Source organism: Ovis canadensis, chromosome 14 (genome assembly GCF_042477335.2).
Source record: "Ovis canadensis isolate MfBH-ARS-UI-01 breed Bighorn chromosome 14, ARS-UI_OviCan_v2, whole genome shotgun sequence".
Classification (NCBI taxonomy): domain Eukaryota; kingdom Metazoa; phylum Chordata; class Mammalia; order Artiodactyla; family Bovidae; genus Ovis; species Ovis canadensis.
In genome coordinates, this window is record NC_091258.1 from 58,251,102 (window position 1) to 58,323,190 (window position 72,089).

The following is a 72,089-nucleotide window of genomic DNA, read 5'->3' on the forward strand; positions in this document are numbered from 1 at the left end:
CAGCATGTGGCTCAGTAGTTGCAGCTCATGGGCTCTGGACCGTGGGCTTAGTAGTTGTGGCATAGCAGCTTAGTTGCTCTGTGACATGTGAAGTCTTCTGTGACCAGGGGTTGATCACCTGTCCCCTCCATTACCAGCAGATTCTTATCTACTGGACCACCAGGGAAGCTTACCACAGATAGTCTTTAATCCATATTCCATAGTGTTATTTGCTTATTCTAGCATTTATAATAAAAGCAATGCCTTTCCCAAATTGTAGTCAATAGAATGTGCTAAGTTGGTTCAGTTGTGTCTGACTCTTTTCAGCCACATGCGATCTTCCAGGCTTCTCTGTCCATGGGATTTTCCAGGCAAGAAAACTGGAGTGGATTGCCATTTCCTCCTCCAGGGAATTTTTCCAACTTAGGGATCGAACCGGAGAAGGTGATGGCACCCCACTTCAGTACTCTTGCCTGGAAAATCCCATGGATGGAGGAGGCTGGTAAGTTGCAGTCCATGGGGTCGCAAAGAGTCAGACACGGCTATGCGACTTCCTTTCACTTTTCACTTTCATGCATTGGAGAAGAAAATGGCAACCCACGCCAATGTTCTTGCCTGGAGAATCCCAGGGATAGGGGAGCCTGGTGGGCTGCCGTCTATGGAGTCACACAGAGTCAGACACGACTGAAGTGACTTAGCAGCAGCAGCAGCAGCAGCAGCAGCAGCAGCAGCAGCAGGGATCGAACCCTCATCTTTTAGGTCTCCTGCATTGGCAGTTATAGATATATTTTTCACCACTAGTGCAACCTGGGACATCCTAACACATTAAGACAAAGCAAAACATTAGTGACTCTTGGCAGCAAATGGATTTATCATTCCACATACAGCAACTAAAACTCGACAAAATATAGGAAAGAATGATATTCAGAAGTTGAACTTCAGGTAGCATAGGAGAGTGGTCTCTGGGAAAGAGGAAATGAAAGTGTGCTCTATGATTGCCCCACTTTACTGCTTAGACAGATATCCAGATTGCCCTGCAGGAAGTAGGAGTTCAAGGAGGGAAATGAGCAGTCCCTCTGAATTCAGGAGAAAGAGCTGGGAGTCCCAGGTGGCCAATGTGATTACATTAGCAGGGAAGAATACCAGAGAGAATCCTATTTCTTTATATTAGAGAGAAATAGGACTCCTGGTTTCTGCAAAAACGTCCCCATCAAGACTTCACTGAATACGACTCAGTATGCACATGAAAAAACTGCCCAAAGTGAGGGAATAACAACCTGAATGGAGGAAACAATCCCAGGAAATTAGACATGTCTGAAAATAGTTTGTATTTCTAACAGCCTTGGAAGAATACCATGGTTATTCATGGGGAGTCAAGTAGTTTATTCAGGAAGATATCTTAGCAGTCATATAAAATTTTCCTTTTCATACTGATTTTTTGTGCCATCTTAAAAACACTTAAGAGAAGCTTCAGATACATAAAATTATTTCAAAATAAAAGAAACAAGGATCAAGAATATCGGTAGAACTACAGAGGGTAACTAATATCTAAAAATTTAAAATTTGGAATATCTGGCATCCAAAAACTAACTAATAGCCATGCAAAACAGCAGAAAAATATAAACTGTTATAAATTGTTACCAGAAACAATAGAAAGAAAAAATATAAATAATTGAAGAGAAATCAATATAAACAAACCCAGAAAATACAAACATGGTACAGCTGGTAAACAAATATTAAAAGTTATTAAAATTATGTTCCAAATGTTTAAGAAGGGAGGACCACTTGGACATGTACACTAGAAGCATAGATATATTTTTAAAGCACCCAAATTAAACTTGAACAGATAAAAATATATTCTACTAAATGGAATTAACAATGGAACTAGGCACTGTAGAAGAAAATATTAGTGAGTATTAAATGGACAATGATAGAGACTATTCAGGTGAAAAGCAGAGATAATTGAAACATGATAAAAATCATTTTCTCCACACCCTCTCCAGCATTTATTGCTTGCAGATTTTTGGATCGCAGACATTCTGACTGGTGTGAAGTGGTACCTCATTGTGGTTTTGATTTGCATTTCTCTAATAATGAGTGATGTTGAACATCTTTTCATGTGTTTGTTAGCCATCCGTATGTCTTCTTTGGAGAAATGTCTATTTAGTTCTTTGGCCCATTTTTTGATTGGGTCGTTTATTTTTCTGGAATTGAGTTGCATAAGTTGCTTGTATATTTTTGAGATTAGTTGTTTGTCAGTTGTTTCACTTGCTATTATTTTCTCCCATTCAGAAGGCTGTCTTTTCACCTTGCTTATATTTTCCTTTGTTGTGCAGAAGCTTTTAATTTTAATTAGGTCCCATTTGTTTATTTTTGCTTTTATTTCCAGAATTCTGGGAGGTGGATCATAGAGGATCCTGCTGTGATTTATGTCGGAGAGTGTTTTGCCTATGTTCTCCTCTAGGAGTTTTATAGTTTCTGATCTTACATTTAGATCTTTAATCCATTTTGAGTTTATTTTCGTGTGCGGAGTTAGAAAGTGATCTAATTTCATTCTTCTACAAGTGGTTGACCAGTTTTCCCAGCACCACTTGTTAAAGAGATTGTCTTTACTCCATTGTATATTCTTGCCTCCTTTGTCAAAGATAAGGTGTCCATAGGTGTGTGGATTTATCTCTGGGAAACTGGAGCCGATTATACAGAGTGAAGTAAGCCAGAAAGAAAAACATCAATACAGTATACTAACACATATATATGGAATTTAGAAAGATGGCAATGATGACCCTGTATGCAAGACAGCAAAAAAGACACAGATGTGTATAGCGGACTTTGGGACTCAGAGGGAGAGGGAGAGGGTGGGATGATTTGGGAGAATGGCGTTGAAACATGTATACTATCATGTAAGAATCGAATCACCAGTCTATGTCTGATGCAGGATACAGCATGCTTGGGGCTGGTGCACGGGGATGACCCAGAGGGATGTTGTGGGGAGGGAGGTGGGAGGGGGGTTCATGTTGGGATCGCGTGTACACCCGTGGTGGATTCAGGTCAATGTATGTCGAAACCAATACAGTATTGTAAAGTAAAATAAAGTAAAAAAAAAAAAAAAAAAGAAACGATAAAAATCAGATCAGTGAGCTGTGAGACAACCTGGGGAGGGGGAATACATGGTAAATTGGAATCTCTTAGGAAAAAATGGCCAAAATCTTACCATAATTGAATAAAACTCTAAACCTATATATCAATAATAATTAGTTTACTTTAAACACAAGAAACACAAAGAGAATTGTACTTAGCACATTACAGTCGGATTTCATAAATGTGATGAAAGGAAACTTTCAAAGCACCCAGAGAAACAGAGGAACAAAAAGAAGAACCACAGCACACTTCTCATGGTTGTTGTTAAGTGGCCCAGTCATGTCCAGCTGTTTGCAACCCCTCGGACTGCAGCACACCAGGCTTCCCCGTCCTTCACTATCTCCTGGAGTTTTCTCAAACTTATGCCCATTGAGTCAATGATGCCATCCAACCATCTCCTCCTATGTCACCCCCTTATCCTCTTGCCCTCCGTCTATCCCAGCATCAAGATCTTTTCCAGTGAGTCGGGTGTTTGCATCATGTGGCCAAAGAATTGGAGCTTCAGCTTCAGTCCTGCCAATGAATATTCAGGGTTGATTTCCTTTAGGATTTACTGGTTGGATCTCCTTGCTGTCCAAGGGACTCTCAAGAGTTTTCTCCAGCACCACAGTTTGAAAGCATCAATTCTTTGGTGCTGAGCTTTCTTTTTGGTCCAACTTTCACATCCGTACATAACTACTGGAAAAACCATAGCTCTGACTATACATACCTTTGTTGGCAAATTGATGTCTGTGCTTTTTAATATGGTGTCTAGGTTTGTCATAGCTTTTCTTTCAAGAGGCAAGTGTCTTTTAATTTCATGGTTGCCGTCACCGTCAGCAGTGATTTCAAAACCCAAGAAAATAGAATCTGCCACTCTTTCCTTTTTTCATATCTATTTGCCATGAAGTGATAGGACCAGATGCCATGATCTTCATTTTTTCGAATGTTGAGATTTAAGCCAGCCTTTCACTCTCCTCTATCACTTTCATCAAGAGGCTCTTTAGTTCCTCTTCACTTTCTGCCATATGGGTGGGGTCACCTGCATATTTGAGGTTATTGATATTTCTCCCCGCATTCTTGATTCCAGCTTATGATTCGTCCAACCCAGCACTTCCGTGATGTGCTCTGCATAGAAGTTAAATAACAGGGTGACAATATACAGCCTTAATGTACTCCTTTCCCAATTTGGAACCAGTCTGTTGTTCCACGTCCTGTTCTAGCTGTTGCTTCTTGACTTGCATGCAGATTTCTCAGGAGGCAGGTAGGGTGGTCTGGTATTCCCATCTAAGAATTTTCCATAGTTTGTTGTGACCCACACAGTCAAGGCTTTAGCATAGTCAATGAAGCAAAATAGATGTTTTTCTGGAATTCTCTTGCTTTTTCTATGATCCAACGAATGTAGGCAATTGATCTCTGGTTCCTCTGTCTTTTCTAAATTCACCTTGTACATCTGGAAGTTCTTGATTCACTACTACTGAAGCCTAACTTGAAGGATTTTGAGCATTACCTTGCTAGCATGTGAAATGAATGCAGTTGTGTGGTTTTCGAACATTCTTTGACATTGCCCTTCTTTGTATTGGAGTGAAAACTGACTTTTTCCAGTCCTGTGGCCACTGCTGAGTTTTCCAAATTTGCAGTCATATTCAGTGTAGCACTTTAAGAGCATCATTAGGATTTTAAACAATTCAGCTGTTTAAAATCATGTGCACTAACTTTGTTCAGAGTAATGCTTCCTAAGGTCCATTTGACTTCACACTCCAGGATGTCTGACTGTAGGTGAGTGACCACACCATCATGGGTACCCAGGTTATTAAGATTTTTTTTTTTTAATAGTTCTGTGTATTCTTGCCACCACTTAATCTCTTCTGTTTCTGTTAGGTCCTTACTGTTTCTGTTCTATTTTGTGCTCATCCTTTGAATGAAATGTTCCCTTGATATCTTCAGTTTTTAAAAAAAAGTGATTTCTAGTGTTTCCCATTCTATTGTTTTCCTTTATTGCTTTCATTGTTCATTTAAGAAGGCTTTCTTATCTTTCCTTGCTATTCTGTGCAACTTTGCATTCAGTTGGGTATATTTTTCCCTTTCTCCCTTACTTTTCTCTTATCTTCTTTCCTTAGATATTTGTAAAGCCTCCTCAGACAACAACTTTGCCTTGTTTCATTTCTTTTTCTTTGGATAGTTTTGGTCACTGCCTCCTGTACAACATTACAAACCTTCCTCCATAGTTCTTCAGGCACTCTGTTTACCAGACTTAACCCCTTGAATCTATTTTTTACCTCCACTGTATATTCATAAGGAATTTAATTTAGGTTGTATCTGAATAGTGTAGTGGTTTTCCCTACTTTCTTTAATTTAAGCCTGAATTTTGCAGTAAGGAGCTCATGATCTGAGCCACCATGGTGCTGAATGCTTTGCCATGGAAATGAATCGAGATCATTCTGTCATTTTTGAGATTATACCCAAGTACTGCATTTTGGAATTTTTTTTTGTTGACTCTAAGGGCTACTCCATTTTTTCCTAAGGAATTCTTGCCCACAGTAGTAGATATACTGGTCATCTGGAATAAAATTCTCCATTCCCGTCCATTTTAGTTCACTGATTCCTAAGATGTTGATGTTCACTATGGCCATCTCCTGCTTCACCACATCCAATTCACCTTGATTCATGGACCTAACATTCCAAATTCCTATGCAATACTCTTCCTTAGAGGATTGATCTTTACTTTCACCACCAGACACATCCACATTTGAGTGTCACTTCTGCTTTGGTTCAGCCTCTTCATTCTTTCTAGAGCTACTAGTAATTGCCTTCTACTCTTTTCCAGTAGCATATTGGATACTTTCCAGTCTGGGAGACTCATCAAACAGTGTCATATCATTTTACCTTTACCTACCATGAGGTTCTCCTGGCAAGAACTGGAGTGGTTTGCCATTTCCTCCTCCAATAGCCCATGTTTCATCAGAACACTATGACCTGTCCATCTTGGGTGGCTGTGCATGGCATGGCTCATTGCTTCATTGAATTATGCCAGCCCTTTCACCATAACAGGACTGTGATCCATGAAGGGGTCCATGTACAATGAATACACTCAGTTTGGGTATACATTTTGTTGAGTTCTGAAATTTTTTTACACTGATAAGTATAATCAAGATTTTAAACATTTCCATAATTTTACCCATGTAAATGGAATCATGAAATATACCATCTATCTGGTCTGGGACTAAATATATCTAGTCCTGTTGTTGAATTATGTTGTTTTGTGCAGCGATAGGTTAGGCTAGGTTTTACCAAGTAGTATTTCTTCATGTTGGTATACCAAAATTTGTTAATCTAGCTACTTGATGGCAGACATTTCTGCTCTATTTTCCAAATTATATTTTTATTGTCATGGAAAACCATATGAAATTTACACTCTTTTTTTTTGTTACTTTTTGATTCTTCATTTAAGTTTCTGTTCAGTATTTATTTATTTATATGGCCCTACACTCCCAGCTGTAGAAGCTCCTCTGAGATCACTACTGTTACAAGGACAGACACAGTTTCTCAGGTGAGGTGAGGAAGTTGGTGGCTTTCAATAACACCTCCAACAATGGCTCTTTTGTTGAAATATTTATTGACCAGACAGCATGTGCTAGGTCTTTTGTCCCCTGGCTTGTTGAGCTCTATCCTTATAACTAAAGAACCAAGACAGCCTAGTCCATCAGGCAGAGTTAAATTGCTTTCAATGGTAAAAGAGATTGACCAATGGACACATAGCCATAGATATCAGGCTTGCGTGCTGTGTTCATGTGTTCTCATTAGCTAAGTGATCTCAAACCTAGGAAATGACACCTTAAGAAAACTCAGTCATAGTAGTATACCTGGTAGAAAAAATAACAAACACCATCCCCAAAGGAGCCAAAATTGAAGCTTCTTTATCTCCTATAAGTGGGACAATCCCAGTTTATACCTGTTGTGTCAGTGTTCCAGCAGCCCTAACACTTCCCTCAGGAAATCTACATTTTTAATGACTTTGTACATCTTGTTCACTGTAAGCACAATATTGTACATTAGTTCTCCAGAAATGCTGCATTTTGCACATTGTATAACCTGTCAACAGATATTCCCATTTGCCAACTACTGTCAGCCCCTGGTAACCACTGGTCTGCTTTCTGTTACTATGGCTCTAAATACTTTCTTTTTTTAATAAAAAATACTTTAAAAATAATTTTATATTTTCATTGCATCATGTAACTTGTGAGATCTTAGTTCCTTGACTAGGGATTGAATTCGGGCCCTCAGCAATGAGAGATGGAGTCCTAACCACTGAATCACCAGGGAATTCTTGAGTTTAACTAACCACTTTATATACTTCCTCATATGGGTGGAATCAAGCAGAATTTGCCTTTCTGTGACTGGCTTATTTCACTTGCATAATGTCCTTTAGGCTCATCCATTTTGTTGCATATAGTAAAATTTTTTGTTTTTAAAGACTGAATAATATTCCACTGTGTATATATCACATCTTCTTTGTGTATTTAAATATATAGATGGATATTTGTGTTACCCTCATGTACCACAAATAACGGTACCTGGGATTGCAATATCTCTTTGAGATCTTGATTTTAATTCTTTTAGATAAACACCCTTAAATGGAGTTGCTGGATCAGATGGCATTGTATTTTTCAGTTTTTGAAGGCCCTCCATGCTCTTATCTATAATGGCTGTGCCGGGTTACGGTCTCAGTTTCTTCGCATCCATGCCAGTATTTGCATGTGTTTTTTAAAATAGCCTTTATAATAAGTATGAAGTAATATCTCAGTGTGGTTTTGCTTTATATTTCCCTGATAATTATTGATATTGAGCACCTTTTATATACCTGCTGGCCCTTCTTTTATCTTCTTCAGACAATTGTCTATTCAGGTCCAATGCTTAATTTTTAGTTGGAATGTTTTTCTTTTTTTTTTTTTTTTTTTTATGAAGGTGTAGGTACTTTTGTGTGCATGCTAAGTAACTTCAGTTTTGTCCCAACTCAGTGACCCTGTGGACTGCAGCATGCCGGTTTCTTCTGTCCATGGGATTCTCCAGGCAAGAATACTGGAATGGATTGCCATGTCCTCCTCCAGGGGATCTTCCCCAGCCAGGGATCAGATCCATGTCTCATTATGTTCCTGCATTGGCAGGCAGGTTCTTTACCACCAGCGCCCCCTGGGAAGCCTAGTTTTGGAATCCTTAATTAACTTCTTATCAGATATGTGGTTTGAAAATATTTTCCCATTATATAGGTGGCATTTTCACCTTGTTGATTTCCTTTGCTCTGCAGAAACTTTTTATTTTACTTTGTTCCACTTGTCTCCTTTTGTTTTTGTTTCTTTTTTTTTGTTTTTGTTTTTAAATTTTTATTTTTACTTTATTTTACTTTACAATACTGTATTGGTTTTGACATACATTGACATGAATCCACCATGAGTGTACACACGATCCCAAACATGAACCCCCCTCCCACCTCCCTCCCCACAACATCCCTCTGGGTCATCCCCGTGCACCAGTCCCAAGCATGCTGTATCCTGCATTGGACATAGACTGGTGATTCGATTCCTACATGATAGTATACATGTTAGAATTCCCATTCTCCCAAATCATCCCACCCTCTCCCTCTCCCTCTGAGTCCAAAAGTCCGCTATACACATCTGTGTCTTTTTTTGCTGTCTTGCATACAGGGTCATCATTGCCATCTTTCTAAATTCCATATATATGTGTTAGTATACTGTATTGGTGTTTTTCTTTCTGGCTTACTTCACTCTGTATAATCGGCTCCAGTTTCATCCATCTCATCAGAACTGATTCAAATGTATTCTTTTTAACAGCTGAGTAATACTCCATTGTGTATATGTACCACAGCTTTCTTAGCCATTCATCTGCTGATGGACATCTAGGTTGTTTCCATGTCCTGGCTATTATAAACAGTGCTGCGATGAACATTGGGGTACATGTGTCTCTTTCCATTCTGGTTTCCTCGGTGTGTATGCCCAGCAGAGGGATTGCTGGGTCATATGGCAGTTCTATTTGCAACTTTTTAAGGAATCTCCACACTGTTTTCCATAGTGGTTGTACTAGTTTGCATTCCCACCAACAGTGTAGGAGGGTTCCTTTTCTCCACACCCTCTTCAGCATTTATTGCTTGCAGATTTTTGGATCGCAGCCATTCTGACTGGTGTGAAGTGGTACCTCATTGTGGTTTTGATTTGCATTTCTCTAATAATGAGTGATGTTGAGCATCTTTTCATGTGTTTGTTAGCCATCCGTATGTCTTCTTTGGAGAAATGTCTATTTAGTTCTTTGGCCCATTTTTTGATTGGGTCGTTTATTTTTCTGGAATTGAGCTGCATAAGTTGCTTGTATATTTTTGAGATTAGTTGTTTGTCAGTTGTTTCACTTGCTATTATTTTCTCCCATTCAGAAGGCTGTCTTTTCACCTTGCTTATATTTTCCTTTGTTGTGCAGAAGCTTTTAATTTTAATTAGATCCCATTTGTTTATTTTTGCTTTTATTCCCGTTTTTGTTTCTTGTGCTTTGATTTTAATATCCAAGAAATCATTGCCAAACCCATGTCATACAGTTTTCCCCCTATGTTTCCTTCTAGTAATTTTACAGTTTCAGACATTGCATTTAACCTATTTTGAATTGTTTTGTGTGTGTGGTGTAAGATAAAAATAAAATTTCATTCTTTTTCTTTATCCAGTAGTTCCCAACACTATTTATGGAAGAGACCATCTTCTCCCATTTTGTATTCCTGGCAACCTTGTCAAAGATCAGTTGAGTGTACGTGTATGAGTGTGTGTTTTCTGGGCTCTCTCTTTTGTTCCACTGGTCTATATGTCTGCATGTCCGTATCATACTATTTTAATGACTGCAGCTTTGTAATATGTTTTGAAAAAAAGAGGTGTGGTACCTCCAGCTTTGTTTTTCTTTCTCAAGATTGTTTTAGCTATTCAGAGTCCTTTGTGGTTGCATATGATTTTTATGACCATTTTCTAGTTCTTTAAAAATATGTCTTGAAATTTGGGAATTCATTGACTGTTTATATCATTTTTGGTGGTTTGGATATTGTAACAACATTAGTCTTCCAATGTTGTTCCTGCAATGAATATGGGATGTTGTTTTACTTCTTTGTGTCTTCTTTAATGTTTTTCATCAGTATTTTGTAGTTTTCAATGTAGAAGTTTTCCCCCCTCTGTGATTCATTCTAAGTATTTTATCTTTCCTTAATTTCCTTTTGGAGTTTTCACTGTTAGTGTATGGAAATATAACTGTAATGGTGCTCAGCAGTATCTCTGGGTTCAGTAATAGGAAACTAGGGCAGGTAGTGGTGGTTGGTAGTGCCAGAGTGTGCACAGACTCAGCTGTGAGGCTGTAGGTAAATGCACAGGGGCAGTGGAGTATGCATCATGGCAAGGATAGGGCTCGTGTTAAAATCTGGGTCTGATTGCAGGCACAAGTTCAGTTGCTGAGGTCAAAGCTGGTAGCAGGTCTGCACCTGGCTTCAGGACCAGGGCTAGCTTAGCTGTATGCATGATGGCTGTGCTGAGTTCCAAGGAGGCACTAGCTGTCATGGGTCCTATTAGGGAGGGTGGAGGGACTCAGCACCAGGAGTCTGAGACCTTGAAACCTGTGAGACCTTCTGTGGTGAGAGCTGTGGGCATATACAGTAGTTGTGTTGGCTATTGGTTTCCTCCACAACTTTCCCTCATTTTAATTCATGCTACTGTTAAGGGAAACACACTGACTGAAATTGACCACCTTGGCCAGGCACCATAGTAACCATTTGTGTGAGTTATTTTACAACAGGAGGTCCTGTATGAAACATGGCACTAGTAAGACACCATCAACCAGAAGAATTTGGGAAAGATCAAAAGGAGATGCTGCATGTCCTACCACCTCCCAGAATCACCAGTGGCATCCATCTTGGCTGAGCAGGGCATGCACTACCAGGAAGGACCCTGAGTCAGAATGATTGGCCAGAGACAACCCGGAAACTAACCTCATCACCATAAAACCTGAGACAGTGAGTCGCGTGGCAGAGCAGTTCTCCTGAGTTCTCTTACCTTACTGCTTTCTCTCCTGCCACCCGTTTCCAATAAAGTCTCTTACCTCGTCAGCATGTGTGTCTCCTTGGATATTTCATTTCGAGTGTTTGACTGGAGCCCCTTTTTGGCCCCTGGAAGGGATGCCCCTTCCTGCAGTACTACTGTGTTGCTTCAGTTTTTTAACTGGACTCCTGAGCTTTGTCAGAGCTATTTTCATTAACATCTGCCTGTCCAATGGTTATTGTTGTTGTTGTTGTTTTCCCCCATTGGGGGGATAGAGACTGGGATCTCTTACTAAATCATCCTGCTAACATTACTCTGTATGTAAGTTTTAGAATCAGTTTCTCACTTTCTACACACTTCCTGCTTGGTACGTACATGCGTAATCATTCACTTCAGTCATGTCCAACTCTATCCGACTCTATGGACTGTAGCTCGCCAGGCTTCTTTGTCTATGAGATTCTCCAGGCAAGAATACTGGAGTGAATTGCCATGCCCTCCTCTAGGGGGTCTTCTCGACCCAGGGGTCGAACCCAAGTCTCCTAAGTCTCCTGCATTGGCAGGCAGGTTCTTTACCACTAGCACCACCTGGGAAGCCCCCTGCTTGGCATATAAATCAAGATTGCATTGACTCTAAAGAGCAATAGGATTGAAATCTTATTGAGTCTTTAAATATGTAAGCATAGTATATGTCTCCATTTCTTTGTGACTTTTACTTTATTTAGAAATTAATGTTTTGTACTTTTCATTTTACAGGTTTTTCACATATTTTATTAATTCCCTGACAAAATATTTTATGTTTTTGGTGCTATTGTGAATGATATTTTACTTTGATTTCTGAATTGTTTCCAGTATGTAAAATACACATGATTTTTTATATATTGACTTGTAGTTTACAAATATGCTAAACTCACTTACATGCACTAATGGTGTTTTTGTGGATTCTTTAGGTTTTTCTCTGTATAATTTTTTCTGTGAGGAAGAGAGTTTGATTTTTTTCCCTTCCAGCTGTAGCTTGTTTTCATTATTTCTTGCCTTATTGCACTTGTGAGAACTTCCAGTCCAATGTTGAATAGAAATGGAGACTAGGTGACTTTCCCTTATCTTTGATCTTAGGGGGAACAATTCAGCGTTTGTTCATTAAATGCAGTGTCAGCTGAAGTCTTCTTTGTTGTTTTTTTTTAATGCCATTTGTTAGATGGAGACTATGTTCTTCTATTACTATTGTACTCAGAAATTTAATGGATGTTTAGTTTTTTCTATTTCTTTTCTGCATGATTTGATACATAGTTTTACCTCTTCCTTTCCAGTCTGTATTTCTTTTTTATTCTTTTGTTTTACTGGTCAGAACTGTCAGTAAAATGTTCCAGAAAAATTATAAAAGTGGACATCTTTGCCTTCTTCTCTATCTTAGGAGGAAAGCATTCAATCTTTTCCCATTAAGTATTCAGATATTTAGTATTCCCATTAAGTATTCAGTTAGTAGGCAGTTTTGTAAGTATAGCTCATAATGTTGAAGAATACTTTTCTCTTAGTTTAGGGATGTGTTTTATTATGAATAGTTCAATTTAAAAAATTTTTATTTATTTTTAATTGGAGGATAATTGCTTTACAATATTTATTGGTTTCTGCCATTCGTCAACGTAAATCAGCCATAGGTATAAATATGTCCCCTCCCTCTGGAACCTCCCTCCCACCTCCCACCCTATCCCACCCCTCTAGATGAATGTTTTGGTTTTTAAAACATATTTTCTGCATCTGTTGAGGTGATCATATTGACTTTTCTCCATTATTCTGTTAATGTGATGGATTACCTTGATTGACTTTGAATGTTGAACGAAACGTGTATGCCCGGGATAAAGATCACTTTCTCTTTATGTGCCGCTTCTTTTATGTGTTGCTGGGTTTGATTTGCTAATGTGTTGATTTTTGTGAGTAAATGTTTATGAATGGTATCAGTCCATAGTTTTCTGGTAATGGTTTTTCCTAAAAATATATGAGGAAATACTTGCCTCAAGTAATGAGTTGGGAACGTTCATTTTTTCTCCATTTTCTTAAAGCATTTATATAGCATTGTTATTATTTCTTCTTTAAACATATAATAAAATTCCCCTCTTTAACTTTGTGGGCCTGAACTTTCTATGTGTGATGGTTTTATTAAAGATCTTTCTTAACAGATATATGGCTATTCAGATACTCTCTTTTGCATTGAGTCACTTTATGTAATTTTTGTCTTCAAGAAAAGTGGCCAATTCATTAAGCCATCCAATTAATTGGCACGATTTGTTGCTAGTGCTTTCTTATTTTTATGTATGTGGATCTATAAAGACATCTCTTCTTTTATTTATTATGGTAATTTGTGTCTTATTGCTTTTTAAATAAGTGATACACTATCAATTTTTTTGATTTTTCAAAAATCCTTGTTTTAAAAGTCATTGATATTCTTTTCTCTCTCTTTTTTTGGCTGTACTGAGTCTTCATCACTATATGTGGGCTTTATCTACTTACAGTGAGTAGAGACCATCTACTTGCAGAGGGTGAACTCTAGGATGTGCAGTCTTTAGCAGTTGCAGTTCATGGGACTTAGGGCACGGAGGACTCAGTAGTTGCAGCTCCCAAGCTCCAAGAGTGGGAGCTTAGTAGTTCTGGTGCACATGATTAGTTGTCCTGCATCATGTGGGTCTTCCCAGACCAGAGATCAAACTCATGTCCCCTGCATTGGTAGGCCAACTCCAGACCAACAGAACCACCATGAAAGTCTGGTATTCTTAATTATTTATTTGTTTTCTACTTTGAGATCATCAAACTTTCTTTTCATACTGAATTTGTTAGTAAATATAATACAGTATTTAGTACAAACAGCAATTCAAACATCATTACCTTGTTTCTCATTTTAAATGGATTGCTTATATCATTTTACCATCAAATATGATGTTTGCTGAATTTTTTTTATAAATGCACTTTATCATGATTATGAAGAACTCTTTATTCTCATTTTTAAAGTTTTTTCTAAATCACAATAACTGCTTAGTATTATAATGCTGCTTATTTCCTTTATCAGTTAAGAGATCAGTCAATTTATCTACTTCTGTCCATGTATGTTTCTGAACTAGGTATGAGTCTGTTTCCCCAGTCACAGTAAAGCCAGTCTATTGACAGCAGGTTGTGGTGAAGGAAAGTGCAGTGTTTATTATAGGGCACCAATAGAGGAATCCTGGAGAAGGGAATGGCAACCCGCTCCAGTGTTCTTGCCTGGAAAATCCCATGGACAGGGAAGCCTGGCAGGCTACAGTCCATGGGGTTGCAATGAGTCGGACACGACTGAGCAGCTAAAGCGACGCAATGCAATAAAGGAGTGGAGGTAGCTAGTACTTCAGAGGCCCGAACTCCCCAAAGGTTTTCCAGGAAAGGTTTTTAAAGACAGGTTGAGGGAGGAGGGTTTTTAGGATATGTGATCAGCTGGTGGACATTCTTGTGATTGGTTGGTGCTGAGGTAATCTAGAGTCAACATCAACTATCTGGTTCCAGAAGGACTGGAGTCTACATTATTGTGGGAAACATACAGTTAATTTCTTCCACCTGATAAGGGGGTTTTGATGCATGATACAGGATGCTCGGGGCTGGTGCACTGGGATGACCCAGAGGGATGGTATGGGGAGGTAGGTGGGAGGGGGGTTCATGATGGGGAACACGTGTACACCCGTGGCGGATTCATGTTGATGTATGGCAAAACCAATACAATATTGTAAAGTAATTCGCCTCCAATTAAAATAAATAAATGTATATTTTAAAAAAAAAACAGCTCCAAGGGTATGGCTCAGAATACTATGTATAGCCCTTGAGGAGTTACAGAAGGTCTTTGACTTTATCTAATTGTTGAATGGCTACACTACTATTATATTGTCTTGCTTGACTTTTTTTCTTTTTCTCTGCATTTTCTCACATCTCTGATTATAAATATACTCTTTGGAACTTGGGAGACAGGGTTTTCTACAGACAAGAGGCATGTGGAAGACATGGTAGGGAGTCGTCTGTTCTGGGAAGACCTCTAAGGGTTCTGCGTGGTTGTATTTATGCAGTTTACTATATATACTTGTAATACTAGGCTATGTTTGCATTAGAATAAAATAAGCTTTAAAATATATATATGGTTTTTGTTTTACACTTCATTAGTTATGTGTGTGCATGTGTATATGTGTGTGTGTGTGTGTGTATACATATACACATGCATCTGGAGAAGGGCATGGCAATCCACTCCAGTATTCTTGCCTACACACATATATATATCTCCTACCTCTTGAACCTCCCCCCACCATCACCAGTTCCACCCCTCTAGGTCATCAGAGAGTGCCAGGCTGGGCTCCCTGTGCTATATAGTAGCTTCCTGCTAGATGTCTATTTTACACATAAAAAATATGGAATTCTTCACAGATTTATTTGTCATCCTTGTTCAGGGGCCATGCTAAGCTACTCTGTATTGTTGCAGTTTTAGTATATGTGTGGCTGATGCAAGCACTCTCTCTCTCTCTTTTTTTTAAATAGCTATTTAGTTATTTATTTTCAGCTCTGTTTGGTCTTAGTTGTGGCACAAGGGATCTTTTTGTGGCAGTTTACGGGAGCTTTTGTTGCAGTGCGTAGGCTTCACTCTAGTTATGGCGCACAGGTTTTAGCTGCCCCACAGCATGTGGCATTCCACAACCAGGGATCAAACCAGCGTCCCCTGAATTGAAAGTGGATTCTTAACCACTAGAAAACCAGGGAAGTCCCATCAAGGTCTGTCTTACTTAGGGGCTTCCTCAGTAGTCTTATCCCTTGCTCTTTATTTTTCCTCACAGATCATTAGTCCAAATGGTTTAGGTATCTGTCTGATTTAGTATATTCCTTCCATGCTTCTTCTGCAAGAGTGTAGAATAAGCTTACCCCTCATGGATTGAGTGTGGAAGATGCTCCTGAGTCTGGGCCAGCCCTGTGTGTCTGCTCAGAGCTGCCTTTGTGGTAGAAGCAGTGATGATGTGAATCTGGGCTGGTCCTGCTATTATCAGTAGGGCCTGTTCACCTGACTATGCTGTGTTGCCCATGCCAATTTCTGTGTCCTTGGTGCCCACATGCATGAAGCTGTGTGCAGCCCTGCAAACTTTACAAGTGGGACCTATTTATCTAGCAAAGTAGTCATTTAGCAGTTACCTCAGTAATCTAGGAACGGACAAGATTAATCCATCCGTATATTTTCTACAGTGTCCTCTGAATGGAAGATGTGTTTCTGTCAACTCTTTTCTGTGCTGAGCACCTCTGTTAACTCTTTCCTGTGCTGAGTACCCCTCAGGATCTGCTGAGCTCTGTGCCTTCCTGTGGAGTCCCTCTTGGGGCACCTAAGAGAGCATCTGTCCTTCCATGTGCAAGGCTTCAGATGACTGGGTTTGATGCCCTGACTGGGTATCCTATGTTCTGAGTCCATGAGTATTGCCAGTCTAAGGATGAGAAGAGATACATTATACCACTGGAACTGTAGTAAATGTAGTCGAATATTTTTCAAAAGGAAATCAGAAGGAAACTTCCAAGTATGATGGCAACACAGAAGCAGTGGGTGTATCTATGCCAGTCTTCATTGGAATCATGAAGGCAAGCCCTATCCTCAACTATTGCCTGATTCTGGACTTCTCCTTTTGGGGGGCTTGTCTCAGTACTGTTGCCCTGTCTTGGCACTCAGAGCTTGTGCCCATCTCTCTCTCTGACTTTCTGGCTACCAGGTCTTGATCGATGGGGCAATATGTCCTGCCTGGAATCCCCAATAGATTCCTATGGGCTGGGTAGGAAGTGCACCCCCAAACACCGTTTCAGGGCAGTTTGAGAATATCTCAGTGCAAGGTCCTTAGATAAATACATGGCTAGAGAGCATCTCCCTCCTGCATCAGGGTTCCTGTTCTCTGTGTAGGGTGATGATGCCTCTGAAGCTTCAAATATGGTATCCTTCTCCCTTCCTCCTGCTGCCTTCACTGAGCATCTTCCACTGAATTCTTCTTAATTAATGGGCAGATGGACATAGGACACCATGAGACTTTGTGTCCCCAACAAAGGAGACCCAGACAGGGACTTGGGGGTATGTAGGTAAATAGAGAGGTGATGTCAGGTGCTGAAGTGAGGAACTAAGGACAGTGAACACCCAAGTGAGAAAGGCCACGGGGGTGAGCAGGTGGGGCTCAAGGCCCCAGGAGGCCTTTAAAAGAGAGTGTGGAGCTCACCTCTGAGGAGACACACCAGCAATCAAGGAGGCTGGGGTCTGTAGTGTCTGAGGGTTGCCCTGTGAGCATGAATCCCCACACTTTCTACTGAGCTTTGTTCAGCAAGCTCCCCAGTGCTGGAGAAATCCACCAAGCTGAAAGGGCAGATGCTGGTGTTTGAGGAGGGGAGTGTCAGCAGTGGGGGATTATCCCACAGCTGCAGGTGAACTCAGGTTGGCCTAGGTAGAGGCGAGGTGGGGCGTCTATGATCTCAGAGGGAAGTCATATGAGAATCAGAGATCCATAGTCACAGGTTTTTGATAGTTACCTTCCCACCCATCTGAGGTTTTGGATGTCAGACAGAAAGGATTTGGGAGAAATCAGATGTTGCCTTTTCTACTAACTCAGATTAGATAAGGGTGCTGTAGATTGGAGGAAGGCAGGGAGAGGGGAGGGGGCAATGGGCAATATGGACGTGTCTCCCCAGCAGCCCCAGGAGTTCTGTGCAGCTGAGAGCCAAGAAACAGACTCTCTCTGTCCCAGAAGGACCAACTACCCCTCACTCGTTTTTGCCACATCCTTGGATGGATCCCTATAACATCTATACACTCACTGCAGAGCAGGGTGAGTCTATATTCAAGACATTGTAAGGAGCACCTAACTCATAGGGGTGGCAACTGTCCTTTCAGAAGGCCTGGAGCTTTTATGTCTGTTAAGTGGAGGTGGAGGTGGAATACACATCCTGGGTCAGATGAGAAGGGTCCCTGCGCCAGGACCTGCTTACACCTGTTGAACTCACCTTAGCTCCCACAGAGACAGGTCTCCATCTTAGAAGCACCCTCAGCCAGAGCCTGGTGGGGGTGGAGTGGTGGACGGAGACAAGGGCCCAATGTCACCCGGGGCAAGGAGACCTCCCCCGCATCCCCCAGGGTCCCCTCCGCAGGGAGAAGCAGCAGCTCTGGATCACCTTGGGGACCTGTCCTAAGCCTCCTCACCATGAGGACCTTAGAGATTCCCTGTCTTAGACCCAGCCTTGTGGGGTAAGCCCAGCAGACTCTTTTCTGGAGGGGAGCTGTTGGGTGGGAAGACGCTCTTAGAGAGGGAGTGGGGTCAGGTGAAGAAGAATCAGACAGCGTGAGTGTGGGGCCTGGTTCGTGGACAGGTAGCAGAGACACAGGAGGAACGAGAATCTCCAGGCCCCTAAACGTTCACTCTGAGGGTGAGACCCAGCTCACCCTGGATGTGGAAGCAGCTGAGTCCACAATGGGGGTTGGCATTAGGATCAGCTGAGACCCAAGGAGTGACAGAGTTCAGCATGTGAAACTTGACCCTTTGTTCTTCCTCTCCTTCAGGCACTTAAGACAGGGGTCCTTCTCACCTGTTATTTTATTTTGTCCTCTCCCCAGCCTTGAAGATTGGAGGTGGTTCGATTTTATAAATGGCAACAGCCCAAAGGACTGTAATATGTGCACAGTCACAGGGGGAGGTAGCTGAGCTCGTCTCCCCAGCATGGATGAGTGGGGAAAGTTATGTCTCTTACCCACTCTGAGCCTCAGATTCTCCCCTGTCAGATAAGGATGATTACTCCTACTCCTCAAGGTTGCTGGGAGGAATAAAATTTGGTGGGTGATGCATGTGACCTGTGGATCTTGATGGCAGAAATGATCGACACTCTGGCTGATGTAATGATCATTACCCATGCCCCCACCTGCTGAATCTGTGGAGGAGCATCTGACAGCACTGAAATCCAGCTGCAGTGGGAAGGCACACTGGTGGTCTCCACTGTGGCCATGTCCTCTCCCGCACCCGCAAAGCCCCATCTCCAGTGAGTAAGCACTCTCCTGTGGATTGCAGGGCTTTTTATTGCTGGAATCCTCTATAATCAGACACCTAGATGTGGCAGGTTGCTAACTCTACTTAGGGATCAGGCGAGTGGCTTCCTTGGGTTCCTGGCAGGGATGTTTCCATCAGCAGAGAGAACTTGAATAGATTTTATTCTGTAAGAGAAGGTACAGAAATCTGGTGAGGCCTCAGGGGTGGATGTGACAATTAGCTGCACTGAACAAGGGGAAGGGCCTGCAAGTTGTTTGGAGGGAGGCCTCTGGATGTGAGCAGGTAAAGGTGAATACTTCCCAGTGAGGTTCCTCCAATGGAACAGAGATTGTGGGGTTTCCCTGGAAGGCTGTAGGCAGTCTTCTGGGATACAGTGGGGGACTGCTGAGGACCACCTGGCAGGACTCTGGAGTGACACCTGGGAGTCTCCAGGGATGAGCTGATCCCTATCTGCTTCCTCCCTCTGGCCCTTGGACACTTAGAGCTGAAGCAGCTGCTTGTTCCCACCATCTCTAGGGCAGCAGAGAGAGGATTGACCTTGGGCATTGACTGATCCTCGACTCTGGGCATCCCAGGCCTGGGGAGGGTAGGAGGGCAGCTTTTGGAAGCAGCTACCTCTTTTAGGCATGTGAAATCTGTTGAGTCCAGGGAACTAGGACAAATGTGGGTGTTAGATGGGGTGGAGTAGGGACTTGAAGCACTAGGGAAAGAACTGATGTTTGGAAAAGGGAAGGACTCAATGTGAATGGACTACAGAAGAGTCAGATTCCTGTGCTGGAGAGGCTGCAGTCAGGGAGGCCAGTGCTGAGGGCCTACCTCCAAAGGCAGGTGATGTCACAGAGTCAGGAGGACCTGGAGGGTCCCAGGCCTGTGACCATGCAGAGCCCAGTCAGGGCCAGCTCAAGAGCTCCAGGGCTGAACTGAGTTTTCCTGCAGAAACCTTTCCCACATTTTGGGTGTTGGCCACTTCCTCTCTACCTGCTCATTCATGAGGTTCTTTTTGCTTCCAGGTTCCTGGGGAAGAGCCAGGGTGTAGAGGAAATGATGCCCTCCACTTCCCAGTGGCCTGAGCAGACCCCTGACACCCCCGCCCCACACAGGCACATTCACACACAGTTTGACTCACCAGAGCGCTCAAAGCATCCTGCTTATCCTGTGGTGTCAAGTTCTCATCAACACAGCTCTTCAGGGTATTGGCAGTTTCCAGTACATCAGGGTTTTGGTTATACTTTTCAACTTGTTCAATATAGGCCTCATGGCTTCCTGATATGAACAGGTCAACTGTGTCCCTCAAGGCTGGGCAGATGTCATCACACTCTGAAACAGAAAGATATGGGGACACTCCCTGTAAGGCACTCATCAGAACACCCTATTCCCTTCCTGCTCCCAACATGCTCAGTGCTGCCCTGGGAAGATGTCGGAACCCTTGGGGAGCCCAGGTCGCAGCCACTCACTTCCACCCACGATGAGGAGTAAGGCAGCGCAGAGCAGCAGGAGAGCTCCAGCCCGCGTCATGGTGCCAGTGGCAGGTGCTCCCTACTCACCTGGAGCCCTTTTATACCTGTGCTTGTCCTCACCCCAGGGGACTGTGTTGCATGCTTGCTTTTTTCAGGAGATATGCCAGGCCACAATGTGAAGGTGCCCGGGCTGCACAGAAGGAGCTGTGTGTGTTGGCAAGATTCTAGTGCTTGAGTCCACAGAGGGCGCTGGCTCAGCCTCCTCCCCACTGGAGGGCTCTGTGGGAGGGGCAGCTGACTCAGGAAGCTTAACAACTGAAAATCCCCAGGTTGACAAAAAGGACAAAAATGCTCCCAAATCATGCCTCCTGAATGATGGCCAGTGGTAGCCTGTCAGTACAATATGTGACCTTGAAGACAGGATCGTGTGGACATTAGCAGTTTACAGTTAGATCAGTGATTAGTGAACCGTCTCACAGGGGTTTGTGCCAGGTAGGCCAGAGCACAAGCCCTGAGCCCCTGGTCACACTCTGGTGGCTCCTGTCCTGCTATTGTCACCATGTCCTTCATCTTGTCAGTGGCCTTTGTTGGGCCACTTCCCTGAATCAGTATCTGGAGCCTGGAAACTTCTTCTATGTGCTGGCCCAGAAATTTCTGTTTTTCTCTTGGCCAGGTCCTACTACCTGGCAACTTTAATAGCACCCCATTCTACACTGCAATATTGTTTGCAACATCTTTTTTCTATTCTTTTCTATTCTTTTTTTTTTTCCTGGCTATTTTTTTTTTTTAGTTTTTTATTTTTTTAAATTTTAAAATCTTTAATTCTTACATGCGTTCCCAAACATGAACCCCCCTCCCACCGCCCTCCCCATAACATCTCGCTGGGTCATCCCCATGCACCAGCCCCAAGCATGCTGTATCCTGCGTCAGACATAGACTGGTGATTCAATTCTTACATGATAGTATACATGTTAGAATGCCATTCTCCCAAATCATCCCACCCTCTCCCTCTCCCTCTGAGTCCAAAAGTCCGTTATACACATCTGTGTCTTTTTTCCTGTCTTGCATACAGGGTTGTCATTGCCATCTTCCTAAATTCCATATATATGTGTTAGTATACTGTATTGGTGTTTTTCTTTCTGGCTTACTTCACTCTGTATAATCGGCTCCAGTTTCATCCATCTCATCAGAACTGATTCAAATGAATTCTTTTTAACGGCTGAGTAATACTCCATTGTGTATATGTACCACAGCTTTCTTAGCCATTCATCTGCTGATGGACATCTAGGTTGTTTCCATGTCCTGGCTATTATAAACAGTGCTGCGATGAACATTGGGGTACATGTGTCTCTTTCCATTCTGGTTTCCTCGGTGTGTATGCCCAGCAGTGGGATTGCTGGGTCATAAGGCAGTTCTATTTGCAATTTTTTAAGGAATCTCCACACTGTTCTCCATAGTGGCTGTACTAGTTTGCATTCCCACCAACAGTGTAGGAGGGTTCCCTTTTCTCCACACCCTCTCCAGCATTTATTGCTTGCAGATTTTTGGATCGCAGCCATTCTGACTGGTGTGAAGTGGTACCTCATTGTGGTTTTGATTTGCATTTCTCTAATAATGAGTGATGTTGAGCATCTTTTCATGTGTTTGTTAGCCATCCATATGTCTTCTTTGGAGAAATGTCTATTTAGTTCTTTGGCCCATTTTTTGATTGGGTCGTTTATTTTTCTGGAATTGAGCTGCATAAGTTGCTTGTATATTTTTGAGATTAGTTGTTTGTCAGTTGCTTCATTTGCTATTATTTTCTCCCATTCAGAAGGCTGTCTTTTCACCTTGCTTATATTTTCCTTTGTTGTGCAGAAGCTTTTAATTTTAATTAGATCCCATTTGTTTATTTTTGCTTTTATTTCCAGAATTCTGGGAGGTGGATCATAGAGGATCCTGCTGTGATGTATGTCTGAGAGTGTTTTGCCTATGTTCTTCTCTAGGAGTTTTATAGTTTCTGATCTTACATTTAGATCTTTAATCCATTTTGAGTTTATTTTTGTGTGCGGTGTTAGAAAGTGATCTAGTTTCATTCTTCTTTTTTCTTTTAAATTAAACTTTATATTGGAGTATAACCGATTTACAGTGTTATGATCGTTTCAGGTGGAGTGCAAAGGGGCTCAGCCATATGTATATACACAACCATCCTTTTTTTCCCCAAACTCCTCTCCCATCCAGGATTGAGCTGTGTTCCCTTTGCTTTTAGAGTTGGTCCTCATTGGTTATCTATTTTATTTCTCTAAAATTTATTGATTTTTTTATTGACAGGTAAATGCTTTACAATGTGTGTTGGTTTTTACCGTACATCAACATGAATCAGTCATAGGTAAACACTTGTCTCTTCCCTTTTGAACCTTTCTCCCACCTGACCACCCCATTCTACTCCCCTAAGTTTTCCCAGAGCACCAGGATGCACTCCCTGCTCTACACAACAACTTCCCATTAGCTATCTATTTACACATGGTAATATATGTATTCGGAGAAGGCAATGGCACCCCACTCCAGTACTCTTGCCTGGAAAATCCCATGGACGGAGGAGCCTGGTAGGCTGCAGTCCATGGAGTCGCTAAGAGTCGGACACGACTGAGCAACTTCACTTTTACTTTTCACTTTCATGCATTGGAGAAGGAAATGGCAACCCACTCCAGTGTTCTTGCCTGGAGAATCCCAGGGAAGGGGGAGGCTGGTGGGCTGCTGTCAATGGGGTTGCACAGTCAGACACGACTGAAGCGACTTAGCAGCAGCAGCAGCAGCAGCAATGTATGTATTTCAATGCTACTTTTACAGTTCATCACACTCTCTCCCTCCTTGTGTCCACAAGTCTTTTCTCTATGTCTCAGTCTCTATTCCTGCCCAGCAAATAGGTTCATCAGTTCCATTTTCTAGATTTTATATGTGTGCATTAGTACGTAATATTTGTTTTTCTGACTTGCTTCACTCTGTATAATGGACTCTAGTTTCATCCACCTCATTATAACTCAGATGTGTTCCTTTCTATGGCCGAGTAGTATTCCATTGCGTATATATACACCACAACTTCTTTATCCTTGTATCTGCCAATGGACATCTAGGTGGCTTCCACGTACTAGGTATTGTAAATAGTGCTGCAGTGAACATTGGAGTACATGTGACTTTTCCAATTATGATTTTGTCAATGTATGTGCCTAGTAGTGGGATTGTTGGGTCATGTGATAGTTTCATTGATAATTTTTCAAGGATTCTCTATAGTGTTCTCCATAGTGACTATATCAATTTACATTGCCACAAACAGCACAAGAGGTTTCCCTTTTCTCCACATGTTCTCCAGATTTTTTGTAGATTTTTTGATGATGATCATTCTGACTGGTGTGAAGTGATATCTCATTGTAGTTTTGCATTTATCTAATATTGAGTGATGTTGAGCATTTTTTCACGCATTGATTAATTTTTAGTATGTCTTTTTTGGAGAAATGTCTATTTAGATCTTCTGCCCATTTTTTGATTACGTTGTTTGATTTTCCGATGTTGAGCTAAATGAGTGCTTGTATATTTGGGGGATTAATCCTTTGTCAGTTGCTTCATTTGCAATTATTCTATCACATTCTGAGGGTTTCCTTTTCATCTTGTTTATGGTTTCCTTTGCTGAGAAAAAGCTTTTGACCACTTAAGTGGTTCCCATTTGTTAATTTTTGTTTTTATTTATGTTACTCTAGGAGGTGAGTCATAGAGGATCATACTACAGTTTATGTCAAAGAGTTTTCTGCCTGTGTTTTCCTCTAAGAGTTTTATAGTTTCTGGTCTTCCATTTAGGCTTTTAATCCATTTTGGGTTTATCTTTGTGTATGGTGCTAGGCAGTGTTCTAACTTCATTCTTCTATAATACACATTGCTGTGCAATTTCCCTAACATCACTTATTGAAGAGGCTATTTCTCCATTGTATAGTCTTGCCTCCCTTGTCAGAGATAAGCTGCCCATAGGTGTGTGGGTTTATTTCTGGGCTTTTATCTTGATCCATTGTTCTATATTTTTCTATTTCTGCCTGTACCATATTGTCTTGATGAGTGTAGCATTGTAGTATAGTCTGAAATCAGGAAGATTGATTCTTCCAGCTTCATTCTCCTTTCTCAAGATTGCTTTGACTATAAGAGGTCTTTCATGTTTCCATATGAATTTTGAAATTTTTTGTTCTAGTTCTGTGAAAAATGCAATTGGTACTATGATAGGAATTGCATTGACTCTGTAGATTGCTTTCTGTAGTATAATCATTTTCACAATTTTGATTCTTCCCTTCCAAGAACATGGTATATCTCTCCATCTGTTTATGTCATCTCTGATTTCTTTCATCAGTGTCTTATAGTTTTCTCTACAGAGTTCTTTTGTCTCCTTAGGTAGGTTTATTGCTAGGTATTTTATGCTTTTTATGTCAATGGTGAATGGGATTGATTCCTTAATTTCTCTTTCTGAGTATTCATTGTTAGTGTACAGGAATACAGAAGATTCTTGTGTATTGATTTTGTATCCTGTGACATTACTAAATTACTGATTAGGTCTGTTAATTTTTTGATAGTATTTTTAGGGTTTTCTGTGTATGGTACCATATCATCTGCAAACAGTGAGAGTTTTATTTTTCTTTTCCAATCTGGATTACTTTTATTTTGATTTCACCTCCGAATGCCATTGCTAGGATTTCCAAAACTATTGGGTAATAGTGGTCAATGTGGGCACCCTTATCTTGTTCCTGATCTTAGAATGAATGCTTTCAGTTTTTCACCATTGAAAATAATGTTTCCTGTGGGTTTATCATACACGGCCTTTGTCACGTTCAGGTAAGTTCCTTCTATGCTGATTTTCTGGAGAGTTCTTATCATAAATGGGTGATGAATTCTGTCAAAAGCTTTTTCTACATCTGTAGAGTATATCATGGCTGATTCATGTTGATTTGACAGAAAACAATGAAATTCTATAAAGCAGTTATCCTTCAATTTAAAAATAAAATTTTTTATATTTGTTAATATGATGTTTGGTACAATACAATGATTGGTTTACATACATTGAAGAATCCTTGCATCCATTAGATAAACCCAACTTGATCATGGTGTGCCATCCTTATCCATTTTAAATATAGTAGTGTGTACTTGTCCAACCCAAACTCCCTAACCATGCCTTACCCTCATCATTCCTGCTGGCAATTGTAAGTTCATTCTCTAAGTCCATCAGTCTCTTTCTGTTTTGCAAATAAGTTCATTTATATCGTGTCTTTTTAGATTCCACATATATGAGATGTCGTAAGTTATTTCTGCTTCTTTGTCTGACTTAATATGACTTAATATGTCTTTCTCAGTATGATAGTTCTTAGGTCCATCTGTTTTCTGCAACCTCTTTTGACCCTTGGGTGTCTCTGTACTGTCTTTTGACCCTTGAGTCTCCTCTCCAGATCTCCCACTTGAGGAAAAGCCAAACCCCTTCTAGGCCACAATCTTTGGGCCAGTTGCACAACCAGCCCTGTGCTGCTGCTGCCTCTATGAACATACACCTACCTTTCTCTCCTCCCTGAATGCCTCTTTTCTGCTTCTTGACCTGACCAAGTGTGCTCCTGCAGCAGGGCCTTAGCACATAGAGGCCTCCTGGCCTGGAAGGCTCTTGCTCCTGTGGTGGTGTGATGCCTCATCCTCAGATATCTTCAAGTATCACAGGGCACAGATTTCCCCCAACTATTGAGCCCTATTATCAAAGCAATCTGCCCTCTCCTCCCCTGACAGCCCTTTGTCTTCTCCCCCTGCTTCATCTTCACCCAGAGCGCTTCTTCCTGTGGGGTCACTGTCTTTCACTCCCTCTTGGGTGATGAAGGGCTGCAGGAGAGCGAGAGCTGTGCTGTGTGCTGCTGTATCTCAGGACTAGGGGAGGGCCCACCATTCGGTAGAGGTTGCACAGTGTTTGTTAGAATAATGGCAGGAATATTCCATTTCTCTGGAGTTGATAAACAAGAATATTTTTAGTTCTATTTACTATAGATGTGCTTATAAGTATTGCCTGAGAGAAAATAAATAAGGTAAAGATTTAAAATGTTTGATAAGTCAGAATCAAGTAGCTTTTTGCTAGAGGCACCTGACTGGCCTTTGCCTGAGTCACCTGTAGTGGATTAAAGTTTGCTGAGTTGGGACACAAGGTGTGACCACAGTCAGAACCCTATGCCATATAGGATTCACATCCGGTAACTGCTCTTGGCAAAGAGACACCAAGTACTGAGCTGCAGTGTCAGCTGACCACCGTGCAGCCCCTGCTCACCATGACTCCTATTGCCTGGGGGCCACCTCTCTGAAGGTCACCCCACGAGGGGCTCAGGTGACTGCAGATGTGTCTCAGAGGTTCCTGGGCAGGAAGGTGAACACCCCAAGGCCCAGGCTGCACATGCTGGCTCTTTGTCTATGGTGGCAGGACTTCCATGTGGTGAGACCCCTGCCCATGGGTCCCATGCCTCCTGTCCTTCAGAAGACACTGCCCCCAGTGCCATCCACAGCTCTGTGAGGAGAGAAGTCAGGGCTTGGAGTGCTGAGTAATACAGGTGGCTGCTATGTATCCAGCCCAGTGCCCCTTCAAGGGTGCCATAGAGTCCTCTGACACATCTCTGAGTGGTGGGGACATTTAGTGACATCAGAGTGAGAAGCTGGGTAGCATCAATGGAGGATTCACCTGATGTAAACCTTTCCCAATACAGGTTGTTTTTTAAAATGTATTTTGAATTTGTGTTGACTTCTGCCATACAACATGACTCAGCCATGAGCGTACATGTTTCCTGCCTCTTGAATCTTCCCCCACCTTCCACCCAATCCCACCTTTCTAGGTTGTCACAGATTACCAGGTTGAGCTCTCTGTATCAAGTTGTTTTTCAATAAAATTTTATTTGGAACAATTTTGGATTTATAGAATAGTTGAAAATATTTGTCAAAACTGACAGACAACCTTGGAGCATTAGTAATAACTCAACCTCACAATATGTGAGGATTTGGATTTCACCAGATTGTCCATTAATGTGTCTTTGGATTCCAGGATGCAATACATGATCTACACACACTGCATTCATTGTCATGTGTCCCCAGTGTCCTCTGCTCTGTGGAACTGCTCATTCTCTCCTGGTCTGTCATGGCTTTGGGAGGTCTGAGAAGGACTGGTCAGGGATGGTAGAAGGCCCTCCAAGCTGAGTCTGTCTGCTATTGTTCTTGTAATGTAGAGTGGAGGAAATGGTAGCCCACTCCAGTATCCTTGTCTGGTGAATCCCACAGACAAAAGAGCCTCTCAGGTTATAGTCCTTGGGGTCACAAAGAGTCAAACATAACTTATAACTCTGAGCACAGCACAGAGGAGGCCTCAGACTTTGGGTTTTGTGAAAGACAACACAGAGCTGAAGCCCCCTGCTTGTCTTCTTAATCTGGGTACATGTGACAGCTGTGTGTCTTACCACTGGATATGTCATATTTGATTGTTGATTAATGTTATGTTTGTCAGATCTGCACTGTTTTCCAACCTTCTCCTCTCCTCCTGTTTTCTTTGGAAATGAGTTACTGAGTCTAGCCCATGCTCGGGGAGTGCAGAGCAGTAAGTTTTCCCTCCTGAAGGGGATAATCTATCTGTGTAACTAGAGATGTTTCAGTAAGGAATGGTTGTCTCTTCTCCCACATTATTTTAGTTTTGTTTAGGTGCACTAGGGCTTTTTGTTTGTTTGTTTGTTTTTTAATTTTTTTTAATTGAAGGATGGTTGCTTTACAGGATTTTGTAGTTTTCTGTCATAACATCAACAAGAATCAGCCATAGGTTCACCCATGTCGCCTCCCTCCCGAAACTCCCTCCTATCTCCCTCACCACTCCACCCTTCTAGATTGTCACAGAGCCCCTGTTTGAGTTCCCTGAGTCATACAGCAGATTCCCATTGGCTATCTATTTTACATATGGTAATGTAAGTTTCCATTACTCTCTCCATACATTCACCTTCTCCCTCCTCTCCTCCTCCTGTGTCCACAAGTCTGTTTTCTATGTCGGTTTCTCCATTGCTGTCCTGAAAATTAATTCATCAGTACAATCTTTCTAGAGTCTGTGTATATGTGTCAGTATACGATATTTATATTTCTCTTTCTGGCCTACTTGACTCTGAATGATAGACTCCAGGTTCGTCCACCTCATTAGAACTGAGTCAAATGTGTTCCTTTTTATCAGTTCAGTTCAGTTGCTCAGTCATGTCTGACTCTTTGCTAGCCCATGGACTGCAGCACGCCAGGCTTCCCTGTCCATCACCAACTCCCAAGTTTCGCTCAAACTCATGTCCGTCGAGTTGGTGATGCCATCCAACCACCTCATCCTCTGTCATCCCCTTCTCCTCTTGCCTTCAATCTTTCCCAGCATAAGGGTCTTTTCCAAAGACCCTCTTGGAGAGCACAAGCAAAACTTTGTGCGCACCAGGACCCAGGAGAAAGGAGCAATGACCCCATAAGAGACTGACCCAGACTTGCCTGTGGGTGTCCAGGAGTCTCCGGCAGAGGCGTGGGTCGGCAGTGCCCTGCTGCAGGGTCAGGGGCGATGAGTGAGGCAGTGCATGCACAGGACCTTTTGAAGGAGGTCGCCATTATCTTCATTACCTCCACCATGGTTTGGTCTCAGGTCAAACAACAGGGAGGGAACACAGCCCCACCCATCAATAGAAAATTGGATTAAAGATTTACTGAGCATGGCCCCTCCCATCAGAACAAGACTTAGTTTCCCCTACAGTCAGTCTCTCCCATCTGGAAGCTTCCAAAAGCCTCTTATCCTTGTCCCTCAGAGGGCTGCTGATGCTGCTAAGTCACTTCAGTGGTGTCCGACTCTGTGTGACCCCATAGACGGCAGCCCACCAGGCTCCGTCGTCCCTGGGATTCTCCAGGCAAAACACTGGAGTGGGTTGCCATTTCCTTCTCCAATGCATGAAAGTGAAAGTGAAGTCACTCAGTCGTGTCTGACTCTTCTCCAGCCCCATGGACTGCAGCCTACCAGGCTCCTCCATCCACGGGATTTTCCAGGCAAGAGTACTGGAGTGGGGTGCCATTGCCTTCTCCTCCCTCAGAAGGCAGACAGAATGAAAACCACAATCACAGAAAACTAATCAAACTGATCACATGGACCACAGCCTGGTCTAGCTCAATGAAACTATGAGCCATGCCATGTAGGGTCACCCAAGATGGACAGGTCATGATGGAGAGTTCTGATAAAATGTGGTCCGCTGAAGAAGGCAATGGCAAAGCACTTCAGTATTCTTGCATTAAGAACCCCATGAACAGTATGAAAAGGTGAAAAGCTATGACACTGAAAGATGAACTCCCCAGATTGGTAGGTACCCAATATGCTACTGGAGAAGAGTGGAGAAATAACACCAGAAAGAATGAAGAGATGGAGCCAAAGCAAAAACAACACCCAGTTGTTGATGTGACTGGTGATGGAAGTAAAGTCTAATGCTGTAAAGAACAATATTGCATAGGAACCTGGAATGTTAGGTCTGTGAATCAAGGTAAATTGGAAGTGGTCAAACAGGAGATGGCAAGAGTGAACATTGATATTTTAGGAATCAGTGAACTAAAATGGACTGGAATGGGTGAATTTAACTCAGATGACCATTATATCTACTACTGTTGGCAAGAATACCTTAGAAGAAATGAAGTAGCCATTAGTCAACAAACGAGTCTGAAATGCAGTTCCTTTTTATGGCTGAGTAGTATCCCATTGTACATATGTACCACAGCTTCTGTATCCATTCATCTGTTGATGGGTATCTAGGTTGCTTCCATGTTTTAGCTATTATAAATAGTGCTGCAGTGAACTATGGGATACATGTGTCTTTGTCAGTTTTGGTTTTCTCAGGGTATGCCTAGTAGTGGGATTGCTAGGTCATATGGTGGTTTTATTCCTAGCTTTTTAAAGGAATCTTCATACCATCTCTCATAGTGGCTGTATCAATTTACATTCCCACCAGCAATGCAGGAGAGTTCCCTTTGTTTCTATACTACAAAGCTATAGTCATCAAGACAGTATGGCACTGGCACAAAAACAGAAATATAAACCAATGGAACAAGATAGAAAGCACAGAGATAAATCCAATACCTATTAGTACCTTATTTTTTACAAAGGAGGCAAGAATATACCATGGGGATAAGATAGCCTCTTCAATAAATGGTGCTGGGAAAACTGGACAGCTGCATGCAAGAGAATGAAATTAGAACACTTCCTAATGCCATACATAGAGATAAACTCAAAATGGATTAAAGACCTAAGTGTAAGACCAGAAACTTTAAAAGTCTTAGAGGAAAACAGGCAGCACACATAAATCAAAGCAAGATCCTCTATTACCCACCTCCTAAAGTAATGGAAATAAAACCAAAAATAAACAAGTGGGACCTAAATTTAAAAGCTTTTGCACATCAAAGGAAACTACAAAAAAGGTGAAAAGACAACCCTCAGAATGGGAGAAAATAATGGCAATGAAACAACTGACATGAGATCAATTTCCAAAATATACAAGCAGCTCATGCAATTCAATACCAGAAAAACAAACAACCCAATCAAAAAGTGTGAAAAAGACTTGAAAAGACATTTCTCCAAAGAAGACATATAGATGGCTAACAAACACATGAAAAGATGCTCAACATTGCTCAATATTAGAGAAATGCAAATCAAAACTGAAATGAGATACCATCTCACACCAGTTAGAATGGCCATCGTCAAAAAGTCTACAAACAGTAAATGCTGGAGAGGGTGTGGAGACAAGGTGTGCTAGGTCTTGTTGTGGCATGTGGAACTTCTCTTTGCAGAGGACAGTATCTCTAGTTGCAGCAGGAGGGTTTTAGTTGCCCCAGGGCATGGGGGAGCTTAGGCCCCTGACCAGGGATTGAACCAATTACCACTGCATCAGAGGGCAGATTCTTAACCACTGGACACCAGGGAAGTTGCTATTTATTTACTTAATCATTTATTTTATTAGTGTGGACTCATGCACATTAGTGTGGACTCACACATATTACTGTATACTTTGGGTTATCATCCAGTACTCTGTTATTTATATTGTCCATCAAACCTTTTCCAATCTGTCAGTAGGAGCTTCTCAGACTTCCTTTTAGAGTTTCAAGGTCCATTTCATTGTATCTGTGCAAATAAACTGCTCTCCTAATGTGAAAGTTTGAGTTTGACTCTTGACAGAGTTTTCACACACGGAGTGCTGCCTCTGGTGAACCCAGCACTCTTGGCCTTAGAACTCCCATCTCCAGTGGCCTGTAGGACTGTGGACCTCAGAGTCTCTGATGCAGGAGACAAACCTTACAGCCCTACAGCTGCTCGCTGATGTTTCTGGATAAACTGTGCAGTTCAGGTACCTCTTGAGATCAGGTCCACTGATGGAAGATGAGACAACCAGAAAGGGCAAGGCTAGACCACTAGGGGTCAAGAATGTGCCCAGGAACTTGTTCTCTTAAGGGTTTGAGAAAGACTGGTAGCATGATGTGAAATTAACAGAATTAGAAGCCCAGTGAAAACCTACATGGCTGTAAGTCCTATGAGTTCCTTGTTGGGAATATTTTGGAGCCAAGGTTGGTTGTCCACCTTGCTTGGGGCCCAGTCTAGAGACTGAAGATGTTAAGATATTCGAGGGCTTCAGTAAGGCCCCTTCAGCAAGGCCCCAATGCACAATTTTATGTGCATTCTTATCTCCAGGACTTAACCTTGGGGAAAAAGGAAGGATTCTGGATGACCTTTTTTCCTGCCTGACAGTGGTGTAGACCTGTCCTTGGCTCTTTTGTGATTCTGTCTGCTCAGTTTGGGAGAATGCTGCCCTTCGAACCAGGATAGGTTGGGGGAAGGTTGATCAGGAAAACAGGTGATCGTTGGGGCTGGGACAACAGAGCACTTGGCTCCAAATGGAGTCACTTAGAAATGTCAGTGTTGCTGTAATCACAGCCTCTGTTCTCTGGTGCCGAATGGAAACACAAACAGCATTTTGAATGAAGTAGGAAAGAGTAGCTTTTTTTGCTTTGCCAGGCAAATGTGAACACAGTGGGCTAATGTCCTGAAAACCACGTGAACCACCTTGGGGCAGGTAGTGAGGAGTTTTATAGTGTTTAAGGGGCAGGGCATGATCAGCTGGTGAACAGTTCTTGGATGGGTTGGCATCAAGGTGAATTTTTAAGCATCATCAACCTTTTGGTTTCAGCCAGTTTACGGTCAATGTTCTTGTGGTCAGCAGATTTCATCTGTAGGGGGGTCTATTTTCTGTAAAAACAACTTAGGAATATGTGTCAGGCCATTATATGTTCTAGGAAACTTGGAGTTTGGCGATTCTGTTATGTTGCAGAATTATAGTCTAAATTGTTACCAGTTCCCCAGCCCAATAGCTATTCTTTGTTTCTACATCTTCACATTTCCCAGTCATTCACTCTTGAGTCAGCATTTTACTTCAAAAGACAAGGTCACAGGGGCTTGTACATGGTTTCATCCGCTCCACTTGATCTTTGGCAAAGATACCCCCACATGTTCTCCAGAAGCTCTGCTCTCAGAGCGGAAAGGGCTTCCCACAGTTAACACCCCAAGGACAAGGGAACCGCATGTTCCAGGAGCCTGGCCACAGGACTGTGTTCCTCTTGGGAGGGGTTTGGGCTGAGCCCAAGGAGCTAGGGTGTTTTAAAGTGACAAGAACCCTGCCCTGAGCAGAGCACTCCAGCTGCCACCACAATGAAGGGAGCACTGCTTGTGCTGGCCTTGCTGGTGACCAGAGAGCTGACCTTTGAGACGCATGAGGGTAGGAAGGAGGGTCCAGATGGCCCTCCTGATCCTTGCTCAGTGCCGTCTCACTGCATCCTTCCCAGTCCTGTCCACACCACTTCTAGGGGCAGATTCTGAGGGCAGCTGTCTGATCAGTGCCCAGGAATCCTGCACAAACTCCCTGAGGCTTTCAGCCTTTGAATGGAAGGAGTGGTGTGGAGTTGGAAGGGTCATTAGCTATGCACACACTGGGGGATGGTTAGTTGGGGGTAGTGGTGCTCATTGGAAGGGAGGAAGCAGGCTGGTATGCCTGGGGCGGTGGTCAAGGGCAGAAGGGTCTCCAGGCCTATCCCCTCTTACTGCTCCCTTCTGCTGGGTGGTTTTCTGTCTGGAATGTAAGCAGTCCTGGGAGAGGGCGGGTCTCTGTGGGAGGTGAGTCTGGAAGCTTTGAATGTGAGTTCTATCAAGAGGTGAGAAACAGGAACCTCCTACTCTGGTAATCCTCTTGATAAGATGCTTTCTGTCTGTGCTTTCAGCGGAAGCCTGCCCTGTGTTTTATGGAGCGGTTGGTACGATTTTTATTGGGAGCAAAACATTGTTGAACTCAACACTCGATTTGGTTGATGCTACTGATGAGGAAAAGGAAGCTATCAGAAAACTCCAGGATTGCTTCAATGAGAATGGATTTCGTGCCAAGCTTTTCATTATAAAACTTGTGGTAATTGACTCTTTCCATCCCTTACCCTGCCCTGCCACTCACATGCATAGTGCAGTATGTCACATGGGAATAGATCACGCAGTCATGGGATATGTGACAGACAAGAGCTATAAAAAAAGAAACACATGAACCCTTTGCCTCACACTGCAACACCTGTAATATGTAACTGCAGTCCTCCTGCACATCCAGCCTCTTGTTACTGAATATGCCTGCATCATGCCAGTCAACTCACACACAGAATAGGGTTGTAATGTCAACGCAGTAGGCCAAGTGTCTTGAGTCATATGAGTTTTTTCCCTCAGTGAGAGGAGCTAGTATTGGAGGAATAGAATTTTAATGTTTGGCAGGAAAGGAAGCATTCAGCTCACACATATGTAAGAGTCTTGTCTGCTCTACTTTAGGAATACTGAAAAGGAGCCCCTGGCTTTAGAGTCTCTTTCCAGCATGAGACTCCCTGGCTTTGTGAAGTTTCTGGCCTGTGGTCTTGTCACTTCTTGTTCCCACTCTGATGGCCATTGCTCTGGCTCAGAGCCCCATTTCCACCCGCATGGTCTCCGTGTCTACAAGCCAGAATTTCCACTGTGGTGTTTTGGTGCCTGAAGCTCCTGAGGAGGATTCTAGGTATCTGTGACTGCTCACCTGAGCAAGCAGTGTATTTCCCAAAGAACCATCTTTCCTTTTTTGTTCTTGTTAAGTAATACTGGAGATTGTGAATAGTCTTTCTCAACATATTTTCCTCAAATTGTTGATTGTTCAAAATGAGAGGTTTTTTGCAGAGTTTCATGCACTAATAGGAGCACACAGAGCACATGGGTTTGTTTACGACACCTGCATGCACATTCCGTCCACCCAGCACACCTGACAGAAGAGGCTCAGGTGCAAGAGATGTGACCCAAACCCAGGCTCCAGCGCCTTGCTCCTCCCTCAGGACTAGTCCCGGCTGTGCCCTGCTGACCCTTGTCATCTTCTCCCCTCCCTAGCATGGTTGGTGACTCTGTCTTCCTCCTGACACCTGTGTTTGGGCTGTTAGGGAGCCATCCTCCCCCTGGTGCCTGCTGGCAGCCCCTTGTCCAGTGGTGGGTCTATGGGCAGAGGTTCTTGCTGGGGATGGGGCTGAATCCCTGAGGGTGAGGTGATCCTGGGGAGACAGGATAGCCTGGCTGTGGGCTCAGGTCCTGTCTTTTCTCCTCCTATTCCCTCCCAGAGTTCCATCATTTTAAATGAGGATTGCTCTGGCTATAGAGTGTCCACAGTGTTGAACGCTGTTTCAGGATTACTTCTCAGTGTGGCGTCTTTGGTGAGATGATCTTTCCCAGGGATGCCAGCGTGCACTCAAGCTTCCTGCCCTGTTCTCCTCAACTGAGGCTGGAATCCAGATACCTGTCCCACCTGATGTGGTGTCTATGAGGCTTACTCTAATAAAATCACTGCAGTATTGCTCAGTGTGCCACGTGTGTGTGCTCTGGGGAGGATGTGAGGCAGGAGGTCTCGGGAGATGGTGAGAAGTGACACATGTGGTCATTGAGAGCATGAGGACCAGAGTCAGACCGAATGATGGTAAACCCGGGCCCTGACCCTGGCAAGCTGTAGAAACGTGGGCAAGTCTGTTTAACTTTTTCAAGTCATTTTGTCATCTGCTAAATGGGGATTGTGTGTCAAGATTAAGCCAGTAACATAGTTTATAACAAGATTATAGCCAATAGCTTTTGAGGATAAAATTGTTGTTTGTGGACACAGATGGCATATCTCCTACTCTGGCCTTCAGCACAGTGGCAGAACGTCTAGTCCTTTAAATATCCCTCTGGTTATTGAATGGCAACTCCTGAGATGACCTGAGAGGGTCATCACAGGTCCCCTCTTCCTCCTAGTGGCATTTGCCATTTTCTACTTCTAGCCCGAGATTTCTTCAGGGACACTAAGTGGCACTGCTGTTCTTGGTGCTGCCATGGGGACCAGGACCTCCATTAAGTGTTGGACCAGGAAGAAGGAAGTGTATAGAAGAAACTACCTCAGTGAGAATGTTGTTTCTGTGGAAGCAGCTCATGCTATGAAGTGTGAATTGAAGGATGTGCCATATGGGGCACGTGTCCTGAACCCTCCAGCCTACTTGTAAAGGCATGAAATAGATAGTTGCATTACAATAGGAGATTTGTGAAGCTACCAGGATGGGATTAGGTTTTATTCCAGTTTCTTAAGGGTCTAGGTCATTGTCAGGCTACTCTCAGTATGACCCACAGAAAGAGTGGCATAACTGATAAAAATCTCTCTACCTTCTGGCCAGGCAGATGTACTAAGGTCACATACCAGGAGCTGAACTTGGGACTTGATGCTAAGTAGCCAGGGCCTTGAGTCTTGGATCTTCTTTGACCCACTGCCTAAGTTAGGCATTTAAATTCACTGTTTGCTCTTCCTACACCTTGATTTACATCTACCAAGTGCTGGACACTCTGCTGGAGTTAGTAATAAGTGTTAAGGTCATACTGTGAAAGTGAAAGTGAAAATCGAGCAGTTGTATCTGACTCATTCCAACCCCATGTAGCCTGCCAGGCTCCTCTGTCCATGGAATTCTCCAGACAAGAATACTGGAATGGGTAGCTGTTCCCTTATCTGGGGGATCTTCCCAACCCAGGGATCGAACCCAGGTCTCCTGCATTGCAGGGAGATTCTTTACCTTATATGATCCACAAGGGAAGGCCTCAAGTCATACTAAAGAAGTCTAAAATTTTGTTGAAATGTACAAGATACAGATTGAACAGATTAAGGGCTAAATTTTATCCTTGTTTGAGATAAACTGACATCATAGCAATGTCAACCCTTCCCAAATCCATCTAAATTAACCTTTGTTCTCATGAAGATTTACTTAATGTTTACCCCCAGAAACTAAATGTTTGAAGTCAACCAAAAAATTGAGATAAATTGAAACTATCCAGGGGATTGTTCTCACCACATTTTTGCAACAGAAATAAAAGTCTCCATAAATTGTCGTTTTAGTGGAGAATAGATACATGGTCATACTGAGAGAAGAGAAAACCCATACATAGAGTCAAAGTTAGTTTAAGATATACTAATAACAGTTTATTGAATCTTGAAGAAGAAATGGGTATTTTTAAAAATGGTGTTAAGAAAAATGAGTTAACATTAAAACAATCTAGATGTATCTGCAGAGCCTTTTCCTGTGGGTGTATGTGGAATAATGATTTAATTGCCATAATCCTATGTTTGATTATTCATTTGTCACAGCTCATTTCTTCTCCACCCCCTCCCCACTCTTTCAATTTAACTTTCATGACATTGCAGTTTCTTGTTTTTCTCCTGCTTTACTGGAAGATACTTCTTAGGTCTTCCAGGTGGTATCCTTTATCAAAGATCATTCTCTTTGCAGCTCTTCTTTCTTATATATGCTCACTTAAAAAAAATTTTTTAAAATTTTCTTTATTTTTTAGAATGAGTTTGGAAGTTTACCTTCATCTGCAATTTTCTGAAGAGTTTGACTAGGATAGGTGTTAGCTCTTCTCTAAATTTTTGGTAGAATTCAGCTGTGAAGCCGTCTGGTCCTGGGCTTTTGTTTGCTGGAAGATTTCTGATTACAGTTTCGATTTCTGTGCTCGTGATGGGTCTGTTAAGATTTTCCATTTCTTCCTGGTCCTGGTTCAGTTTTGGAAAGTTATACTTTTCTAAGAATTTGTCCATTTCTTCCAAGTTGTCCATTTTATTGGCATATAGTTGCTGATGGTAGTCTCTTATGATCCTTTGTATTTCTGTGTTGTCTGTTGTGATTTCTCCATTTTCATTTCTAATTTTGTTGATTTGATTCTTCTCCCTTTGTTTCTTGATGAGTCTGGCCATTGGTTTGTCAATTTTATTTATCTTCGCAAAGAACCAGCTTTGTTGATTTTTGCTATGGTCTTTTTTTGGATATTTTTGCATTTATTTCTGCCCTAATTTTTAAGATTTCTTTCCTTCTACTAACCCTGAGGTTCTTCATTTTTTCCTTTTCTAATTGGTGTACGTGTAGAGTTAGGTTATTTATTTGACTTTTTTCTTGTTTCTTGAGGTAAGCCTGTATTGCTATGAACCTCCCCCTTAGCATTGCTTTTACAGTGTCCCATAAATTTTGGATTTTTGTGTTTTCATTTTCATTCTTTTCCATGAATATTCTGATTTCTTTTTTTATTTCTTCTGTGATTTGTCAGTTATTCAGCAGCCTGTTGTTCAGCCTCCATATGTTGGGATTTTTAATAGTTTTTCTCCTGTAATTGAGATCTAATGTTACTGCATTGTGGTCAGAAAAGATGCTTGGAATGATTTCATGTTTTTTGAATTTACGGCCCAGGATGTGATCTATCCTGGAGAAGGTTCCGTGTGCACTTGAGAAAAAGGTGAAATTCATTGTTTGGGGGTAAAATGTCCTATAGATATCAATTAGTCTAACTGGTCTATTGTATCATTTAAAGTTTGTGTTTCCTTGTTAATTTTCTGTTTAGTTGATCTATCCATAGGTATGAGTGGGGTATTAAAGTCTCCCACTATTATTGTGTTATTGTTGATTTCCCCTTTCATACTTGTTAGCATTTGCCTTACATATTGAGGTGCTCCTATGTTGGGTGCATATATATTTATAATTGTTATATCTTCTTCTTGGATTGATCCTTTGATCATTATGTAGTGTCCTTCTTTGTCTCTTTCCACAGCCTTCGTTTCAAAGTCTATTTTTATCTGATATGAGTATTGCTACTCCTGCTTTCTTTTGGTCTCTAATTTGTGGGATTTCTTTTTCCAGCCCTTCACTTTCAGTCTGTATGTGCCCTTGTTTTGAGGTGGGTCTCTTGTAGACAACATATATAGGGGTCTTGTTTTTTTTTTATCCATTCAGCCAGTCTGTCTTTTGGTTGGGGCATTCAACCCATTTACGTTTAAGGTAGTTATTGATAAGTATGATCCCTTTGCCATTTAATTCATTGTTTTGGGTTCGAGTTTATACACCCTTTCTGTGTTTCCTGTCTAGAGAAGATCCTTTAGCTTTTGTTGGAGAGCTGGTTAGTGGTGTTAAATTCTCTCAGCTTTTGCTTGTCTGTAAAGCTTTTGATTTCTCCTTCATATTTGAATGAGATCCTTGCTGGGTACAATAATCTGGGCTGTAGGTTATTTTCTTTCATCACTCTAAATATGTCCTGCCATTCCCTCCTGGCCTGAAGAGTTTCTATTGAAAGATCAGCTGTTTTCCTTATGGGAATCCCCTTGTGTGTTAGTCCCAGTTGAGCCTCTCACCAGGGGTGGCTAGTTCTGCCCACTGCTGCAGGTTTGCAGTACCCTCAGGTGCCATTTCTCTTAACCATTTTCTGGCCTCAGTTAGGATCCTGTGCCTTTCTTCAGTGCTGAAAAGGGAGACTAGTAGTTAGATTATGTCATCCCGTGTAGGGCCATGGGTTTGAAAAATAGTCTCCATTAGCCTAATCATGGCTTGTGGCTCCCCCGAGTATGGTGGAGTGTGTCTCTGCCAGTTTAATATATCCGTAGAGGAAAATGGCTGGGAATAATAGGCTACAGGGGGGTGATGGTAGTGCCCACATGCGTCCTGAACCGGAGGCTGCTGTAGCTCTCTGAAGGGCATCTGTAGTGGGGTTCTTTCCCCCTGTTCCTTGGCGGAGCACAGCCTCTAATTCCTGTGTTTTCTTCCCCCTCCCCATAAGTACTTGCCGGGAGAGGTGGTTACAATCTAGGAGGTCCAGCTGAGGTAGAATCCTGGGGGCATTGATCAGAGGTCTCCATCACTGCTATCAGGACCTGCCAAAACGGCGGCTCTAAGTCTCTGAGAGAGCTGGCAGAAGAGCAGTGGCTGCTGCAGGAACTTCACTTGGCCCTGGATTGGGCATTAAGGCAGCTTCCGGTCCTGGTGGAGCACTGGGCGGCGGGCGTTTCATCATCCAGTATGGGGGAGGGGGCAGGTCATCCCCGTCCAAATCCTGTAGAATTTATTTTTTATCATCAGTCAATTTTTGTGCCATTAATATTTTTCCCTTTCCCTTCTGGATACAGAACCTTATCCAAGGAGGAGGGTCTTGAGCTAACCCTAGCCATGAGTCAATATATGGATATTGATCCGGATGTCCCAGCTCTCCTGTGACTACTGTATAGACTGCTTCCACTATTTTTAAGTTCATGGTGTCCTCTGGTGGCCGTCCTACTCCCATAGGGGGCCATTCGACCTCACAGAGTATGTGGAGGTGATTAGGTGTCATCTTGAACCCATAGTCTCCTCCAAATCCCTTCTTTAAATTTTTAGTCATGCACTCCAATACAGTGGCCTTAGATTAATTTCCTCCCATCTTGCTTACCTTCTAGGACCTTCTATTTTTCCTTTTCATTCTGTCTACAAAGTTCTTGGTACCCTATGTACTTCTGATATTTCCACTCAATGAAACATTTAGATTGCCATTCCACTTCCTTCCTAATTGGGGTGAGAAGAGCCTTGCCTGCCAGATCTCAGAGGGAGAAGGAGGATTGGCATGTCTTCACCTGTCAGTTGGCACAACTGAACCAGAACACCACATAGTCCAAGAGTGTTTCTCCCTTAACTTTTAAAGTCCATTCTGGCTTGGTGGGCTTGATTGGGTGCAGATGAAAACACAGATGGGTTGAATATCCCGCATCCCAGGCCGTCTCAGGAAAAGCCAATTTGTACTCAGTTATGTATCCCCCTCCTTCTAGCCTGACAATTCCAAGGGGGTCAAGAATTTCACAGCAGATGGGACACATCCTTGGGGAGGGCAGAATACGAGCACCCAAAGACCAAGTTTCTTCTCCTAACAATCCCCTGGCGATTGCTTGGTAATAATTTCCCCTAAGACGGCATGGACACCACCTCCTAAATGATCTTCACAAATTTCCTTCCAAAGCCCTAACATGCTTGTCAACCTGTGTACCAAGCAATCATAGCCACCTGCCTATTCCAGGCTCATGTGGGTCCTTCTAGTCCCTTCCATGGGGGTGATCAGGCCCCCTCTTCCACCCTGCCAGGTGGGTTCCTCCTCACCTGAGCGCTGAGTTCCCCTGCTGCCATCCACTACCTGCTAAAGTGAAAGGTCCAGGCATTGAGAAGCAGAATCCCTCCAGAAGGGCAAGGCATCTCCCCCACTTTAGAAGATTCAAGCTGCAAGGCCTTGGAGTAGTCCCAAATGGGACTTGTCTCCTCAAAGTGAGGAGAATGCACCAAATTTTGTAGCCATGCGTTTTGGGAAACAAACTCACTCAGAAGGACAATGCAGATAGTGGAGTGCAGTTTATTACCCTGGCAGGCCCAAGGCAGAGTCTCCTCTTAGATAAGGACCCTGACCACTTTTTGTGAAAACCTTATATACCCTAAGTGTAGGTGTCCAAACCCACCTCCCCAAATTCCCTGAAACTAGTCTGAACAAAGGAAAAGAAAGATACTATCAAATTTAACACATGATTCATATGCCTTAAGCCTAAGTAGTTAACAGTGGACAATCAATAGGCCTGTGGTCATACCCCAATAAGCATAATAGAATTTATGATTCTATTTGGTTACACAGATAATTAGGGTATTCTTTTAGGCAATGGAGAGTCTAGGTATGAGCCCTTGAGCCCTTCCATCCAGGGGTCTGGTTTTCTAGTTGGTATGTTGTTTCCATAGATACTGGGCATATAGCTCAAAGTCCATAGTCCGTCCCAAGATGGAATCCTGCTTTCAAGATGGAGCCTGTTCTGTCTGTTTCCTTCACTCTCAGTCTATCTAGGAATTTACCAGGAGCTTCCTTCTCTTCCTGTTCTATGTTTGCCAATTTGGCATAAAGTCTTAGCATGCACTTGCCTGAGTCCTTCAAGAATATATCTGGAAAAATGACTCTGATCCTAGCTTCCTTTAGGCATGTTATAATCCCAGTCTGGTTCTATATTTGGGACCGCCTGATTCCCCGTGGGGAAGGTGGCTATTTTGTCCTCCCTCTTCCCTACTGATTCATTACCAAGTCATTCATCTCCATAAGCAACAGCTTTCCCCAAAACTCGAGTTTTTGAGTCAGAAGTCAGCGTTTGTCCCAAGATATACATCACATCCTTCCACGTAAGATCATAAAGCAGTTGGTACCATAAAGACTTCAATGTACTTTTTGGATCCTCTAAATAGTCTCCCAATTCCTCCTTGACACTTTGTATTTCTTGATAAGAAAAAGGCTTATTACCTCTCATAGACTGATTATTTCTCCTGGTGGGTGCTTCATTAAGAGGCAACAGCTTGTGTGGCTCTTCTCAGCCTCTCTGGCTGCTCTGCACATATGATCCCAGGGATAGATTGGAGAAACCTGCTTTTCTTTATCTCTCTATTTCCTATCCTCCATCTCATCCTGTATCTCACCCTTAGTTTTTGCTGTCTGAGCTTCTGTTACTTCGATTGTCTGAGTTTCTATTGAAACCAGAGCAGTCTGAGGTTGTACTGAGACAGGGGTTGTTTGGGCCTCTACTTGGGCTGTCTGAATCTCAGTTTGGGTTTTTACTGAGACCAAGGCAACCCTTCCTGGGCGGGGAGTGGTTCCCAGACTTTCAGTATGCTCAGTTTGGAGCCCCGGGTTCGGGGGCAAAGTAGGAGGACAGGAGGGAGCTGAAGGTTTCACACCCAAATCTATACCCTTAGGACATAAGTCTGGCATATCTTGCAGAGAGAAAAAGGGTAACAAATATGCTACTTCTACCCATTTCCGTTGTTTTCTACAGAACCAGTCTTATTGTAAAACAGTATTATAATTAAGAGACCCTCCAATTGGCCACCATTCACCATCCTCCAGTGGATACCATGGCCATGCAGTATCACATAGGAAGATCAGATGTGTCTTCTTTAGCTCTGGGGGTCAAATCTATCCCAGTTTTTCAGGATACAGTTCAAAGGAGTGAGGCTGGAATTGTTAGCTCCCATCTGTAAGAGAGAAAAAAAGCGACCAGCGCCATTTTTCTACCAGAGGCATCCCTCCTTGCTTTAGATGGGGGTGTAGACAAACTTTCCATCAAAACTTTTCTTCCCTGGTTAGACTTAGTAACCACCATTCTTCTTTCTGTTTCTATGGATTCAAGTACTTCTTTAGAAAATACTTCAAAGATTTAAAAAAATATTTTGGTCAACCCATGTAGCCTCTGAGTTCTTAGTTCCCTGACCATGGATTGAACCCAGGCCCTCGGCAATGAGAAATGGAGTCCTAACCACTGTACCACCAGGGAATTCCTGGGTTTAACTACCTAACATAGATATTTCCTCATATGAGTGGAATAGTGCAGAAATTGTCTTTCTGTAACTGGCTTAGTTTACATGCAATAATGTCTGTAAGCTTTATCCACTTTATTGTATATAGTAAAAAATTTTTTTTCTTTTTAAAGACTGAACAACAGTCCACTATGTATATTTGTGTATATATCAAATTTTCTTTAGGTATATATCTGTTGTTGGATATTTGGCTTATCTTGTTGTCTTTGCCCTTGTGGATAATGCTACAGTGAACCTGGGATTGCAATATCTGTTTGAGATCTTGATTTTAATTCTTTAAGATAAAGACCCAGAATTAGGTTTGGTGGATTATATGGCAATTATATTTTTTGGCTTTTGAGGACACCCCATGCTGTTATCTATAATGGCAGTACCGGCTTCAGTTCCAAATTTCTCAATATCCATGCCAGTACTTGAGTATTTTGTTTTAAATGGCCTTTATAATAGGTGTAAAGTGATAGTGATATCTCAGTGTGGTTTTGGTTTGTATTTCCTGAAAATTATTGATATTGAGCACCTTTTATATACCTGTTGGCTGTAGTTTTATCTTTGGACAATTGTCAGTTTAGGTCCAATGCTTATTTTTAAATAAGATATTTGTGTTTATATATGGAGATGTTGGTTCATGTGCTTGCAAGCTAAGATGATTCAGTCGTGTTGGAATCTTTGAAACCCTATGGACTGCAGTGTGCCTGGCTCTCCTGTCTATGAGGTTCTCCAGAGAAGAATAGTGGGGTGGGTTGCCGTGCCCTCCCCTCCAGAGGATATTCCTGACCCAGCTATCGAACCCACGTCTCATTATCTTTCCTGCATTGGCAGGCGGGTTCTTTACCACTAGCATCCCCTGAGAAGCCTTGTATAGGAATCCTTGTTTGTTTTGAATATTAACTCTTTATCAGACATGTGGTTTGAAAATATGCTCCCATTAAATAGATGGCCTTTTACTCTGTTGATGATTTCCTTTGCTATTTGGAAGCCTTTTATTTTACATTGTCCCACTTGTCTTCTTTTTCATTGCTGTGCTTTGGATTTAATAACCAAGAAAGTATTACCAAAACCCATGTCATACCATTTCCCCCCTATAATTTCTTCTAGTAATTTTATATTTTTAGGCATTATATTTCAGGGTTTAACCTATTTTGAAATGTTTTGTGTGTGTGGTGTAAGATAAGAATCAAATTTCATTCTTTTCCTTCTCTATATCTGGAGGTTCCCACACTATTTATGGAAAAGACCATCTTTCTCCATTTTGTCTTCTTGCAAACCTTGTCAAAGATCAATTGACTGCATGCATGTGTGTGTGTGTGTTTTCTGGGCTCTCTATTATGTTCCTCTGGTCTATGAGTCCACATGTCAGCATCATATTATTTTAATGACTGCAACTTTGTAATATGTTTTTTTTGTGTGTGTGTGGTTCCTTAGATTTTTTTAAAAACTTAAATTTATTTATTTTATTTTATAAAGTTTTATCTTTTTAAATTAATTTATTTATTTGGAGGTTAATTACTTTACAATATTGTATTGGTTTTGCCATACATCAACATGAATCTGCCACAGGTGTACACATGTTCCCCATCCTGAACCCCCTTCCCTCCTCCCCCTCTCTCCCCATACCATCCCTCTGGGTCATACCAGTGCACCAGCCCCAAGCATCCAGTATCATGCATCAAACCTGAACTAGTGATTCATTTCATATATGATATTATACATGTTTCAATGTAATTGGAGGCTAATTACTTTACAATATTGTATTGGTTTTGCCATACATCAACATGAATCTGCCACGGGTGTACACGTGTTCCCTATCCTGGACCCCCTCCCACCTCCCTTGCAACTTTGTAATATGTTTTGAAATGAGGAGGAGTGGTGTCTCCAGCTTTGTTTTTCTTTCTCAAGGTTGTTTTAGCTATTCAGAGTCCTTAGTAGTTGCATATGATTTTTATGACCATTTTTCTAGTTCTGTAAAGAATTTCTTGGGACTTACACAGGGACTTCATTGACTATCATTTTGGGTGGTATGGATATCTTTAAAATATTAGTCTTTCAGTTGATGAATATGGGATGTTGTTCTACTTCTCTGTGTCTTCTTTAATGTTTTTCAACCAGTATTTTGTAGTTTTCAGGGGAGAAGGCTTTCTCCTCTGTGATTCATTATATTCCTATGTGTTTTATCTTTTCTTAATTTCTTTTTGGAGCTTTCATTTTTAGTATACAGAAATAGAACTGTTATGGTCCTCAGCATTGACTCTGGGTACAGCAGTGAGGGACTAAGGCAGGTAGTGGTGATTGCTAGTGCCAGAAATGTGCACACGCTCAGCTGTGGGTCTGTAGGTGAATGCCCAGGACAGCAGTATATGCACAGTGGCAAGGACAGGGCCTGTGATAGGATCTGGGGTGGATTGCAGGCACAAGTTCAGTTGCTGAGGTCAGAGCTGGGGGCATGTATATGCCTGGCTTCAGGACCAGGACTAGTTTTGCTGCATTCGTGATGGCTGTGCTGAGTTCCAGGGAGGCACTAGCTGTCGTGGGTCCTGTTAGGGAGGGTGGAGGGACTCAGCACCAGGAGTCTGAGATGAAAAATCCTGTGGGACCTTCTGTGCTGAGAGTGCTGGGCTCATGCAGTGGTTGTGCTGGCTGTTGGTTTCGTCCACAGCTTTAGGTCATTTTAATTGGTGTTACTGTTACAGGAAACACACTGACAGAATGATTGGCCAAAGACAACCTGGAAACTAATCCAGTTCCAGTTCTAGTTCAGTAGCTCAGTTATGTCCGACTCTTTGCGACCTCATGAACCGCAGCACACTAAGCTTCCCTGTCCATCACCAACTCCTGGAGTTCACCCAAACCCATGTCCATTGAGTCGGTGATGCCATCCAACCATCTCGTTCTCTGTTGTCTCCTTCTCCTCTTGCCCTCAATCTTTTGCAGCATCAGGGTCTTTTCAAATGAGTCAGCTCTTCACATCAGGTGGCCAAAGTATTGGAGTTTCAGCTTCAGCATCAGTCCTTCCAATGCACATTCAGAACTGATTTCCTTTAGGATGGACTGGTTGGATCTCCTTGCAGTCCAAGGGACTCTCAAGAGTCTTCTCCAACTCTGCAGTTCAAAAGCATCAATTCTTCAGTGCTCAGCTTTCTTTATAGTCCAACTCTCACATCCATACATGATCACTGGAAAAACCATAGCGGCTGCGACGGTGGTTCAGAAGAGCAGCAGAGAGGAGCTACCCCACATCCAAAGTCAGGGGTGGCGGCTGAGAGGAGTTACCCCACTTCCAAGGTAAGGAGCAGCGGCTATGCTTTGCTTGAGCAGCCGTGAAGAGATACCCCACGTCCAAGGTAAGAGAAACCCAAGTAAGATGATAGGCACTGAGAGAGGGCATCAGAGGGCAGACAGACTGAAGCCACACTCACAGACAACTAGCCAATCTGATCACATGGACCACAGCCTTGTCTAACTCAATGAAACTAAGCCATGCTGTGTGGGGCCACCCAAGATGGACAGGTCATGGTGGAGAGGTCTGATAGAATGTGGTTCACTGGAGAAGGGAATGGCAAACCTCTTCAGTATTCTTGTCTTGAGAACCCCATGAACAGTGTGAACAGGCAAAAAGATAGGACACTGAAAGATGAACTCGCCAGGTCGGTAGGTGCCCATTATGCTACTGGAGATCAGTGGAGAAATAACTCCAGAAAGAATGAAGGGATTGAGCCAAAGCAAAAACAACACCCAGTTATGGATGGGACTGGTGATAAAAGCAAGGTTCGATGCTGTAAAGAGCAATATTGCATAGGAACCTGGAACGTTAGGTCTATGAATCAAGGCAAATTGGAAGTGGGCAAACAGGAGATGACAAGAGTGAACATCGACATTCTAGGAATCAGCGAACTAAGATGGACTGGACTGGAAACAAATCCAATCACCGTAAAATCGAAGACTTCAAGCCAGGTGGCAGAGCAGTTCTCTTGGGTTCCCTTTCCCTACTGCTTACTACCCTGCCACCCCTTATCAATAAAGGCTCTTGCTTTATTGCCATGTGTGTCTCCTTGGACAATTTATTTCTGAGTGTTAGACAAGAACCCCCTTTTGAACCCTGGAAGAGGTCCCCTTCCTGCAACACTACTGTATGCTTCAGCTTCTTAAGTGGACTCCTGAGCTGTGTCAGAACTGTTGTTTTTCTCATTGGTGGCTTAGAGACTGGGATCTCCTACTAAACTATCCTCCTGACATTACTCTGTATACATTTTTGAGTCAGTTTCTCACTTTCTACATACCTCCTGCTGGCATGTGAACAATTCAAGGATTGCCTTGAATCTAAAGATCAATAGAATTGAAATCTTATCATTATTGAGTCTTTAAATATGTAAGCCTAGTACATGTCTCCATTTAATTATGACTTTTACTTTTCTCAGAAATTAAATTGCAAAGTTTCCATTTTACAGGTCTTACACATATTTCGTTAATTCCCTGTCAAAATGTTTTGTTTTTGGTGCTATTATGAATGACATTTTACTTCAATTTTGGATTGTTTGTTGTCTCTATGTAGAATACACTTGATGTTTTATATATTGACTAGTATTTTACAAATATGCTAACCTCACTTATATGTCCCTGAGAGAAGGAAATGGCAACCCACTCCAACATTCTTGCCTGGAGAATTCCAAGAACAGAGGAGCCAGGCAGGCTTTAGTCCCTGAGGTCACAAAGAGTTGGACACGACTAAGTGACTAACACAGATTTATATGCACTAGTGGTGTTTTTGGAGACTCCTTAGGTTTTTCTTTGTATATTATAATTTACTCTGAAGAGAGTTTGAGTTTTTCCCTTCCAACTCTAGTTTGTTTACATTATTTCTTGCTTTATTCCACTTGTGAGAGCTTCCAGTCCAATGTTGAAGAGAAATAGAAAGAGTAGGCACCTTTCCCTTATCCTTGATCTTAGGAAAAACAATTCAGCCTTTGTTCATTAAATGCAGTGTTAGCAGAAGTCTTTGTTATTTTTGATGCCAATTATTAGATTGTATCCTTGTTCTTCTATTAGTATTGTACTGAAAAATTTAATGAATGTTTAACTTTTTCATTTTTTTTCCTGCATGTTTTGATGCATAGTTTTACCTGTTCCTTTCCAGTCTGTATTTCTTTTCTATTCTTTTGCTTTGCTGGTCAGAACTGCCAGTAAAATGTTTCCATGATGTTTTCATCATGTAAATGGGCATCTTTGCCTTCTGCTCGATTTTAGGAGGAAAGCACACAATCTTTCCCCATTAGGTATAGTCAGTTGTAGGTGATTATGTAGGTGTAACTCATAATGTTATGAAGTATACTTTTCTCTTAGTTTATTGATGTATTTTATTATGAATGTTTTTATTTGAAAAAATTTAATTTTAATTGGAGGATAATTGCTTTACAATATTTGTTGGTTTCTGCCATACATCAATATGAATCATCCATAGATGTATACATGTCCCCTCCCTCTTGAACCTCCTTCCCAACTCCCACGCCATCCCCCCCCCACAAGGTGAATTTTTTAAAACATATTTTCTGCATCTGTTATGAGGATCATATGACTTTTCCCCATTATTCTGTTAATATGATGAATTATGTTGATTGAATGTTAAACCAAACATGCAGTCCCAGGATAAACATCACTTGTATTTATGTGCCACCTCTTTGTGTGTGTCCAGATTTTATTTGCTAATATTATGTTAATTTTTGTGGGTATATGTTTATGAATGGCATCAGTCCATGGTTTTCTGGTAATACTTTTTCCTGAAAATATATGAGAAAATACTGGCCTCAAGAGATAGTTGGGAAGGTTCATTTGTCCTCTGTTTTCTTAAAGCATTTATGTAGAATTGATATTATTTCTTCTTTACATATTTGATAAAATTCACCTCTATATCTATGGGCCTGAAATTTTCTATGCATGATGGTTTAATTAAAATTTATCTTTCTTAACAGATATAGAGCTATTCAGGTATTCTCTTTTGTATTGATTCACTTTGTGTAATTTTTGTCTTCAAGAAAGGTGTATGCTTCATCTAAGCTATCCAGCTAATTGGCATAATTAGTTCTTCATGTTTTCTTATTATATTTTTTACATAGATCTATAAAGTCATCCTTTCTTTTATTTATTATGATAATTTGTTTCTTACTGCTTTTCAAATAAGTAATAGAGATTTATCAGTTTTTTTGCTTTTTCGAAGATCATGGTTTGAATGGTTATTGATTTTCCTTTTTTTTTTCTTTGTCTGGGCTATGTTTTTACACTGCATGTGAGCTTTCCCTAGTTTCAGCAAGTGGGAGCTGTCTACTTGAAGAGGATGGACCCTAGGATCTGCGGGCTTCAGTAGTTGCAGCATGTAGGCTCTAGGGTGTGTGGACTTCAGTATTTGCAGCTCCCATGCTCTAGAGCGCTGGCTCAGTAGTTGTGGTGCACATGCTTAGTTGTCCTGTAGCATGTGGGATCTTCCCCAAACAGGGATCAAACCCAGGTTCTGTGCATTGGCAAGTGGATTCCCAACCGACAGGACCACCAGGGAAGTCTGATATTCTTGTTTATCTATTGTCTACTTTGATATCATCAAAGTTTATTTTTGTACTGCATTGGTTAATACATATAGCAAATGTTTAGCACAAACAGTCATTCAAGCATCGTTACCTTGTTTTTCATTTTAAATGGACTGCTGGGGGGTGGGGGGGGGGGTTGGTCCTAAGATGGCAGAGGAATAAGATGGGGAGACCACTTCTACCCCACAAATTCATCAAAAGAACATGCGAAAGCTGAGCAAATTCCAGAAAACAATGACTGAATGCTGGCAGAGGACATCAGGCACACAGAAAAGCAGCCCATTGTCTTTGAATGGAGGTAGGGCAAAATGTAAAATATAAAAAGAGAGACAAAAGAGGTAGAGATGGAGATCCATCCCAGCAAGGGAGTCTTAAAAAAGAGAGAAGTTTCCAAATACCCGGAAACACTCTCACCAGCGGGTCTGTGGCGAGTGTTGGAATCTCAGAGGGCAACATAACCAGGAGGAAAAATTTAAAAAATAAATAATTAAATCCCACAGATTATGTGCCTAATGGCAACTCCCAGTGGAGAAGCAGCCTAGATGTTCGATCTGCCACTAGCAAGCAAGGGCTGGACAGGGAGGTGCGGGCTGCATTGCTTAGGGTAAGGACCGAGCCTGAATGCCCCGAGGGCAATCTGAGGGAACTAACGTGAGATATAACCCAGACTGTATTTCTGCTTTATTGACTATGCCAAAGCCTTTGACCGTGTGGATCACAATAAACTGTGGAAAATTCTGAAAGAGGTGGGAATACCAGATCACCTGACCGGCCTCTTGAGACATCTGTATGTGGGTCAGGAAGCAACAGTTAGAACTGGACATGGAGCAACAGACTGGTTCCAAATAGGAAAAGGAGTACGTCAAGGCTGTATATTGTCACCCTGCTTATTTAACTTCTATGCAGAGTACATCATAAGAAACGCTGGACTGGAAGAAACACAAGCTGGAATCAAGATTGCCAGGAGAAATATCAATAACCTCAGATATGCAGATGACACCACTCTTATGGCAGAAAGTGAAGAGAAACTAAAAAGCCTCTTGATAAAAGTGAAAGAGGAGACTGAAAAAGTTGACTTAAAGCTCAACATTCAGAAAACGAAGATCATGGCATCCGGTCCCATCACTTCATGGGAAATAGATGGGGAAACAATGGAAACAGTGTCAAACTTTATTTTTTGGGGGGCTCCAAAATCACTGCAGCTGGTGACTGCAGCCATGAAATTAAAAGACGCTTACTCCTTGGAAGAAAAGTTATGACCAACCTAGATAGTATATTCAAAAGCAGAGACATTACTTTGCCGACTAAGGTCCATCTAGTTAAGGCAATGTTTTTCCAGTAGTCATGTATGGATGTGAGAGTTGGACTGTGAAGAAGGCTGAGCACCGAAGACTTGATGCTTTTGAACTGTGGTGTTGGAGAAGACTCTTGAGAATTCCTTGGACTGCAAGGAGATCCAACCAGTCCATTCTGAAGGAGATCAGCCCTGGGATTTCTTTGGAAGGAATGATGCTAAAGCTGAAACTCCGGTACTTTGGCCACCTCATGTGAAGAGTTGACTCATTGGAAAAGATTTTGATGCTGGGAGGGATTGAGGGCAGGAGGAGAAGGGGACAACAGAGAATGAGATGGCTGGATGGCATCACTGACTCGATGGACATGAATCTGAGTGAACTCTGGGAGTTGGTGATGGACAGGGAGGCCTGGCGTGCTGTGATTCATGGGGTCACAAAGAGTCGGACACTGCTGAGCGACTGAACTGAACTGATCTGAACTGATCTGAACTGTGGGAGAGCGAGAGAGACAGAGGAAAAAAAGAGAGAGAGAGAGAGAACTATCTGGTGAAAAGCCCTAACCTAAGACACTGCCAGGCCCACCCACAGACATAGGACTGAGCAGAGCTAGCCAGCTGCGTACCAGCATATCCCCCACTGGAAACAGGCTGGTGGGGGCAACCAGAGCTGGAAAGGGGCAATTGCAGCCCCAGAGAAGCATCCTCTACCAAACTGCAAACAGGCTTCTTTGCTAACCAATACTTCTTGGGACTCTGGATGGTTGACATCTGCCAGGAGGGTCGCAACCAGAGAGCAGCCCCCCAGAAGAGACACATAACACACATAAGAAGGTGCGCCTGTTGCACACCCAGAAAAGCGAGCGGCTTGGGCAGGGGAGGCGATAAGATGCACCCACCACCTGGGCGTGACTGTGCTCACCAAAGCACCTGGTCACCTGAGCTGCTCGTACCTGGGCAGGGCCCAAAACGCAGGCCCAACTGAGTCTGCACCTTTGTGGAGTACCTGAGAACCTGAACCTGAGCGACTTAGACATGGAAAGTGCATGCAACTCAGGGCCCATCTCAGACAGTTCCCAGCAGAGCAACCTAGAGCCTGAGAAGTGTAGACCATGAAAGCACACACTCCGTGAGCAGGGATAAACCCAGAGTGGCTGAAACACTGCAAGCACTCCCCACACATGCCAGTGACGTTTGTTTGCAGTGTTCCTCCCTCCCCACAGCACGACTGAACAAGTGAGCCTTAAAAAGTGACCGCCATCGCCTTCTTGTGTCAGGGCAGAAATTAGACACTGAAGAGACCAATAAACAGAAGAAGCTAAAATAAACAGAGGGAACCACTTTGGAAGTGACAGGTGCAACAGATTAAAACTCTGTAGTTAGCACCGACTACATTGGAAGGGGTGCTGGGTCCTGCCCCGGTGGATCCAGGGTAATTTGAAGGGGAGATGGAGTAGGTGAGGAAAAACTTATTTATTTAGAAATATAAAAGAGAGATTAGGAAAGAATAGTGTAGTAGGAAAATTTAGTGGAGAAAAGAGGCTGAATAACTTGGTTTACGTGGAGAACTAATAAAATCTCATGACAAGAGATTTGCACCATCTACATTGGGCCACCGGCGCCCATTTGAATATTGGAGGGTGCCGCACCTTGGGGTCCCTCTCTCACAGATCTTAGAAGCCAGCGCAAGTAAGTAGACATGGTGAGCCTCCCTGCTCCAGATGGAAATTCAGCCAGAAAAGGAGAGGGAGGGAGAGGGAGAAACAGAGAAAGAGAGACATGGGGGGAGCCAGATTTCCAAGAAACTAGTTCAAGAGACTAGTCCAAGAAACTGGTCCATCCTTTATTGTTCAGAAGGCTTTTTATACTTTTGATTATACATAGAGATCAATGGATAATACAAAATTATGCAATGTCAACTGCCCTGACTCTTATCGAGACCAGGCTTTCTCTCTGCATACCTAGTTGTATACATAAGTCTTAGGTGATTTGCATCATCTTCTGGCCAGAAGGCCAATTAACATTTTATGGCCCTTTTCTGATAAGGGTTTGTCAACCAGAAGACTTATTTGCCTTAACAGTGTTGTTCTTCCCAAAGTCTGGTGCCACTCTCAGAAAGCACTAAATAAAGTTACATTCTTACATAGCAAGGATACAACAATTTATAACAATGAAAGAAGTACAGTGATTTATAACAAAGAGAAAAGTAATTAACTCAAAAGTCTAGTGTTGCTAACATCAAAACTACTATATTCCTTTTTCTATATCCCAATTACATTGATTAATATCCTTCAGGTGCCTAAAAGATAAAGAATATGGAGGCCTGGCAGCAGTCACTGAGTCAACAGTGAAACCCATCACCAATATAATTTTTAGCTCTTTAGAAAAGGCTCTGTATCTTTAAGATGCTTTAAGCTTTCTGCCTCTCGCGGTTGGGGGGCTGTAAGCAATTCACAAATTGTAAAGCAGACTAGTCAGATAGGTTAGAAAGCCATCAAAGGGGCTTCAAGCCAAGAGACATTCTTTTTATATGCAGGAGACTGTTAATTGGAGCTCTGAATTAACCCTTTCCAGAGAAAAGGTGGTAATGTCAGAAGAGTACAGTATAGCAGACAGTAAACAGACAGATTTTGGTTTCGGGGTAGATGCTCAGGAAAACCCAGGGGGAACCCCTGAAGCCTGACTCGCCTTGGCCATCAGGCCTCTCCTCATGACCTTGTCATGGGTGGGATCTCCCGTGCTGGCTCCCAGCAAAGGGGCCTATAGATCTTGAGAAGTATAAGCTGGATCAAGGAACTATCTGAAAATGAGCTGACCCCACACTGTCCACAAAAGCTCCAGAGAAATTCCTAGATATATTTTTACTATTATCGTTTTTTAATTTAAAAAAATTAAGACCTCTATTACTCCTTTAATTTTCATTTTTATAACCTACTATTACCCTGCAAAAAAAAAGACCCTATTTTTAAAGCAAACTTCATATATATATATTTTATAATTTTTGTTACTTTGTTTTGGTTTCTTTAATGTTGTGTTTTTGAGAATCTAACCTCTACTTTAGATTTTCAATCTTTGCGTTTTGGTATTTGTTATCAATTTTGTACCTTTAAGAACCCAATCTTCAGTACCCATTTTCACTTGGCAGTGAGATTTTGACTCTCTTTTTTCTCCACCAGGTTGCCCCTATCTCCTCCCTCCCCCTTCTCTTCTCTACCCAACTCTGTGAATCTCTTTGTGTGTTTCCAGCTGTGGAGAACAATTAAAGAACTGATTACTGCCTGGATCTATCTCTCTCCTTTTGATTCGCCCTAGGGGCTGGGGTTCTGATTCTTCCTTTGTCTTCTCCTTCTACTTGGAAAAAATCAAATCATATGTCAAGATTCTAAGTATCCACGAAATCTCATTTTAGAAGAGTTCAAGAAAAAAACAAAAGTAAGTATATAAAAATCAAATAAGAAAAGATATGAATAAATTCACAGGAAAGGAAAAATAAAGAAATATACTGAAGTAAGCTCAGAGAGATGCAAAACAATATAATAATATTTGGATCATTTTTTACATACTAAATAAGTAAATTAAAAATTAATGATTATTTCCATTCAATTAAGAGTACAGTCACTTTAGAGCATGCATTTATTATCATGAACTGGTATAAATTTGTATCAATACTTTGAAAAGCAAGCTATCAATAGACTGAGAAAAACAGAAATAATCGTACCATTTGATCCAGAAATACACTAATATGTTTTTATACCTATCATAAAAATAAGCTAAACACAGAGATACTCTATTTTATTTATTTATATAATTGTTACTTATATAGAGTATTTTGTAATTGGGAAAATCAGACTCTAATATGTAGGCAAAAAAGAACAAATAATGATTTTATCTGGTACGTTACTTTAATTCCAACAAGCATTGTAATAGTGTGTTGGGTATTGTGAGTTGTAAAACACATTTTTCATACTTTGTTGCAACTTTTAAAGTAAGAGGCCCCAAGAAAAGGAGAGTAAATCTACTTATTCCAGTTTTACGGATACATGCAATTCAGCTCAAGAATGAAAAAGAACAGAATGGGAAAGACTAGAGATTTCCTCAAGAAAATTAAAGATACCAAGAGAACATTTCATGCAAAGATGGGCTCGATAAAGGACAGAGATGGTCTGGACATAACAGAAGCAGAAGATATTAAGAAAAGGTGGCAAGAATACACAGAAGAACTGCACAAAAAAGATCTTCATGACCAAGATAATCATGATAGTGTGATCACTCATCTAGAGCCAGACATCCTGGAATGTGAAGTCAAGTGGGCCTTAGAAAGCATCACTATGAATAAAGCTAGTGGAGGTGATGGAATTCCAGTTGAGCTATTTCAAATCCTGAAAGATGATGGTGTGGAAGTGCTGTACTCAATATGCCAGCAAATTTGGAAAACTCAGCAGTGGCCACAGGACTGGAAAAAGTCAGTTTTTATTCCAAAGAAAGGCAATGCAAAAGAATGCTCAAACGACCACACAATTGCACTCATCTCACATGCTAGTAAAGTACTGCTCCAAATTCTCCAAGCCAGGCTTCAGTAATATGTGAACCATGAACTTCCAGATGTTCAGGCTGGTTTTAGAAAAGGCAGAGGAACCAGAGATCAAATTGCCAACATCCATTGGATCATGGAAAAAGCAAGAGAGTTCCAGAAAAACATCTATTTCTGCTTTATTGACTATGCCAAAGCCTTTGACTGTGTGGATCACAATAAACTGTGGAAAATTCTGAAAGAGATGGGAATACCAGACCACCTGACCTGCCTCTTGAGAAATCTGTATGCAGGTCAGGAAGCAACAGTTACAACTGGACATGGAACAACAGACTGGTTCCAAATAGGAAAAGGAGTACTTCAAGGCTGTATATTGTCACCCTGCTTATTTAACTTCTATGCAGAGCACATCATGAGAAACACTGGACTGGAAGAAACACAAGCTGGAATCAAGATTGCCAGGAGAAATATCAATGACCTCAGATATGCAGATGACACCACTCTTATGGCAGAAAGTGAAGAGGAACTAAAAAGCGTCTTGATGAAAGTGAAAGGAGAGCGAAAAAGTTGGCTTAAAGCTCAACATTCAGAAAACGAAGATCATGGCATCCGGTCCCATCACTTCATGGGACATAGATGGGGAAACAACGGAAACAGTGTCAGACTTAATTTTGGGGTGCTCCAAAATCACTGCAGATGGTGATTGCAGGTATGAAATTAAAAGATGCTTACTCCTTGGAAGGAAAGTTATGACCAACCTAGATAGCATATTCAAAAGCAGAGACATTACTTTGCCGACTAAGGTCCATCTAGTCAAGGCTATTATTTTTCCAGTAGTCATGTACGGATGTGAGAGTTGGACTGTGAAGAAGGCTGAACGCTGTAGAATTGATGCTTTTGAACTGTGGTGTTGGAGAAGACTCTTGAGAGTCCCTTGGACTGCAAGGAGATCCAACCAGTCCATTCTGAAGGAGATCATCCCTGGGATTTCTTTGGAAGGAATGATGCTAAAGCTGAAACTCCAATACTTTGGCCACCTCATGCGAAGAGTTGACTCATTGGAAAAGACTCTGATGCTGGGAGGGATTGAGGGCAGGAGGTGAAGGGGACGACAGAGGATGAGATGGCTGGATGGCATCACTGACTTGATGGGAGTGAGTCTGAGTGAACTCTGGGAGTTGGTGATGGACAGGGAGGCCTGACGTGGTGCGATTCATGGGGTTGCAAAGAGTCGGACACGACTGAACGACTGAACTTAACTTTCTCCTCCTGGCCACCTCTGTCTCCTTCCTCCCTCATCTCTTCTCTGTGTAACTCCGTGAACATCTCTGAGGGGTCCAGACTGTGGAGAGCACATAGGGAAGTGATTACTGACTAGCTTGCTCTCCTCTCTTTTGATTCCCCTCTTTTCCACCTGGTCACCTCTATCTCCCTCCTCCCTCTTCTCTTCTCCATGTAACTCTGTGAACTTCTCCAGGTGCCCCTCACTGTGGAGAAACATTTCATCATTAACCTGGATGTTTTATCATTGGTGCTGTATAGATGGAGAAGTCTTGAGGCTACTGTAAGAATAAGACTGAAAACCAGAGGCAGGAGGCTTAAGTCCAAATCCTGAGAACACCAGAGAATTCCTGACTCCAGGAAACATTAATTGATAAGAGCTCATCACAAGGCTCCATACCTCCACTGAAACCGAGCACCACCCAAGAGCCAACAAGTTTCAGAGCTAGCCATACCACACAAATTCTCCAGCAACAAGTGAACATAGCCCTGAGCTTCAATATAACTTTTTCGACCTAATGGGGGTTTCAGTATCTTCAAAAAACCTCCAAGGATATGGTTCAGAATATTATGTATGGCACTTGAGGAGTATCTGAAGGCCCTTGGCATTATTTAATGGCTCAATTATTATATTTTTTGATTGACTATTTTTCTTTCTGCATTTTCTAAGGTATCTGATCCAATGTACTCTTTGGAAGTTGGGAAAGGCCTAGAAGACAGAAGTGTTTCTACAGACAAAAGGCATGTGAACAACAACAAAAAAAAAAAAAAGAAAAAAAGAAAAAAGAAAAAAAAAAAGGCACGTGAAGGACATGGTTTGGAGGTGATCTGTTGTGGGGAGAACTCTTAGGGTCCTGCTCAGTTATATTTATGCAGTTTATTATATATATTTGTAATGCTAAGCTATGTTTGCATTCTTAGAATAAAATAAACTTAAAAAAATAAAATATATATTATTGTACTTTGCTGGTAATATGTTAGCCTTTCTCATACTTTGTTTTTATTTGTATGTATCTAAATTGTTACAAGAGAAAATGAAAAGCTCTTCTTAAGAAAAATCTCTTCATTTAAGAAAAAATGAAAGCTCTTCTTCCCATGATTGGACACATAAAACAATGTATTGATCTGCCTTTCCTCTGTCTAGAGTGATATTACCTAGAGCCACCCCTCCTTCTAGACTCCAGTCTGGAATGATGACTTACCAAACCCAATGCAGTGGCTGTCCCGAATTTCACTCAGTTCATCTTGGGAATTCAGACCTCTTCCCCTTCTCAGTCTGTTCTCTTGTGTTAGCGAAGTACAGTCTCTTGTACATTCCTGAGAGAAGATGCAAGGAGGGAGAATTATTTGATTGTTACATATTTGGATTGATACCTTCCTCAGGATGGAAATCTAAATTTGCTTTAGAAATTTGAAGACACTCCTGTTATGTTCTAGCTTACAGTGGTGCCATTGAAAGTGCACGTTTTGAATGCAAACAATTTGGAACCATGAAGTACAACTCCAGAGTCCCTGATCTTAACCATTACATCAAGCTGGCTCTCCAGCTTCCTACTTGGAGGATGTTGACCTGAATGCATGTATTCTGTGTATGAAACAGGTGGGGAGTAGGGTTAGGGGTTTCAGTGATTCCACATAGATATCACTTACCTCTTTTCATCAGTTACCTCTTTTCAGTTCTGCAGCCATATTTACACTTACCCACTGCAGTGCTCATGTCTATGTAGCCCAGAGCTCTTTGGAATTAAGTAGGAAAAATAGGCTCTGTCTTATTTGTTAGATATGGTTTCTCTGCCCATAGTCACCCCATCTTTCTGTGCTTTCTCTTCTCTGAAAATCTGTTCTATTTCATCATTAGGTGATAACCCCATAGTGTTCTTTTTGTCCTTATGAGGTCATAGTTTAAAATTCCATTACTATCTTTTTCATGGCATTTTGAGGAGTGGAGAATGAGTCATTTATTTTTCACTTTTTATTTTCCACTCCAAAGCAATCAGATGGTTCAGGAGTAGAATGTTTGTAAGCCTGTATTGCAACCACATAGCTGTATACCATATCACCCCATTGTGTGAAGTCTCCCTGAACTTGGATCATCAACCTGAATCCTGTGTTGACTTATTCTTCCTGGCCTCTTCTCAGGGTCTTTCTGTTTCCTTCTTTTTGAAGTTTTAAAAAAATATTTTTAAATTAAACTTAATTTTTTAATTGGAGGATAATTGCTTTACAATGTTGATCAAATGGCTAAGAGGCTGTCTACCAATGCAGTGGACATGTGGTCTTCTTGTGGCAGATGTAGGAAAGATCCTTGTAGCCTGCAGCCTTTTCTATAGCTGTGGCACAAAGGTTTCTGTCATCCCATGGAAAGTGGCATCTAAGTTCCTTGATCAGGGGTCACACCAGCATCCTCAGCATTGGAAGGCAGATTCTTAATCACTGGATACCAGGAAAGTCTCATCAGGGTCTCTTTTCATTTGGAGCTTTATTAGTTATCTTGGACTTTGCTCTAATTTTTTCTCCCAGACAACTAGACCAAAATCATTTAGGTATTTCTGTGACTTATTATTATTCCTTCCACTATTGTCCTGAAGGACTGTAGAATGGGCTAAACCCTCACGAACTGAGCATGGAAGATGCTCCTGAGACTGGGCCAGCCCTGTGTGTTTGCTCAGAGCTGCCTCTGTGATAAAACCGGTGATGATGTGAAGCTGGGCTTGTCCTGCTCTCATCTCCAGGACCTCTTCACCTGGCTGTGTTGTGTTGACCATGCTAGTTTCTGTGCCCTGAATGCCCAGATACACAGGCCTCTGTGCAGCTCTGCAGGCTTTACAAGTGGGGCTTATTTGTCTATTAAGTAGTGAGTTTGCTGTTACCTCAGTAATCTGGAAACGGACATGATGAATCCATGTGTGTGTTTTCTATGATGTCCTTCTGAGTGGAAGATGTGTTTCTGTCATCTATCTTGTCTGTCTGCTTAAGACTGGCTGAGATCTGTGGCTTCATCAGGTACCTGCTTGGGGCACATGAAAGAACATCTGACCCTTCCATGTGAACCCCTTCAAAAGCCTGGGTGTGAAGCCCTGGATGGATATCCTGAGTTCTGATTCCATGAACATGCCAGCCTAAAAATGAGTATAAATATGATATACCATTGGAGCTGTATTCAATATAGTAGAATATATTTTAAAAGTATTTTCAAGGAAACTTCAAGGTATGATGGTAACACTGAAGCAGTGGATGTATCTTGCAGGTCTTCATATTGCAGTCATGAAGGCAAGCCCTGTTCTCAACTATGGCCTGATTCTGGCCTTCTCATTGTCTCAGTCTTGCAGCCTCTATCTTGCCACCCAGATCTTGCTCCTATCTCTCTATGACTTTCTGGTTCCCAGGTCTTGATCCATGGAGCAGTGTGTGCTTCTGCCTGAATTCCCCCATCGATTCCTATGGCCTAGGGTCAGGGTGTGCCCTCAAAACACCTTGTCTCAGCAGTTTGAGAATATCTCATTCCAAGGTTCACAGAGAAATACATGGTCAGAGAGCATCTCCCTCCAGCAAACAGATTTCTCTTTGTGTAGAGATGCTCCTGTTCTCTGTGATGCCTCTGAATCTTCAACTATGGTATCCCTCTCCCTTTTACATTCTGTCTTTACTGGGTATCTTTCACTTGAATTCCTGGCTTTCCTGATTAGGGAGATGGAAATAGGACATCATGAGATTTGTGTTCCCAACAAAGGTGACCCAGACACAGGGACTTGGGAGCAGGTGGATAATTAGGAAGGTGATGTCAGGTGCCCAAGTGAGGAATCTCCCAGTGAGCTTCCCAGTGCTTTGAAGGAGGGTGGGGAAACCCACTCTAGTATTCTTGTTAGAAGGATCCCATAGACAGCAGAACCTAGTGGGCTCCAATTCATAGGGTTGCAAAGAATCAGACACAGCTGAAGCAACTGAGCACACAAGCACCAGTGGTTCAGCAAGCTCGCAGGTGCTGGAGAAATCCACCAAGCAGGTAGGGGAGAGGCAGGAGTCTGAGGAGGGGAGTGTCTGCAGTGGGGGATTATCCCACAGCTGCAGGTAAGCTCAGACTTGTCTAGGTGGAAACGAAACGGGGCTCCTATGATCTCAGAGGGAAGTCATGTGAGAATCAGAGATCCAAAGCCACAGGTTTTTGACAGTTACCTTTGCAGCTATCTGCGGTTTGGATATCAGACAGAAAATGATTTGGGAGAAATTAGATGCTGCCTTTTCTACTAACCCCAGATTAGATAAGGGTGCTGGAGTTTAGAGGAAGGCAGGGAGAGAGGAGGGGGCAGTGGGCAATAAGGAATTGTGTTCCCAGCAGACCCAGGAGTTCTGTGCAGCTGAGCAAGAGCGAGGATACGGATTGTGTGTGTCCCAGGAGCATCAACTGCCCCTCACTCATCTCCATTGAATCTTTGGATGGGTCTCATCACATCTGTACACTCACTGGAGAGCAGGGTGAGTTTCTATCCAAGACATCATAAGAGGCACCTTACTTATCAGGGTGGCATTTCTCCTTTCTGAAGGCTTGGAGCTTACACATTACTTGAGTGGGCGTGGGATGGAATACACATTCTGGGTTAGATGAGAAGGGTCCCTGCTCCAGGATGTCTTCATACAGGCTCAACGCACCTTAACTCCAACAGAGGCAGGTCTCCATCCTAGAAGTGCCACCAGACAGACCCTGGTAGTGGTGTAGTGGTGGGCAGAGACAAGAGCACGGGGTTACTCTGGGCAAGGAGACCTCCCCCACCTCCCCCAGGCTCCCTCCACAGGGAGAAGCAGCAGCTCTGGATCACTTTGAGGACCTGTCCTAAGCCTCCTCATCATGAGGACCTTAGAGATTCCCTGTCCTAAGCCCAGCTCTGTGGGGTTCGCCCAGCAGACTCTGACCTGTAGGGGAGCTGTTGGGTGGGAAGAAGCTCTTAGAGATGGGGTGGGATAAGGCAAAAAAGAATGAGACAGTGTGAGCACAGGGCCCTATTTATGGGCAGGCAGCAGAGACACAGGAGGAGCAAGAAACCCCAGGACCCTGAATGTCCACTGTGAATGTGAGACTCAACTCACCATGTGTTTATGTGGAAGCAGCTGAGTCCACAACTGGGGGTTGGCATTAGGATAAACTGAGGCCCAAAGAATGACAAAGTTCAGCACGTGGACCTTGACCCTTTGTTCTTCCTCTCCTGTCAGGCACTTAGGACAAGGGCCATTTGTCAGTCATTGTTTTAGTTTGGCCTTACCCCTGACTTGGAGACTGGAGGGAGTTCGATTTTTTAAATGGAAATCAGAGGCCCAAAGGACGACTGTAATATGTGCACAGTCATAGGGTGATTCAGCTGAGCTCGTCGCCCAAGCATGGAAGGGTGGGGAAGGTTGTGTCTCTTTAGCAGATGCTTTACCCTCTCTGAGCCTCAGATTCTCCCTTGTAAATGAGGATGATTACTCCTATGCCTCAAGGTTGCTGCAAGGCTGAAATTTGGTGGAATATGCTCATGACCTGTGGGTCTTGGTGACAGAAGGGAACACACACTCAAGTGGATGTGGCAGAAGTGATCAGACCCTCCAGCTGATGTAATGATCATTGCCCAGGCTCCACCTGTTGAATGTGTGGAGGAGCATCTGACAGCACTGAAATCCAGCTGCAGTGGGAAAGCACATTGATGGTCTCCACTGTGGTTGCGTTCCCTCCCCGCCCCTCTCTGAAGTCAACAAGTAAGCACTCTCCTGTGAATTGCAAGGCTTTTTATTGCTGGAATCCTCTATAATCAGACACCTGGATGTGGCAGATGCTGCCATGACTTAGGGAACGGCAAGTGGCTTCCTTGGGTGCCTGGCAGGGACAGTTCCATCAGCAGAGAGAACTGGAGTATATTTTATTCTGTAAGAGAAGATGCAGAAACCTGGTGAGGCTTCAGGGTTCCAAGAGACAAGAAGCTGCACTGAACACAAGGGAAGGGTCTGTGGAGAGAGGCCTCTGAATATGAGTGGGTAAAGGTGGATACGTCACAAAGAGTCTTCCTCCAATGGAACAGAGCTTGTGTGGTTTCCCTGGAGGGCTGAGGGCAGTCTCCTGGGATAGAATGGGAGACACTGCTGAGGACCACCTGGCAGGGCTCAGGAGTGACTCCTGGAAGTCTTCAGGGGTGGCTCGATCCCTGTCTGCTTGCTCCTTCTGGCCCTTGGACATTTAGAGCTGAAACAGTGGCTTGTCCCAGCGCCTCTATGGCAGCAGAGTAAGGATTCACCCTGACTCTCGACTCTGGGCATCCCAGGCCTGGGGAGGGCAGGAGGGCGGCTTTTGGAACAGCCTCCTCTTAGGGCATGTGTGGCTTAATGGCCCTTTGGCATCCAAGGACCAAGGACAGATGTGGGTGTTCCTTGAGGAATTGGAGAAAAAACGGATGTTTGTAGAAGAAAAGGTCTCAGTAGGAATGGATTGCAGCAGAGTCAGGTTCCTGTGCTGGAGAGGCGGGAGTCAGGGAGGCCAGCACTGAGGGCCTAACTCCAAAGGCAGGTGGCACCACAGAATCAGGAGGGCCTGGAGGGTCCCAGGCCTTGACCAGGCAGAGCTGAGCAGTCAGGGCCAGCTCAAGAGCTCCAGGGCTGGACTGAGTCTGCCTCCATGATCCTTGCCCACCCTGTGGGTGTCGGCCACATCCTCTCTACCTCCTAATTCATGAGGATCTTTATCCTCCCAGGTTTCCAGGTAAGAGCCAGGGTGGAGAGGATATGATCTCCCCACCTCCAAGTGCCCTGAATAGGCCCCTGACATCCCTGCCCCCAGGCACATCACACAGCCTGACCCACCAGAGTGCTCAGAGCATCCTGCTTATCCTGTGGTGTCAAATTCTCATCAACACAGCTCTTCAGGGTATCGGCAGTTTCCAGTACATCAGAGTTTTGGTTATACTTTTCAACCTGTTCAATATAGGCCTCATGGCTTCCTGATATGAACAGGTCAACTGTGTCCCTCAAGGCTGGGCAGGTGTCATCACACTCTGAAACAGAAAGAGAAGGGGACACTCCCTGTAAGGCACTCATCAGAACACCCTATTCCCTTCTGGCTCCTGAGAGGCTCATTCCTGCCCTGGGGAGGTGTCAGAACCCTTGAGGAGCCCAGGTCGCAGCCACTCACTTCCGCCCATGATGAGGAGCAAGGCAGCGCAGAGCAGCAGGAGAGCTCCAGCCCGCGTCATGGTGCCGGTGGCAGGTGCTCCCTACTCACCTGGAGCCCTTTTAGCCTGTGCTTGTCCTCACCCCAGGGGACTGTATTGCATGCTTCCTTTTTTCAAGAGATATGCCAGGTCACAGTATGAGAGTGCCTAGGGCTACACGGGAGAAGCTGTGTGTGTTGGCAAGATGCTAGTCCTTGAGTCCACAGAGGGCACTGGCTCAGCCTCCTCGCTGCTGGAGGGCTCTGTGGGAGGGGCACCTGACTCAAGAAGCTTAACAACTGAAAATCCTGGCGTTAACCAAAAAGGATAAAAATGCTCCCTATCATGCCTCCTGAATGATTGCCGGTGGAAATGTGTCAGAACATGTGACCTTGAAGAAAGGTTGGTACTGGCTAGTGGGTGTTGGGAAACTCATGCTTAGGAATGGTCTCACAGGGAGTAAGTGCCAGGCAGGCAAGAACAGGAGCCCTGAGCCCCTTGTCAGGCTCTCTGGTGGCTCCCGCCCTGCTGTTATCACTGTATCTTGATCTTGTCAGTGGCCTCTGTTGGGCCAGTTTCCCAAATCAGTTATAGAGCCCTGGAATCTCTTGTATGCTCTGCCCTAGAAGTTTCTAGTTTTCTCTTGACCTAGACTTGCCACCTGGCTTTGATAGTACTTTGTTCTACACAAGAATATTTTCTGCAGCCTCTCCTTCTTTTCATTTAAGCTTTTTTTTTTTTTTTTTGTATTGGATTATAGCCAGTTAAGCAGAGAAGGCATGGCAACCCACTCCAGTGTTCTTGCCTGGAGAAAACCAGTGATGGGGGAGCCTAGTGGGCTGCCATCTATGGGGTCACACAGAGTCGGACACGACTGAAGTGACTTAGCAGCAGCAGCAGCATAGCCAGGTAAGAATGTTATGATAGGCTCCAGTTTCATCCACCTCATTAGAACTGATTCAAATGTATTCTTTTTAGTTCCAGGTAGACAATGAAAGGACTCTTCCATATGTGTGCACATTTTCCATTCTTTCCCATAGTCTCCTCTCATCTAGGCTACCACAAAACAATAAGCAGAGTTCCCTGGGCTATATAGTTATCCTTGTTGGTTATCTATTTATTTAAAATTTATTTTTAATTGAAGAATATAGCTTTCCAGTGTTGTCAGTTTCTACCGTACATCAACATGAATCAGTCAGAGGTATACACATGTCCCCTCCCTCCTGTACCTCTGTCCTGCCTCCCAACCCATCCCATCCTGTAGGTTTCATGAGCACCAGGCTGAGCTACCTGCTCTATGCAACAACTTCCCATTAGCTATTTATTTTACACATGGCCACCACACAAGAAGAGTTGACTCATTGGAAAAGACTCTGATGCTGGGAGGGATTAAGGGCAGGAGGAGAAGGGGATGACAGAGGATGAGATGGCTGGATGACATCACTGACTCGATGGAGGTGAGTCTGACTGAACTCCGGGAGTTGGTGATGGACAGGGAGGCCTGGCGTACTGTGATTCATGGTGTCGCAGAGTCGGACACGACTGAGGAACTGAACTGAACTGAACTGAATGTATGTATTTGCATGCTGCTATCTCAATTCATCCCACCCTCTCCTTCCCCGACTGTGTCCATAAGTCTGTTGTGTATGTCCACATCTCTATTCCTGCCCAGCATATGGGCTCTTCAGTACCATTTTTCTAGATTTCATATATATGCATTAATACACAACAGTTGTTTTTGACTTTCTGACTTACTTCACTCTGTACAATAGGCTCTAGTTTCACCTACCTCATTAAAACGAACTCAAATGCATTCCTTTCTATGGGTTCATAGTATTCCATTGTATATGGGTACCACGATTTCTTTATCCAATGATCTATTGATGGACATCTAAGTTGCTTCTATGTCCTAGCTATTGTGAATAGTGCTGCAATGAACATTGAAGTACATGTGTATTTTTCAATTATAATTTCCTTAGTGTATATGCCAGTAGTGGGATTGTTGGGTCATATGATAGTTTCATTTCTAGCTTTTTAAAGAATGTCCATAGTGGCTATGTCAATTTACATTCCCACCAACAGTTCAGGAGGGTTCCCTTTTCTCCACATCTTCTGTAGCATTTATTGTTTGTAGATTTATTGATGATGTCCATTCTGACTGATGTGAGGTGATACCTCATTGTAGTATTGATTTTCGTTTCTCTAATAATAAGCAATGTTGACCATTCTTTCATGGGTTGATTAGCCATTAGGATGCCTTCTCTGGCAAAATGCTGTTTAGATATTTTACCCATTTTTAATTTGTTTTCCCCTGATGTTGAGCTGCATGAGTTGCTTGTAAATTTTGGAGATTAATCCTTTGTCACTTGTTTCATTTGCAATTATTTTGTCCCATTCTGAGGGTTGTCCTTTCATCTTGTTTGTGGTTTCTTTTGCTGTGCAAAAGCTCTTAAGTTTAATTCATTCCCATTTGTTTATTTTTGTTTATATTTCCATTACTCTAGGACATGGGTCATACAGGATCTTTTTGTGATTTATTTTTAAAAGTGTTCTTCCTGTGTTTCCCTTTAAGAATTTTGTAGTTTCTGATCTTAAATTTAGATTTTTAATTCATTTTGAGTTTATCTTTGTGTATGGTGCTAGGCAGTGTTCTAATTTCATTCTTATATGATACATGTAGCTGACCAATTTCCCTAACATCACTTATTAGGAGCCTGTCTTTTCTCCATTGTAGCTTTCCTCATAGTTCAGTTGGTAAAGAATCCACCTCCAATGCAGGACACCCAGTTTGATTTCTGGGTTGGGAAGATCTGCAGGAGAAAGGATAGGCTACCCAGTCCAGTATTCTTGGGCTTTCCTTGTGGCTCAGCTGGTAAAGATTCTGCCTGCATTGCAGAGACCTGGGTTTGATCCCTGGGTTTGGAAGATCCCCTGGAGAAGGGAAAGGCTACCCACTCCAGTATTCTGGCCTGGAGAATTGCATGTACTGTATAGCGCATGGGGTTGCAAAGAGTTGGACACAACTGAGCAACTTTCACTTTCACATAGCTTTCCTCCCTTGTCAAAGATAAGATGCCCATAGGTGGTGGGTTTATTTCTGGCTTTCAATCTTGTTCCATTAGTCTATATTTCTGTTTTTCTGCCTGTTTCATACTGTCTTATGAGTGTAGCTTTGCTATGTAGTCTGAAATCAGGAAGATTGATTCCTCCAGCTCCATTCTTTTTTGCAAGGTCACTTTGCCTATAAGGGCTCTTTTGTGTTTCCATATGAATTGTGAAGTTTTTTTGTTCTCATTCTGTGAAAGATACCATTGGTAATTTTATATAGATTGCATTGAATCTGTAGATTGCATTGAATCTGTAGATTGCTTTGGGTAATATAGTCATTTTCACAATATTGATTCTTCCCTTCCAAGAACATGGTATATCTTTCCATCTGTTTATGTCATCTTTAATTTCTTTCATCATTGTCTTAAAGATTTGTGTATACAGCCCTTTTGTCTCCTTAGGTAGGTATTGCTAGGTATTTATTCTTTTTATGTCAATGGTGAATGGAATTGGTTCCTTAATTTCTCTTTCTGAGTATTCTCTGTTAGTGTAAAGGATTGGAAGCAATTCATATATAATGATTTTGTATCCCATGACTATACGAATAAATTCACTGATTAGCTCTAGTTATCTTTATCATGTCATCTGCAAATATTGAGAGTTTTAATGCTTCCTTTCCAGTCTATATTCCTCTATTTCTTTTTCTTCTCTGTTGCCATGGCGGGACTTCCAAAACTATATTGAATAGTAGTGGTCAGAGTGGGCACCCTTGTCTTGCTTCTTATCTTGGAGGAAATGCTTTCTGTTTTTCACCAATGAGAACAATGTTTCCTGTGGGATTATGGTACGTGAGTTTTATTATGTTCAGGTAGATTCCTTCTATGCCAATTTTCATGTGAGTTTCTTTCATAAATGGGTGCTGAATTTTGTTGAAAGTTTTATTGCAGTTATGGAAATCATCATGTGAGTTTTATGTTTTAATTTGTTAACATGGTACATCACACTGATTGATTGGAATATATTGAAGAATCTTTGCATCCCTTGAATATACCTGACTTGATCATGGCATACGATCCTTATCTATTTTCAATATCACAGTGTGTACATTAGCATCCCAAACTCCAAAACTGTCCCTTACCCTCATCCTTCCCTCTAGCAATCATAATAAGTTTGTTCTCTAAGTCTGTCACGTTTCTGGGTTGTAAATAAATTTGTTTGTATCCTGTCTTTTTAGATTCTGCATATAAGGGATGTCATGAGACGTTTCTGCTTCTCTGACTTATTTCAGTCAGCATGACAGTGCTTAGGTCCATCACTTTTTGCAACCTCTTTCACCTCTTGAGTGTCTCTGTACTGTTCTCATGATCACCTCTCTACTTGAGGAAAAGCCAAGCCCCTTCTAGGTCACAACCTCTGGGCCAGTTGCACAACCAGCCCCACACTGCTGCTGCCTCTATGAACTTATCCCTGCCTTGCTCTCCTCCCTCAGTGCCTGCTGTCTGCTCCTTGACCTGACCAAGTGTTCTCCTGCAGCACGAACTCTGTACATGGAGCCCTCCCAACCTGGAAGGCTCTTCCTCCAGTGGCTGCATGATTCATTCCCTCATCCTCAGGTGTCTTCAGGGAACACACAGCACAGTTTCCCCCAACTATTGAGCTCTAATATCAAAGCAGTCTGCCCCTCTCCTTCCCCAATGGCCGTCTGTCTTCTCCCCCTGCTTCATCTTCGCCCAGAGCACTTCATCCCATGGGGTCACTGTCTTTCACTCCCTCTTAGGTGATGAAGGGCTGCAGGAGAGTGAGAGCTGTGCTGTGTGCTGCCACATCCCAGGACTAGGAGAGGGCCCTGCATTCATTAGATGTTGTACACTGTTTGTTAGAATAATGGCAGAAATATTCCATTTCTCTGGAGTTGATAAGCAGGAATATCTTTCATACTACTTACTGTAAATGTGTTTATGAATATTGCCTTGGATTAATAAGGTAAAGGTTTAAAATGTTTGATAAGTGAGAATCAAGTAGCCTTTTGCTGGAGGCACCTGGCTGTCCTTTCTCTAAGCCACCTCTGGTAGATTAATGTTTACTAAATAGCTAATCTGAGGTTAGACACATGGTGTGACAATAGGCAGAACCTTGTGCCAAATAGGATTCACATCCGGTAACTGCTCTTGGCAAAGAGGCACCAAGTACTGAGCTGCAGTGTCAGCTGACCTCCGTGGAGATCTCCTCACCATGGCTCCTGCTGCCTGGGATCCACCCCTCCGAAGGTCACCCCAGGAGGGCCTCAAGTGGTTGCAGGTGTGAGTTAAAGTTTCCTGAGCAGAAAGGTGAGCACCACATGGCCCAGGCTGCACATGTTGGCTCTTTGTCTGTGGTGGCAGGACTTCTGTGTGGTGAGACAGCTGCTCCTGGATCCCATGCCTCCTGTCCTTGAGAAGAGATGGCCCCAAAGTGCCCTCCGCAGCTCTATGAGAAGAGGAACCAGGGCCTGGTTTTAATGACTGTAACTTTGTAATATGTTTTGCAATGAGAAGAGTGGTGTCTCCAGGTTTGTTTTTCTTTCTCAAGGTTGTTTTAGCTATTGAGAATCCTTTGTGGTTGCATATGATTTTTATGACAATTTTTCTAGTTCTGTAAAAAATGTCTTGGGATTTACATTAGGGGCTTCTTTGAATGTTTATATCATTTCGGGTAGTATGGTTATTTTTAAAACATTAATCTTCCAATTCATGAATATGGGATGTTGTTCTACTTCTTTGTGTCTTCTTGAATGTTTTTCATCAATATTTTGTTGTTTTCAGGGTAGAAAGCTTTCCCCTCTGTGATTCATTCTATTCCTATGTTTGTTTGTTTGTTTCTTTGTTTTAATATCAGGGACATGAGACTTTATGATGTTTGTTGCTTATATATACATCAATTATATGTGCAAGTATACATCAAACTTACAATTTGACATTTGCCTTTCAGTTTCATTACTGATGAAGCTTCTTTCAGTGGGTTGTTCCAATACACCTTGTAGCCACATAAGAAAAGATGAAAAGAATTCAAGGTCAAGACACTAAGGACTGTACTTGTAAGCAGTTTTCAGCTTTGGGGAGAAGGAAAAAGCATGCTAAAGTAAGGATTCCAAGCCTTCCCTTATCTGATCAAGGTTTTCCATCTCAAAGTCTTTTAATCCTAGATCAAGATAAAGCCAGAATATATTTCAGGAAATCATTTTGTGATCTTACTATACAAATAAGTTGAGTGTTATACTCAAGACTATTAATAGTTATCACTTTGCAGTTGTAAAATAGTGGCTTTCCAATTCTATCATGCCCTTGACATTTTTCTCTGTAGGAGAGCTTCCCCCATTCTACACCTTTACTTTCCTTTTCATCTTCTCATATTTTTAATATCATTATGGACTTAAAATTTTATTATTTATTATTATTTTTAAATGTTAGCATTTATGTATTAGGAAGTATACATAAAGCAATCACATAGAATCCTCAGGTCACTTGGGGTGCTAACGTGCTACACACATGAACCCGGCAGGGACTCACGTGAGCCCAGGCTTGGAGGCATAGGACTGAAAAACTGGGTGTCCTTCTCTTCTAAGGACCTGAGAGCAGCAGGGGAAAGAGGAAAGGGTCACTTCAGGGGTCTGGCTCAGCCCTACTGCTCAGACCTCAGTTGCAGCTCCTGTCCCATCTTCAGGGGAAGGGGCCCCATTTTCAGACTGTCCCCCATGACATACAAGCCCAGTCCCTAACATCTTCATGTGGCAAACACAGCCAAGAATAATCCACTGGACCAGGTCCTTATAAATATATTTATATCAGAGAAAACAAGGCAGTTTGGGAGCATTATGGCTCACTCTCCTACACATACATCATTCTAGACAGAAAGTAAAAGCTGGTTAGTTTCTCAAGTGAGTTAACTGAGTAAAGTTAATACAATAACATAATTGCTCCCTAGCCCTTCCTGAGGCATGGGATGAGGTGCATCTCTGGGCAACACCTGATATCCCAGGTCAGCTGGACCCCAGTAGAGCTCAAAGCCTGACGAGCCCAGGAAGCCTGACAACTCTCCTGAGCAAAAGGCCCTAGCCTTGGGGCACTGCCCTCCTACCCAAGCAGGTGAGGGGGGCGCTGCGGCGGGAGGCAGGCAGAGAGCAGAGCTGGGACACAGTGGGAATGCTTAAGCAGGGTCACCAAAGCCACAGAGACCTCAATCTGTCCTAGCTGGCACTGCAGAGCTGGAAGATTGGCGCCATGGAAAGAGATTTCACATTAGCCCTGACAACACCGCCTTGGCTCTGCGGTGACATTGGCTGGGGTCGTTTCTGAGGGGTGTGCGAACTTCCGTTGAAGGCGAGCTGGAGCTCAGACCAGCTGCTCTGAGCCTCCAAGGGATCGCTGAGCCTGCCCCCTCCCCATGGCTGCTCCTTTGGAATGTACTCATCTCACAACCAAGGCAGAGCCACAAGTCACTTCTGACACTGCCGACTGGAAGCTGGGCCCCTGGGCCACAGGAATGGGGGCAGGTCCCCTGGGCTGGGCAGAACAGGGAAGGGAGGCCGCTCCTTGCCTTCAGCCCTCAGAGTCCTTAGAGGCCGTTGCTCCATACCCTCACCAGCCTCAGCCCAGTATAAATAATCACTAAACTTGGCTTTCTACAATTACAGGATTCCAAAGACACACAATTATCTGCACAGGGTCCTTTATCATCTTAAAGGGCTCTGGGTTTAAAGAGGCTTTTTTTTTTTT

At 42.6% G+C, this 72,089-nt stretch overlaps 1 protein-coding gene and 1 non-coding gene across 2 annotated transcripts; one reads left to right on the forward strand and one right to left on the reverse strand.

The window, feature by feature from the left end:
• Window positions 1–15,574: 15,574 nt before the first annotated feature.
• On the reverse strand, window positions 15,575–15,683 carry LOC138419886 (U6 spliceosomal RNA). The gene has a single exon (XR_011249137.1). It is a non-coding gene; the product is annotated as a U6 spliceosomal RNA (small nuclear RNA).
• Window positions 15,684–33,430: 17,747 nt separating this feature from the next.
• Window positions 33,431–35,484, forward strand: LOC138418376 (androgen-binding protein homolog). Its single transcript, XM_069549642.1, has 3 exons — window positions 33,431–33,497; window positions 34,003–34,178; window positions 35,383–35,484. Exons 1-3 carry the CDS (start codon window positions 33,431–33,433, stop codon window positions 35,482–35,484), a joined length of 345 nt encoding a protein of 114 aa, XP_069405743.1.
• Window positions 35,485–72,089: the final 36,605 nt, after the last annotated feature.

What these genes read in the sequence shown, in the direction of transcription:
- LOC138418376 (XM_069549642.1), top strand. Translation starts at nt 33,431, where the DNA reads ATGAAGGGAGCACTGCTTGTGCTGGCCTTGCTGGTGACCAGAGAGCTG. An exon ending in GACCTTTGAGACGCATGAGG is followed by an intron (nt 33,498 to 34,002) that starts GTAGGAAGGAGG and finishes TTTCAGCGGAAG; the next exon opens with CCTGCCCTGTGTTTTATGGA. An exon ending in TTTTCATTATAAAACTTGTG is followed by an intron (nt 34,179 to 35,382) that starts GTAATTGACTCT and finishes ATTCCCTCCCAG; the next exon opens with AGTTCCATCATTTTAAATGA.